Source organism: Melopsittacus undulatus, chromosome Z (assembly GCF_012275295.1).
Source record: "Melopsittacus undulatus isolate bMelUnd1 chromosome Z, bMelUnd1.mat.Z, whole genome shotgun sequence".
NCBI lineage: Eukaryota > Metazoa > Chordata > Aves > Psittaciformes > Psittaculidae > Melopsittacus > Melopsittacus undulatus.
The window spans coordinates 94313703-94385791 of NC_047557.1; positions in this window are offsets into that span (position 1 = coordinate 94313703).

Here is a 72089-nt window from a genome sequence, read left to right on the forward strand (position 1 = left end):
AAGAAATGTTACAATAATCTTTTCAATAATTATGAACTTTATAAAAGCCACTAGAGAATTCAGAGTGTCTCAACTGACACGAGCTTGCCATCTGCTACCAAAGGGCACATATGCTTTGGATTTACTAACCAATTTATCATGCCAGAGGTTACATTGACATGAATAACCGCTTCTGTAAATAATAGATAATGTCAGGGAATTTAGTGTGATAATGATTCTTCTGAAGCATATTGTTCAAAAGAATTAGATATTCAGAATAATTAGTCTAATCCTAACTGTTATTCTTAACAGTTTCTCATACTAATTTTGTAAATATTTGGGTTTGACATGCAGGGTTAAATCAAAAGTATTTTTGAGAAACAAGTATAAAATACAAAGGTTTTCTAGAAAAAGTATCATGAAGATGACAGTTTTAGCTTTGCTCTATATTTTCATATTCTGTGTAGCTGTAGAAATAGATAGTTGGTATCAAACCACAGAAAAAGTCTTAAGGAAATCTGTATATCATTTATGCAATGAAGCATGAAGAAATTGCATTGAAAATATAGTCTCTGATCTTGCAGACGTATCATTTCCTCAGCATAACTTCCAAATAATTGGCTTTCATATAAGTGAAAACCAGAGGAACTTGGAAATGAAAGTTCACCTAGCCAGTTAGGGAACTGGATTTCACGAGAACTATTCACCACAAATTATCCAGTTTCATTTCTGTTTTGTCAGCAAAAGCAAAAAAAATGGTATTAATCAAACACCGTAACTTTATAATCTGTATAAAAATAGTTCAGGCATAAATGTTTCAGGTCTAGAACTATCTGTGACAATGTCATATCAAAATCCCTTAATCCAAAAAGACATCCTACCTGGTAAATCTAAAGAAACTGTCTCCATCTACCTGATTCATAGAATCTGCCATTTTAACTGGTCCATCAGACCCTTCCATTAGTATTTCTTTTTTAATTATAGATATTGGCTATGTAACTGCTCCAGAAATTTCCAATGGGCATATCATGTAATACTACTTCCCTTAAAATACAACCAGTTGCTAAAGGTAATTATACCATTTTACCGCTTCTATATTACTAGTTCCATAAAGAAGGAAAAACAATCTGAAGAAGGGGTGGGTGAGGTGTCAGGAAAAAAAAAAAAAAGCTTCTTTCCTGCTTCTCAGTGATGTAGGCAGTTGGATGTCACACAGCCTTCAGAATAGCAAAGAAAGAATCTCTGTTATTAGCAGGGATATTATTAGCCCCATCTTTCTCCTCACACCACATTGCACTTGGTTAATTTAAAATTAACTTTGAAACTAATTTAAAACTAATTTAAACTACAGTTACTGATCTAAATTTACTTTCCCTCCCCCTAGGTGCTTTCTTTTTTTTTTTTTTAACTTAAGAGCAAGAAGGAGCAACCCAGATACAGACCATTAGGAATCTACCTATTCCTTCACATGGGAGAGAATTAAAACCCTGCTTATTTGTTACTGCCTGGTACAACCAGTAGTGCTATTCTACTTCATTGAATAACAATTCAATCACCTTTTCTGATCATGCCAAAGGTAACAGCAAGATCTGAGCTAGGAAGTCCAAAATGCTAATAATATTGTTTCTAAAGAGCATACACATGATCATCCTCTAGCTGTGCAGTTACTTGCTTACCTTCCAAGCTTTACTTTCTGTCAGTTTGAAGTGAGTACAACTACACAGCGATAATAGCAATCCAGCAGTCACTTAGCAATCTAGCTGTACTCGCTTGGGAGAGGAGTGTTTCAAGTGAAAAGTTGCTTATTGATCCAAGAGAACTTATTGTGACTCTGCTGTGCACGCAGATAAGGGAGAGCTCTGGCAATGTGATTTATATATATGATTGATATATAAGCTTGGAATGGATGTGAAAGTGTCATTTTAACCCTCCAAAAATAACACAATTCAAAACGAAAATCAAAACATTTTTGACACTTCTCCAGCATTTAAAGAAGTTCATAAAAGCTAAAGTACTCAAGAGACGTGAAATTTTGAAGGATGGCACATGTATTGTACGAAGCGTCTTCTCTTTAATGCACATGCTTTCATACTGAAGCAAAATACAGGTGTGATTATTAAGATATATTATTTACTAAGCAAAACAAACATTCTGATGGATTCTCTCCTAATGTGGTACACAATGCAGACAGTACATTTTTCAAGGCAATTGCTTTTGGCAATTTTACTTATGTGTCCTCAAACAGTGTCTTTAGGTGCTCTGCAATAGGCTGTATAAAAGATGCCGTACAAGAACTAGAAATAGATTTACATATATGCAGAAATACGTACTATTTTCTAAAACTTATTTGTAAGGTATACTTCTAGAAAACATTTCTGGCAGAGCACAGTTTCTATAAAGCACAGGATGATGCGGGATAAAAAAAGGGCCCATCTTTTTATCTATCTCCCATATAACATAAAAAACTATTAAAGGTACTTTTTTTTACCAGTACCAATTCAAGTTACTACACTGATAGGCCACCAAAGGTTGTATGTTTTATTTTGAATTGAGCTAGGTAAATTTTATCTTAAAAATTAATATATTGCCTTTTTTATTTATTTATAGTGTTTTAAAAATAATTGAAAACTTCTTGAAGAATACAGCACCTGAATGATTGAAGGGACAGAAATAACTAAAAAACATAAGTGGAATAATGTAAGATGGTATTGCATGGCCTTTTACCTTTTACATTCTTGGTGCGGTGACTAAGATAAGGAAAGGAACAGAATAATCCAGAAGGTTCTAGATATGAGAAAAAGGTTCAGAAAGCACAGCCTTTTGAACACAGGGACTACTTTGGCTACTACTTGTATAAGATGGCTAAGGAAGGAGGTGAAGGAGAACTTCTACTTTCCCTCTCCTTTTTACTCACCTTAAGGCTGGACTCAAAATAGAGTCTTCACAGTGAAACTAAGAACCTGAAGTCACTGATCTGCACTTTCTTTTCATGTTGTCTTCAATTCTGAACCTGTCGTGTTCAGAGTAAGACAGATGATTTTTGCAGACAAAAAATACTGCACCATTTTTGGAACAGAGAATTTTTCCAATAATCTTTTGTCTCAATAAACACACCGTAGAGCTCTTCTGGCACAGAGAACAAGATCACAAATTATTTCACAACAGTTACCATCTCAAGTATGAGAAATGTGCCTTAACACTATTTCACACACACACCTTCTACAAGAGAATGACTGCATGTACCATGTTCTTACTTTCCTATTGATTCGAGATCTGTGGACATGCAACACCCTGCCTGAGTCTTCATGTCAGGCTGCATGTGCTAGCTATGTATGCACTGCTAACATGTAACCTCATACTTTTTGTAATTACTTATGCATATATAGTGACAAATCAATGTATCATTGCAGTTTTCTATCACACTGATCATGATAGTATGTAACACTAACAAGAATCTGATCACTTTTACAGTGGTTATAGGTGGGATTTTTAGAAAATATTTCCACCATTTTTCAAAGGATGGTAAAACATATTAGATGCCACTAGTTATTTTCCTCTCTCAAATACTGTTTCATTTCCATCTTGCACTTTGTCATGGTTTAAATCCAGTCGGTTACTCAGTACCACACATCTGCTTGCTCATTTCCTCCTTCTCCCATCTCCAGACAGGATGGGGAGGATAATTGAAAGAATGCAAAACCTGTGGGTTGATGTAAGAACAGTTTAATAACTAAAGTAAAATATAGAATCATAGAATAGTTAGGATTGGAAAGGACCTCAAGATCATCTAGTTCCAACCCCCCTGCCATAATGATGATAGAAAGAGTACCAACAATAACAATAATGATAATAACAGGAAACAAAAAAAAAGAAAAAAAAGGAAAAGAAAAAGAAAAATAGAAAAAGAAACAAAAGCTCAAGAAACATAAGTGATACACAATACAATTGCTTGCCACTCACTGATCAATGCCAATCCCAACCCGAGCAGCAACCGGTCCCTTTTGGCCAACTGCCCCACTTTCTATACTGGGCACAATGTTCTGTGGTATAGAACACACCTTTGGCCAGTTTGGGTCAGGTGTCCTGTCTCTGCTCACTCTTGGCTTCCTGTGCCCTTCTTCAATGGCAGAGAGCCTGGGACTGATCAGGGTAAGCACTGCTCAGCAACAACTATAACACTGGTGTGTTATCAGCATTGTTCTCATTCTAAAGTCACAAACGTAACACTGCACCAGCTACTAGGAAGGAGAAAAATAATGGTTACAACTGAAAGGACACACTTCTAGGATTTAGTAGTGTATTTAAAAACCTGGCATATTGATCCATTTACTTTAAAATGTAAACTATTAGCATAATTCTTATTAGTGACTGATATTAACAGAAATGTGCACATCTTGAAGATAAAAAATATTCAAAATCACCAATAGAAATGCAGACAGCTCTGTTTCAGCCACTTCTTGATTAAAGAAAGCCAGGTTACCGTATTTTTTTAAGTTATCCCAGAGAAAAATGACACTCAAATAATTGGAAAGTGAATGGCACTTCGTTCAGATTTGCATTCCCAAAGAAGCAAGAGTTAGAAAAGCAGGAAAATGCCTCTCTCTCTATTCCCTGTCCCTTTCTCCAAACAACATTCCAGTGTTGGTCTGTTCACCTGGAAATTGTCCTGTTTCTCTACCTGGATAGATAAAAAGGATACCAGGACCATTAAAAATATTTAAAAGCACAGTGACATTTATTACTGATGGTATAAATCTAATTACTGAAACAGTGATGTTAAATCAAAACAAAAAAGTCAGTGATTTTATTTATTAGCAGTCTGAGTAGCAGAGGGGAAGTAATCTCTGAAATAGTATCAACCAAATTAATTATGAAAGAGATTTAGAACTTTCCTTTTATTTGAGTACAAATAACAGTCAACATCATTAAATTACATGATAAGATCTAATTAAATTACATGTTAAGAGCATCCTTACATCCCTTAATGCCATTCAAATTCATACATTGCCATCTGTCTCTCACATACACTAATTAGTCATACAAGAATGAAAATCTGTTTGTAATCATATATTTTGAATTCTAGCATCTTGAAAGATAAGCTTACTTTGCCTGCATAGGGCTTAAGAGTTGGCTACATTTTTTGAGAGGAGGAGCTTGTGTGGTAATCATCTTTGTATAAATACATACTGCAGTTCTTTTTTGTGTTTTAATTCTGACCACACTGTGTGCTACCCCGTAAAGTATCTGTAAGGGAGTAAAAGCTGTCTTCACAAAGTAAGAAGTTGATTGAAAAATGAACGAAAAGGCTAAATACTGAAGAAACTTGCATTGAAGAAAAATAAACTACTTAGTACATTATTATAGCCAATTCATTTAAATTCTTCCCACTGCTGTCAAAAAGATCCTCTAGATAAAAACCAAACACAAGTGGGCTATTAGTACATGGTGTATTCACTTCTGCCTTTCAAACTCTGGACCTTGTTTTCTACTTCAAAGTGTTTCTTTGAGATTACCTCTATTAAGAAAGATGCAAAAATTAATTATTTAAACAAAACAAGCTAATATTCCTTGCATGTTTATCATGCTTCATGTATTATGGTTTTGGAATCAGCCAATATTTAAAATCCCAGGTAACCTAATCACAGATTAACAGAATCCCAAGGGTTGGAAGGGACCTCGAAAGATCATCTAGTCCAACCCCCCTGCAAGAGCAGGGAAACCTAAAGTACATCACACAGAAACTTGTCCAGGCGGACCTTGAATATCTCCAACGTAGGAGACACCACAACCCCCCTGGGCAACCTGTTCCAGTGCTCTGTCACTCTCACAGTAAAGTTCTTCCTGATGTTAACCTCCTATGTTCCAGTTTACAACCATTGCCCCTTCTCTTATCACTGGATATCACTGAAAAAAACCTAGTTCCATCATCCTGACACCCACCCTTTACATATTTGTAAACACTGATGAGGTCACCCCTCAGTCTCCTCCAAGCTAAAGAGACCCAGCTCCCTCAGCCTCTCCTCATAAGGGAGGTGTTCCACTCCCTTCATCATCTTTGTGGCTCTGTGCTGGACTCCTTCAAGCAATTCCCTGTCCTTCTTGAGCTGAGGGGCCCAGAACTGGATGCAATATTCCAGATGTAGCCTCACCAAGGCAGAGTAGAAGAGGAGGAGAACCTCTCTTGCCCTACTAACCACACCCTTTCTAATGCACCGTAGGATGCCATTTGCCTTCTTGGCCACAAGGGCACATTGCTGGCTCAGGGGTCATCCTCCTATCCACCAGGAACCCCAGGTCCCTTCTCCCTTCACTACTTTCCAGCAGGTCAGCCCCCAACCTGTACTGGTACATGGGGTTGTTCTTCCCCACATGCAAGACTCTACACTTCCCCTTGTTGAATTTCATCAACTTTCTCCCCACCCAACTCTCCAGCCTGTCCAGGTCTCACTGAATGGCAACACAGCCTTCTGGTGTGTCAGCCAGTCCTCCCAGTTTAGTGTCATCAGCGAACTTGCTGAGGGTACACTCAGTTCCCTCATCCAGGTCGTTGATGAAAATATTAAACAGCACTGGTCCCAGCACCGACCCCTGAGGGACTCCACTTAGTCTCAGACCTCCAGCTAGATTCTGTGCCATTTACCACAACTCTCTGCCTTCTTCCTTTCAACCAGTTCTTGATCCACCTCACTACCTGATCGTCAAGCCCACACTTCCTTAGCTTATCTATGAGGATGCTGTGGGAGACAGTATCAAATGCCTTACTGAAATCAAGAAAAACCGCATCTACCACTCTACCATCATCCTTCCACCTAGTTAACTTCCTCATAGAAGGCTATAAGGTTGGTCAAACATGACTTCCCCCTGGTAAAACCATGTTGGCTGTTCTTAATGACCCCCCTCATCCTTGATATGTCTAGAGATGGAGTCAAGTATAAGTTGTTCCATCACCTTTCCAGGGATGGAGGTAAGGCTGACCGGTCTATAATTACCTGGGTCCTCCTTCTTGCCCTTCTTATAGACTGGTGTGATATTTGCCATCCTCCAATCCTCAGGCACCTCTCCCGTTTCCCACGACTTAACAAAGATGATGGAGAGTGGCCTAGCAATGACCTCCACCAACTCTCTCAGCACCCGTGGGTGTATGCCATTCAGACCCATCGATTTATAGATGTCCAGATTGCATAGCTGATCCCTAACCCAATTGTCATCTACCAAAGCAAACTCCTCCTTTGTCCTGACTCCTTCTGGGGCTATAGGAAGCTGAGGCCCCCAGGGAGAGTCTGCAGGAGTAAAGACAGAGGCAAAGAAGGCATTCAGCACCTCTGCTTTCCTTATATCCTCTGCCTCCAGGGTACCCACCTCATTCAGCAGTGGGCCTATATTGCCTCTTGTGTTAGTTTTATTTGCTATGTATTTGAAGAAGCCCTTTCTATTGTCCTTAATCCGACTAGCAAGATTGATTTCCAAGGAGGCCTTAGCTGTCCTAATTGCCTCCCTACATCCTTTAACAACTGTCCTATATTCCTCCCAAGTGGCCAGCCCCTCTTTCTATAATCCATAGTTTCTCCTTTTCCACTTGAGTTTGCCCAGCAGCTCCTTGTTTATCCATGCTGGTCTCTTAGATCCCTTACTTCATTTCCTACCCATTGGGACGCTCTGATCCTGAGCTTGGAAGAAGTGGTCCTTGAACGCCAACCAAATATCTTGAACCCCTTTACTGCCTAGTACCCTTTCCCATGAGACTTCCCTTAGCAGTTGATTGAAGAGGCCAAAGTTGGCCCTTCAGAAATCCAGAACTGGGGCCTTACTAGGTATTCTATACCCACACAGGATCCTAAACTCCACCATCTCATGGTCACTGCAGCCAAGGCTGCCATTGACCATCACCACTTCAACCAAACCCTCCTTGTTGGTGAGTACTAAATCTAGCAGCGCTCTTCTCCTAGTTTGTTTGTCCACCATTTGCATTAAGAAGTTATCATCAATGCACTGAAGGAACCTCCTAGACTGTGGATGATTGCCTGTGTGAGTCTTCCAGGAAATACCGGGTGTCATGGGTTCAGCCGTGGCAGTCATTTTTCTCCTTCTTGTAGCTGGTGCAGTGCTGTGTTTTGACTTCTGGGCTGGGAATAGTTGCTTGATAGTGAGCATGTTTTGAGGGTGTTTTTGTTCAAGGCTTTTCTGAGCACATGCTCCAGCCAGGTGGAGGAGGGGAGGCTGGGAGGAAGGAAAGACAGGACACCTGACCCAGGCTAGCCAATGAGGTATTCTATACCATAGCACGTGATGCCCAGGATGCATACTGGGAAAGAGAGGGCTGAAGGGGGGGAGCTCTGGAGGAAAATGGAGGAGGGAGCACGCGGTGCTCGGCCGGGCAGGGTGGAGTGAGTTATGGGTCGGTGGCTGGTCGGGTGTTGTATTCTTTTCGCTTGTTGTTGGCTGTATCATTATTATTGTTAGCTATTAAACCGTTCTTATCTTAACCCGTGGGGGCTACATTCTTTGGATTCTCCTTCCTAACTCTCAGGGAGTTGGGGGACTTGGTTTAAACCACGACATCGGGGTAGTTAAAATCCCCCATGAGGACCAAGGCATGTAGTCATGAGGCTACTTCCAGTTACCTGTAGAAAGCCTCATCAACTCCTTCGTCCTGATCAGGAGTTCTATAATAGACCCCTACAACTGTATCACCTGTATCAGTCTGTCCCTTAATTCGTATCCATACACATTCCACTTGCTCCTCATCTGCCCCTGGAGAGAACTCAATACATTCTAGTCGCTCTCCCACATAAAGAGCAACTCCACCACCTCGCTTTGCTGACCTATCTTTCCTAAAAAGGACATAGCCATCCATGACCATATTCCAGTCGTGTGAGCTGTCCCACCATGTCTCTGTAGTTGCCATCAGATCATAACCTTAGACCACACACAGACTTCTAACTCCTCCTGTTTATTCCCCATGCATGGGGAATGGGCATTTCAGGGAGCGAGCAGAGCATGCTGATGGCACTCTCGGGAGGCAGGAGGCCTTCTCATCATTAATACTAAAACAATGCTCCACTAGTTCAAACCCAGCTACGACCCCCTCACACTTTGAATCTAACCTGAAGCTCTACGAGTGAGCTCTGCTAACTTTTGTCCTAGTACCCTTTTTCCCCTGTGGGACAGGGTCTAAACAACTATACTTTCCCACAAATGAAACAATAGATTAATAGTCCTCCCTAGTCTGCCATCCTTCAAGCCCTAGCATGTTTCTCTTGGTCTTGTCCCTAACAGGCCCAGTTAAATCCCCTCTCCCCTTCATATCTAGTTTAAAGCCTTGTCAATAAGCCCTGCTAACACCTGCCCCAAAACCCTTTTCCCCCTCTGGGACTGGTGTATCCCACCTGCCACCAGCAAACCAGGTGTTTCATACAGCAGGCCATGATTGAAAAACCCAAAACCCTGCCTTTGGCAACAGTCACATAGCCATATAGTAATCTGCAGTCTCTTCCTATTTATCTCTTCACCCTTGCTTGTAACAGGTATGGAGGCAAACACTACTTGCGCTCCAGACCCTTTAACCAGCCGTCCCAGGGCTCTGAAATCTCTCTTCATTGCCCTTGCTCTCCCTGTAATAATTTCATCACTGTCAATCTGAAAAAACAGCAATAGATAGTAGTCAGAGGGCTGCACTACATCAGAGAGTTTCTTTTTAACATCTCTAATCCGAGCCCCAGGTAGGCAGCAGACTTCCCTGTGGGATGGATCTGGTCGACAAATGGGCCCTTCTGCTCCCCTCAGAAGGGAGTCACCCATCACAATTACTCTTCTTTTCTTCTTGGTTGGGGAAGTTCTAAGGCATGGGGGTGAGTGACAAGCCCTAGGTGACTCACTAGATAGATTTACCTCTCCATCTCCATTTTCCTGGCCCTGTAGTTCCAAGACCTCATACCTGTTATTCAAGGGCACCTGGGAGGGAGGAAGGGATTGCGAGGGTTTTCGCTTACTTCTCCAAGGAGGGACCTCCCTCCATGCATCCTTGTTTCTTAAGTTCTCTCCTTCTGTCTGATGGTAGGAGGGAAGGGGATCCATCACTTGTTCAACCACTTCCCTCTGCTCTTGCCTTAGTGTGTGGCTCCACCAATCTATTTCACTTTCACATCCTCTGATGGCTCTCAATCTTTCTACCTCCTCCCTCAGTTCAACCACCTGCTTGAGCAGATCATTTATTTGCTCTCAGCGAATACAAACAGTTTCACTGGCTCCCTCCAATACAAGTGCCAGGCTCAGGCATTCGCTGCAGCCAGAGACCTGCATGGCCACACGTCTGCAGGAAGGCTGAGTCTGGATACCCACATTATTCCTCACTACAGCTTTTGATCGTGTTGTAACCATGACCTATCTGGTCAATCGACCCGTCTACGTCTTTCCACACAAACAAGCACTCCTTCCCCTCCTGTGTTCCAGGCAAGTCCTCTTGATGAGGCCGTTATCCCACTCGCCTTCCCACGTGAACTGCCACACAAACTGCCTTGACCCACTCTGTTTGCCCACTCTGTTCGCCATGCTTCTGGTCGCTGCAGTCCCTGGGTAGGTTTTTAACCACTCACAGCTGGTGCTGCTCCTCCTGGCTCCGCCCCGGGTGAGTCACCTCCTCGCATGAGCTGAGCTGCCGGCTCCTGGGCAAGTCTTGTTGGGGATTTGAGGCTCTCTCCTCAGTGGCTCTTGTCGTTCTGAGGTGAGGCTCCTGGACGCTGATCTCTCCCCACTCCACTCCGGTGTTGCAGGCGTCCTCTCTCAAGCTACTCACCTAAGCTTGTCTGCAATACGTCACATCAAGTTCCCAAGCTTATTATTTGTTTCCTTAAGAAAGCAGAGCTATTTTCTAGTGAAATCCAAATAAGCACAGCTTAGTACCCAAAATCCTGGGATCTTTGTGGCTTCTTTAGTGTCAGCATGACTGCATTTAATATGCAGAAACCATGTTATTACGTTCAAAAAAATCCAATTAGCAATTTTAGGGTAAAAAAGAATTTGGTTGGTAATTCCTAGTCATGGCAATATCTATTCATGAATCAGGCTCCAGTGAAAAGACAATTTCGAAGTCCATTGTCAGACCAGCTTCAAAAAAAAAATGGCCTAAAGTCACATATTGAGATTGTTACTATTCATATATATTAGCTGGGGGGGAGTCCTCATCACACCTTACATACATAATGTAAGTTGAGGACCAAAATTTAAACACATTTTGAATTATAAAAAAATAACATTTTTAAAATCACATCACCTAAACTAAGACACATCTTCAGATATGTGGTTTATCTACCTATAGTGCATAGGTACTGCAGAAGAGAAATCCCTAAAATAGAGATGACAAAAAATTATTTTGGAATCCTTTCTGACAATTGAACTGCTTCTGGGGAAACTGAACAAAATCATCTGCTACGCTGCCTACTTTTTCATAATAAAGCCTTGGCAGAATTTAAGTCAGAGTGGTTCAGCAACAAAATTTATAGTATCTTCAGCTTTTTTACCTTTGAATATGCTTTAGGTATATCTGTATCTCATGGAAAGAAAAGCCATATGAGAAAAAAAAGAAGAAAACCCTGTGTCCATGCGGTGTTTACTTAGCTTCCCTTTTTTAGCTATAGGGAGTGTAAACACACATTTGCTTGTTCACATAGGCATTTATATATATTTATATGTATATATACATACATGACTTTATGAGGATATATTATTATATAAAATAAATATCTAGAAAACAAGCCACCATGACTGAAATATCTAGTACACAGAGCAGTGATGGTTTTAATAACATCATGCTTTTGTACTCTGTAATATTTCTGTTTGCATATTAATGAAGATGACGGTCAGATGGCACTAATTACAACCTATCCACTCCATCCGATACACCACTACCAAATACTCATGAGTGGACCTCTTAATGCCATTATGCAAATAACACTTAAGAGCAGAAATAAATTCAAAATAGTGGCATCTGAAGCAGCATATTAGCAGGAGGTAAATTAATAAATATATTCAAGAAATTGAAATGAAAAATTATTATTCAACATTAGATTAATTGTTGCTGAATAATAAAAAAAAAACTTGTTTTTTTTTCCTCTCTGATGTTAGTTATAACTGATTAAATTTTCAGTGCCTTCCTAAAATATGTTAATCAGTATTATTGAAAGGATTCCTGCATGGATCTGATTGTGAGTATATTGAAATAAATATTAGGTATGCTGATCAGTAGGAAAGTAAATAACTGATTCTCAAATAATTTTAAAATATATTGAAATGATGTAAAAATAACACAGATCACCCACAATATCTCATAGTATACCAGTTTGGTACAAGAGAAGATACATAATATGCTTTCTACAGTTCATGATTAAGGCAAATGACAGGCAATATTTGCTCTACCACTGTAAATTGTTATGCGTGTTTCACATATAACTCCATGTCATAAGAAAAGTTTGATTATTAATTCTTCAGTATAGAGTGCTAAAAGAAATTGTTAATTTATTCTAACACCATTTCCTATGTAAAATGAGAGTATAAACAACTTGAAAGGGAAGACCCCATGTGAAAAACCTGTCTGGAAAAAAGCACTGAATTCAGAATATTCAGCATTTACAGGCACTTGCTGTAAAGGGGAAAGCTGGGAATAAAATTATTTTGTCTATTGTGGGTGACCAAGACTTCCAAAGACAAAGCCATCATGTGAATTAACATCTGAAGTGAAAGAGGTTTTCACCATGAATAATGTGATGAAGTTTCAAGGAAGACAAGAAGTCTGAATTTACAAGGGGATAGCACAGATTTAGTCTATAGCAACAACCCCAAAAGGAATTATGGTGATACACAGGAGAGAAGAATAGGAAAGGCTGGCAGGTGTCTATGCTATTGGTTTTAATCACACAGTAAGAGGAAAATTAATTATACTTGAGAACTGGCGAAGAACAGAGAAGTGTAACAGAGGCAGAGGAGATCATGGAGGGAGAAAACACTGATATTTGCATAGTAATAATTAGGTAAAACATTCAGGGACACATGTGATGGTAATGGAGCAAAAAAAAAGAATTTTTTTCTTTTTCCAAAAGAATCCAAATCCAAAAATTTAGAAATAAAAAAAAAGGATTTCCAGAAGAGAAGTAGCATGATATTACATAGTAATGCAAGGACTCAGGCCGTGAAAAAATACATGAAGAAAAAAAAAAGTTTCAGTCAAACCAGCAGAAGCATCCCATTTGATAACATAAATTTGGTAATTTTACAAGAATTTCATAACTTTATGATGGTTAAAAAAATAATTTCCTGTTCCAATGTATTTTATATGAAATTTTTATTCCTTTTTTAGCACCAAGGCTCCTTCTTTGGTTGCTTTAAATAAATATTCAGCTATAGAATTGTAAAACTTCTTTGCAGAACAGATTCAAGTGGCATGACAGGAAGAGACCTATAGACCACATGGAGGCGGAAAATATCACTACAGTTTGAATTAACAATATATCCAATTATTTTTAACATTATTGTTAAAACAAGGGTAAAGACAAGCTGTACAGGAAAAAATCAAGATTTCCTATTAGCATGCACACAGCATACACACATGTACCTGGGCTAAAACAAACAACTCTAAAATGTTAACAAGGTTTATATATTCTAGAAGAACAGATTAACAGAAGCAAAAGTCACCTTTGCTACATATAATCAGATCCAACCCTTTGTAGGGACTTTGTTAAGGACATATAGAATTTCTCCACCTGTTCTCCCCATATCTTTATATAATCTTTCCATATCTTAATCCTATAACCACATCAGAATCATAAGGTTGCTTTTATTCTTAAAGCGCTCAGGAAGGAAAATCTTGCCAATATTTGTTGCTATTCCTGTGGCATATGGTGGATGGTCATATTAAATTACTTAAAGATTTTCCTTTTGTATAATCTCTGGAGTTCTAGTCTAGAACCCTCAGTGTGCAGGCACATATTCAAAGCTTTTTTCATTCTTATGATGGGACAGAGAAATCCTTTGATGACATACTGTGTTTGAAAGTACCTCTTAGTGTTTACAATTCTGGATGAAACTGTCTTAATGTAGTACTGATCTAATTTAAAAATATTAATTCAAGCTTCTTTTAAAGTGCTCATAAAATACTCTCATCTTCCAAATCTAAATGACTTAACTGAAACACTCTTCTCAAGGGTAACTTTATTATATTTTAATTTGCTCATTGTTTGGAGAATATTGGCATATTTCTAGGAAACATGCATGCTATGTGGAAAAAATCAAAATAGAGTAAAATTATTTTAGTGTGTGTTCCTTTAATATAGCTTTATAGAATTTTCAGTTGTTTTACTCTTTTAATGGTTTGGTTTTCTTTGGTTTGGGGTTGGGTTTTATTTTACTCCATCTTTATCTGCCATATAAAGGTCAAGTTTTCTCATGAAGTATTAAAGGCTTTAGGAGGGCTCCAATTATGCCATTCAATGGCATTTTAAATTCTATTCTAAGTACGTTTCAAATAGTAACTCACCCTACCTGAGTTAATATTTTTTGTCTTTATAAAAGCAAACTATAGCAATCACAAAAGATATTTTAGTCTCCAGAATATTTGACCCAAATTGCTTGAAGTTTTGATATTTATCTAGGTTGCAATTAGAAAGAGTTTAACATCTACGAAATTATAGAAATCCCCCAGATATATTAGCCAATAATATGATACTTCTCTTAGGAAATCAGGATATTCAGTTTGTCCCTTCCAGGTATTCCCTCACTGACATGAAGGAAAGCACACCAGGTCCCTCCTGGCTGCAGAAGCAATGCAGACCTAAGTATATTAGTATATTTGGAGAAACAAATATACTGTCCTAATTGAAACTCTGCTACTTAGCTGTAAAGCTGCTTAACAGATACAGACCCAAACATGTCAGCTGATTCATCTTAATTTCTTTTATGCTTCATTTCTTTTTTTGCCAACCAAGTACCTCTGCTTCTACCTCCTTCCCTTAAAAAAGAAAAAAATAAAGTTGAACTGTCTGGTTAGCGCCACAAGCCAGTGTAGCCTACCTGTACCTGCATCTGCACTCACACTTCAGATGTTCCTCAGTAACTTTGCTCATAAACAACTGGGGTTTAGTACAACTTTTTTGTTTCTTTAACATTTCACATTGTATACAGAATAGAAAAATAAAAAGGTCTAATAGGAAATAAGAAGTACCTGAAGCTTCAAATTGTGATCATGTTGGTCTCAGAAAGCAAGATTGCTGTACTGGTCCATAATGAATACCCAAGGCAATAAATAGCTTAATACATAACAAGAAAGTACTAGGATATTTACTTTATGGAATTAATCTGCTGACACGTGCTACATTAATGATCTCCATTTTACCTTTCCACAGAATCATAGAATAGTTAGGGTTGGAAAGGGATGCAAGATCCTCAAGTTCCAGCCCCCTGTCATGGGCAGGGACACCTTCAACCAAACCATGGCACTCAAGGCTCTGTCCAAACGGACTTGACCATCCAGGGATGGAGCATTCACAACTCCCTTGAGAAACTCATTCTAGTGCCTCAGCAGCCTCACAGTAAAGAACATCCTTAGATCCAATCTAAACTTCCTTGTTTAAGTTTTAGCCCATTACCCCTTGGCCTATCACTACAGTCCCCAGTGAAGAGTGCATCCCCACCATCCTTATAGGCCCCTCCAGATACTGGAAGGCTGCTATGAGGTCTCCATGCAGCCTTCTCCAGGCTAAACATCGCCAACTTTCTCAGCCTATCTTCATATGGGAGGTGCTCCAGTCCCCTGATCATCCTCGTGGCCCTCCTCTGCACTTGTTCCAACAGCTCCATATCCTCTTTATGTCAGGGACACCAGAACTGCACACAATACTCCAAGTGAGGTCTCACGAGAGCAGAGTAGAGGGGCAGGATCACCTCCTTCAACCTGCTGGTCATGCTCCTTTTGATGCAGCCCAGGATACAGTAGGCTTTCTAGGCTGCAAGCGTACAGTGGAGCTGACTCATGTTAATTTTCTCATCAACCAACACCACCAAGTCCTTCTCCTCAGGGCTGCTCTGAATCTCTTCTTTGTCCAAGCTGCAGCTGTGCCTGGGATTGCTTCAACCCAGGTGTAGGATCTTGCACTTGGCATGGTTAAGCTTAATGAGGTTGGCATCAGCCCAAATCACAAACGTATCAAGATTCCAATGGATGGCATTCCTTTCCTCCAGTGTATCAACAGAACCACACAGCTTGGTGTCATTGGCAAACTTGCTGAGGGTGCACTCAGTCCTACTGTCAATGTCACCAACAAAGGTGTTGAAAAAGACCAGTCCCCACCAACTCCTGAGGGACAATACTTGTTACTGGTCTCCAGGCAGACACTGAGCCATTGACCACAACAGTTTGTGTTCTGCCATCCTGCCAGTTCTTTATCCACCTAATGGTCCATCTATCAAATTGATGTCTGTCCAACTTAGAGACAAGGAAGTAATGAGAGACAGTGTCGACCACTTTGCACAAGGCCAGGTAGGTGACATCAACTGCTCTACCCCTGTCCATCAGTTTTGTAGCCCCATCATGGAAGGTCATCAAATTGGTCAGGCAGGATTTCCCCTTAATGAAGCCATGTTGCTGTCACCAAGCACCTTGTATTTCATGTGTCCTAGTATGCGGTCCAGCAGAATCTGCTAGATATTGCCAGGCACAGAGGTGAGACTGACTTGTCTGTAATTCCCCAAATCATACATTTTGCCTTTCTTGAAAATGGGGGTTATATTTCCCATTTTCCAGTCATCGGGAGCTCCACCTGAAGGCCATGATTTTTCAAATATGATGGACAGTGGCTTGGCAACTTCATTTGCCAACTCCTTCAGGACCCGCAGATGGATTTCATCAGGTTCCATGGACTTCTTAGGATGATCTGAACCAGATCCTCTCCTACGGTGGCCTTCAGGTCTTCATTCTCACAGTCCCTGCATCTGCCTTCCAAGACTTCATTGGTATGGTAGGAGCATTTGCCAGTGCAGACTGAGGCAAAGAAGCAATTGAGAATGTCAGCTTTCTTCAAATTCAAGGTAGCCAGTTCTTCCGGTAGCTTCCGAAGAAGGCCCCCATTGTCCCTAGTCTGTCTTTTATTTGCAATGTACCTATAGAATCCCTTCCTGTCATCCTTAATATCCCCAGCCAAATTTAAATCTAACTGGGACTTAGCTTTCCTAACCTGGTCCCTAGCTTCCTGGACAACAACCCTGTATTCTTCCCAGGCCACCTGTCCTTGCTTCCACCTTCTATAAGCCTCTTTTTTCCCTCAAAGCTTCCTTAGCAACTACTTATCCATCCAAGGAGGTCTCCTGGCCTTCCTGCTGCAACTGCCACTAGCAGGACTCAACACTCCTGAGCTTGTAGCAGGTGATCCTTGAATATCAACCAACAGACTTGGGCATCCCTGCCCTCCAGGGCTGTATTCTGTGGAACTTTACTAAGCAGGCTCCTGAAGAGGCCAAAGTCTGCTCTCTTGAAGTCCAGAGCAGTGAGCTTGTTCCATGTCCTTCTCACTGTCCTGAGGATCTCGAATTCGACCATCTCATGATCATTACAACCAAGGCTGCCCTGGAGCATCATATTTCCAACAAGCCCTTCCCAAATGGTGAGCATGAGGTCAAGCATGGCACCTCTCTTTGTCGGCTCCTCTGTTACTTGCAAGAGAAAATTGTCTTCCACACAATCAAGGAACCTGCTGGATTGCTTGTGCAGGGCTATAAATTTGCCCCATCAGGTACAGGATGGTCTAAGTCCCCCATAAGGAAAAAGGCCTGCGAACGTGAGGCTGTTCCTATCTGTCTGTAGGGCACTTCATCCACAGAGTCCTCTTCATATACTATAACTGATTGCAGAAGGAATGTAATAGAAAGGCTTACAGAAAAATATAGAGTTATGCTTCATCATTGGATATGCCAGTTAAACTGTTAAAACTAACGATGCTATTGTTAAGAGCATACAGGTATAAACACAATCTGTTTATCTCAGCAATTTTGGCACCTCACACTACTACTCCAAAGAACAGTTCATGCAATTAAAAAGAAATTTTCTTATACACAACAGGAATGATTTAAGTTATCATAGGTGTGGCCTAAAGTGAGTAACGCTTTGCAAAGGTCTTATGACATAACAATATCAAAGATACTGATTTCATGAGCTGCAAAAATATTAAAGGACCAGGTTCCCTTGAGGAATATAGAAAGGATACTATAATTAGCTGTCACTGAATCAGCTTTGTTACTATTTTAATTTGAAACTGAAAATATTTACATAATTTTTTATAACAGGGCTAAAAAAGCAGCACCACATCTTTCAATATTAAGCAACAATATCAACTGCAAATTAGCACTACAAGCTAAATACGCAGCCAAATGGTAACCTTATTGTTTAATTTGTACAGTTAAATGTTCATTTAACTTCACACTTTTTGATCAAAGACCATCTGCTTTATAAAGCAGATATTTCATATTATGTGAAGTACAAAGTTATTGTAAAAATCTGAAGATATGTACTAAATATGAGCAGGTATGCTGGAATAAAGAGACAGTACCAGTGGAAACGTCAATATATAGCTTTTGTCAAATAACTTGCATTTGATTTTGTCTTTTTTATGGTATGGTTATGTATTTTTAGTACTAATGTAGAAGTTTCTTAGTCCAGTTCTTAAATAGAAAATCATTAGCTGTTACAGTAGTTCAAAGTAGAGTTGTGAATTATGTTATATACACGATTCCTTGTATTAAGATGCCACATTTAGGTGTGAGGTACTATGCTACCTCATTATCAAAACCAGGACTTACTTGTACTGATAATGAACTACATTAATTAGACAATATTCTTCATTAATTCTATTGTATAGTTTGTGGTATTGCTGAAATAATAAATGGCACAGTTCTCATAGCCTAGAATTCAATCTTTCACCCACTATGCCAAAGATCACGCTAAAAATTTTGCACTTTAGGACCATAATTATTTTTGTCATCTCAATTTATCCAGGATTATACTCTTAATTTTTAGATACCAATTAATAAAAGATAAAATTTCTCCTGCCTCCTTCAGGTGAAGAACTTTACAGCAAGTGAAAAGATAGCAATGATTCTAAATCAGTTTGGCTTAATTATAGTGAGCTGTATGAGACATTGCTCAAATAATGTTTTATATTATGAACATTTGTCCCAAGTATCAGATCAAGAAGTTGCTTGGAATATAGGATCTTAATTAGATTTATATTGCCAAACTTAAATAACTGTTTTTTCGTTTAAAATTGAGCAGATGAATAAAGGGGTTTCCCCCTAACTTTAACTATATGCAGAAATTGGTCCAGTTTCTTTAAACTTCATTAACCATACTGACTGAAGACTGAAATGCAAAGTTGCTCCACACACTCAAAAAGCACTGAGGACAAAGTGAACACAGAGTTCTCGAAATCCTGAAAAGCCATCGCTGAAACAGATGCTCTAGCTACTCCTCCCAAAAATCACAAATGCAAGAGTAATGTTTCTTCTTGTCTACTTGAGGAGCTGACAAAGCCCACTGATAGCAGACAGTGGGTTATAGCACAATTAACATAGATTTGGCCTTTTTTTTTTTTTCATGTTAATAAATTAGATCACTCCATCATCTGAATAAAAGATAATTAAAATATTATATATGTGGGTAGGTCTCCACTAGAAGTATTGTTTAAGCCCAGGAGGCAGGCACTCTTTTTGTGCTCTGAAGATGAAATGCTGCTGTGTTATGTAATAAGTCTTCATAGCACCAAAAAGAAAATGTATTTGAAACAAAAAAAAATACTTTATATTGCATGGTACTCTATAGGAGAATAAGGGGAAATCCAATCTCAAGACAATTTTCTGAAACCAGAAAGAAAACAATGCAATTGCTAAGAAAGCAATCAGACACTTTTTATATGCTACCTGTCTTGATTCTTAAATAGAGATAGCTTTATCTCCCGAGACACAATTTGATACTGAATATTTTTTTAGTACAAAGAACTTTAAATCATTTCTATTAGAATGTTAAAAAAAGTCATTTACATTCAAGATATGCAAAGAAGAAAATAACCCACATGTTTTTTGAAATTGTAAAATCTATTTTCTCGCTTATCTGCGTACAAAATGGATGTTACTAATGCTAAGGAATCTGCACCCGCAATTATTCCTCATGTTTTAGTAACCCTTCTGTTTACTAAGTTTTGTTGGGTTTGTTTGCTTTCTTCTTTGAAAATAATTATTAAATATAAATATATTTTATATTTTATATTTCTATCTTAACCTAATAACATAAAATTTAAAATTACTTGGAATCATAGGCCATGTTGAAATGCATCAGGAAGTCAAGAAAACATTATTCTAATATTGTTTAATGCTAATGCCCATCTTCCTTTGTTGTTTAAACTACCGGTGATTCGCATATATGAAGAAGAATATTCAATTTACAGAAGCCTGAATTTATTTGTATGTATGACCCTGAGAAAGGAATGACCTGTAATGGTTTTAGTTTCTAAAGAATCATTTAAAAGACTTTCAAGTTTTCCTTTAGTCTACGTAAGATACACTTGGGCTTTTGAGTCTTAATTGCTTTTGTAATATTATCTGAAATGGAAAACAATCTGGAGGTCATGTTAGGTGTTTATTGTCAAGAGGCATTTTCATCAGTAGGCTGAATGCAATATATCTTTTGACTTCAGAAAGCTGACACAACTTAATGCTTTATCATATGACCCTCACAAAAATTTTATAAGACCAAACAATTTTTAAGGTCATGCTTAAAGAGAATAGAACTTTACATACCGACACTCTAAATATGGCTCATCTGAACAACTTAACAACTACAAAATATGCAGTTTTCTACTCAAACACATAATTTTACATGATGTATATTTTTTAAAATATTCTAATTACAAAATTTCAATTTTAAATGTTTCAGTATCACGGTATTGCATGATGTTTCTGTAAAAGGCCATCAGATTCCCAATTTTTGATCCCAGCTCATGTGTTTAACAAGTTATTTATTCACTAAAAACTAAAGATTCACATCCACTCCTGTCCTGCATTCAGTTGTAGCAGTTATTTTTCTCCTTCCTAATAGCTAGTGCAGTGCTGCATTTTTGACTTTTGCCTGAGAAAAACACTGATAACACACCAATATTTTACTTGTTGCTAAGTAATGCTTACTCCCATCAAGGATTTTTCAGCCACTCACTCTCTGCCAGTGAAGAGAGGCACAAAAAAATGGGAGGAAGCAGAAACAGGACACCTGATCCAAACTAGCCAAAGAGGTATTCCATATCACGGTGTGTCATGCCCAGTATAGAAACTGGGGGAGCTACCCACAAAGCCCAGATCACTGCTCAGGTTAGGCTATGTATTTGTCAGTGGGTGGTGAGCAATTGCATTGTGCATCATTTGTGTTTATTGTTGTTTTTCCTTCCCTTTTTAGTTTTATATTCCCTCCCCTTGTTTTTTCCCATATCATTATCATTAGTAGTAGTAGTTTTATATCCCACTTTAGTTATGGGACTGTCTCAACCTGTGGGACTTCTTTCAGTTCTCTTTCCCATCCTGCCTGGAGCCAGAAGGAAAATAGAAGGAAGTGAACAAGGGGTTGCACGGTTCTGAGTTACTAACTGGTCTTAAAACACTTAAAAAAGTCCTCTATTTCGTACGTACCACTCATTCCCTCCCCATCCACTATTCATGGACATGAAAGTATATCAGAAAAACAGAAATGCCGATGTTATAGCTTTACTGCAAGGTACAATATGATTATACAGACATCTACACGCAAGGAAAGAAGACTTCAACTCAAAAATAAAGCAGGTATTTACTCTTCTGTACAGATTTATTCTTCTTTAAGAGGAAAAAGAAAAATAAAGTCCGCTTAAAAAAAAGGGGTTATATACTGAAAGGATAAGAAACAGACTTTAACAGAATAAGGTTCTGGTTACTGATCCATAACTAAGTAGCCTTAAGCACACAGGTAGAAATGTTTTCTATGAGATCTCCCTAACCCTAAGTTTGAAAACTACTGGACTTCACCATAATTTTTCAAATCTACTGTTTTCCAAATGGAATAAACCATTATTGTATCCCTCAATGGAAGGTCACAAACAGTACATTTTAGTTATTTCCATACCTAAAATAAAATGTAAATGCTTTTTCCTTTCTTGTGGATCTCAAAAATTCAAGAAGGAAACCCTCAGTGCACTAGTTGAATATGGCCAGTACTACCCTAAAATTTAGTGAAAAAATGTACTAGGACCAGTACTAGTTTGCTAGATGGCCATTACTGCCTTTTGAAGCAGATTCTTCTGTTGTTTCTGCTTATTTGGTTTTTCCCCCTTTGAAAGTGAATCCAGCTTACATATATCTGAAGAACAGGAATATAATGCTGTGTTATAGCTTACATAATTCCCTCCTCTCCCCCATATTTTCTGCTCTTATGCAATGAAACAAACCGAAAAAATGAACACACAAATAATCAAAATCAATGTAATCTGTTAGGAATTTATTCGGTCTAAATATATAGCTAATTATGTAACTTACAAGTACTCAAAAAGCCAGGTAAAATATTTACATTTTTTTGTTGTGTTCACCAGGCATTTTATCTTTTTATCCTGAGTTATCTTCTTACATAGTCCATTAGCCACATATTTTGTCAACTCACAAAATACATTAGGGGATAAGTAAATAAGGCATGGAAAATGCTATTAGTGGATCAATATATTCTGTGTGATTTTAGTCAAGTCTATCAGTAAATTTAAACTGAGCAAACAATTCTGGCAAATGAGTTTATAATTCAATTAGGCTGTATTTCTAATTGAATACTGATGATCTAAGCCACAGTTCTAGGTAGATGACATAGAATTACCCCTTAGCACCTGAAAACCCTTATAAAGAAAGATTACTTTTTATAATAATGGTTAAATAATGGCTGAGGTCCTCCACTTCTCATTATGTTTTTACAGAATGAAAAATATTCTTTCCCAAAAATGTTTCATTTTCTCCTCCCACTGCACCAAAAATTATTCTCTTAAAATGGTATTGAAATTTTATTATTGAAATTTAATTATGCATAAACTAATACTAGTATTTTGTCATTGAGTATATAGAAATTGGTGAGGTATCAGATATTTTTAAACATTATTTATAAGGAAACTAAAAGTAATATAAACGTCAAAAGAAAAATTACCTATCATCTCATGGATCATTGTGACTACCATACTCCTAGCATGTGTTCAAACACTTCTTTGAATACATATTCATGATTTTGTTCATAGTATGTAAACTTCTGAACTTGTCACAGACCAAGACTATAGCAAGGTTATTTTCATAAATCCACTAGAACGCTGAGAATGTTTCAACGTGTTTTCATTATTTCATGGTGGACATAAGGTCACAATGTTCAGGGTTCTTAAGGAACTATGCCATTGTTTAAGCACAGCTGGTATAACAGAACCATGCAGCCAGTCGTGCTCTTCACCACCCCCACCCTCTCCCCCTGCTCCCAGAGTGATGCAGAAGAGAACTGAAAGAATGGGACTCTCACGGGTTGAGATAAGAACAGCCCAGTAACTAAGGTATAACACGAACCACTGCTGCTACCACTGATAATAATAATAGTAAAGGAAATAACAAGGGGAGAGATTATGACCACTCACCACCCACCAGCTGATAACCAGCCCGACCTGAGCTGCGATCTAGCCCTTCCAGGTAACTGCCTCGAGTTTATATCAAAGAAGGTGATCCTGCCCCACTACTCGGCTCTTGTGAGACCTCCCTTGGAGTACTGTGTGCAGTTCTGGTGTCCTCAACATAAAAAGGACATGGTACTGTTAGAACAAGTCCAGAGGAGGGCCACGAGGATGATCAGGGGACTGGAGCACCTCCCATATGAAGACAGGCTGAGAAAGTTGGCGATGTTCAGCCTGGAGAAGAGAAGGCTGCGTGGAGACCTCTTAGCAGCCTTCCAGTATCTGAAGGGGGCCTACAGGGATGCTGGGGAGGGATTATTCATTAGGGACTGTAGTGATAAGACAAGGGGTAATGGGTTAAAACTTAAACAGCAGAGGTTTAGACTTGATATAAGGAAGAAATTCTTTACTGTTCATGTGGTGAGGTACTGGAATGGGTTGCCCAGGGAGGTAGTGAATGCTCCATCCCTGGCAGTGTTCAAGACCAGGTTGGATGAAGCCTTGGGTGATATGGTTTAGTGTGAGGTGTTGCTGCCCATGGCAGGGGGTTGGAACTAGATGATCTTGAGGTCCTTTCCAATCCTAACTATTCTATGATTCTATATACTGGGCATGACCTGCTGTGGTATGAAATATCCCTTTGGTTAGTTTGAGTCAGGTGTCCTGTCTCTACTTCCTTGCAACTTCCCCTCCTCCCTGGCAGAACACAAGACTCAGAAAGTCCTTGACCAGACTAAGCATTACTGAGCAGAAACTAAAAGCATCGGTGTTATCAGCGCTGTTTCCATGTTGAAAATCAAAACCACAGCACTGCACGAGCTACTAAGAAGGAGAAAAATAACTGCTACTGCTGAACCCAGGACAAACTATTTTATTCATACTTTTCAGAGTTGTTTATGATGAAGAGGCACAAGTATGTGTCTAAAAGAAGGCAAGGATCCTCCAAACCTAAATAATTTGTCAAAATCTGATGTATAATTTGTGTTTCACATTATTATAGCCTACACCTCTTTTTCATTCAAATCACCAGTACCACCATTTCATTCTGTCTTTCTGTGGCAACTTTTGAGGATCTTCATTTGTGTATTTTGGTGTATTACTGCACAATATAGACTGCAGGCTATCATTTGTTTTCACAAACAAGAGCAGTGGCTCAGTTGTACCCCAGAAATCCTGTTCAGTAAGAAAAGGACCCTGACTTAGTAAAATTCTGATACGCAATTAATACAAAAACACAGGCAGTCACAATTATTAAATTAGCATGTATAAACCTATAATAGCCGTACTAAATAATAGAGACACTATATTTAATGACTGTCAATTAAACAAATAGAGCCAAAAGCATAAACAGGTATTTGCCCTTTCAGTGATGGACCACATAGTGTGCACATACTGCTGAGACTTGTTTCTTTTGTACTAGACTGGCAATTCTAAACATGGGTACATGGGTTAGCAAAGATGCTGTGAAAGTAGCAAATTGCTTCTGAGACACACAAGAAGCACTTAACTTCTGATCTCAAGGTAATTAGATTTAGTAGAAATGTGGCCTTAAAGCTATCTCAAGCCTGCTGGAACCCAGTAAAAGATATTCCAATCAGTGCATGTCAGGCATCCTCCTGTCTTCAGATGCTTGGGTCAATGTTACTTTCAGCATTTGGTCTTGCTGTGCATTATTTTATAAATAATATATGCAAGCCTAATTATGCTCAATCTATGTCATACAAAGCTATTTGACATTGTTTGCTTTCTAGAAAAGTGGTTATTGCTTTTTGCGAGTAAAATAAAGCTTTGTGGGAAATCAAACTCCCCTGGTCAAGAAAAGAGCTTATTTGATATCAAGTGAAAGAGAACACTTTAAGTACAAAAGTGGGAATTCTACAAACACAATGAGTGGAGAAGATAGAGGAACAAGTTCAGAGCAAGCTTATAGCACATGTGCAAAAAAAAGCTGACACACATTTCTGGTGACGTAAAAAGAATATAATCACCTGCATCTACTATCACATGCTAAGGTTCACAAAGCTGAAATCTGCTAATTTCAAAGTTTATTTCAGTGCTCACTACTCATTCAACTAGTGAGCTAGCTAGCCAAATCTAGAAGTAAACTTCAAGTCCTGCAGATTTAAGAAATCGTATAGGCAAGTGTTTTGATTTATTCTCCAAAGAAATACTTTTCTTGTAAGATTTCTTTCTTTCCCTGCACACTCCCTCTTCTGATATGCTCTAATCTTCCAAAAATTCAAATGACCTTCCCATATTGTCTCTTTCTACTATGGAAAATACATTAAACATTAGAATTCAAATTCTATGCAGCAGACTGGAAAATATTGCTAGCTATAACTTAAAACTATAATTTAAGTAGCTTCAGGAAAAAAAAATACCTGCACAACTAATTAATTAGAAACCTATGTTAACTCTAAGTATTTGAAAGTGTATTTTAAAACAGTTTTGAAAATATTTCAGGGGGACAGCAACAATTTTGACAATTTGGAACTCTCTAAGCTACAGCTGAATGAAAATATCTCTTTTAATAGGCTAGTATTTACAAATTCTATTGGCTTTTGCAAAATACTTGCTTTTCATCAAGGAACAAAAATTGAAAATTACAGTAAAACATCACTCAGGAAGCTCTTGGTTCTGTTACTCCATTTTTTAAACCATATTTTCTTGATGAGTTTTTTTTCTGTTTTTTTTTTAAACCTTTTTTCTGATGAGTTCTAATTAACTTAAAAATCCCACTATTTTATCTATTAAAAAGGTAGAAAAATAACATTCCATAAGAACTTCCTCAATAGACCAAGTTATATACCAAACTCAGAATTCAGTACTTAAGGAAAAAAAAAAAATAAAAAGAAGAAAAATGGTGCAGTAATATGAGTAGTTGCACAGTACTCAGTCTATGTTCAGATATTTATACAGCCAGATGCTGAAACGTCACTGAGCCATTAGTCTTTGAATTAAACAATGGAGGAAGTAACTTAAGTCATTAGAATAGAAACGTAAATAGGTGAGCAGCAAAACAGTGTTTTAATAAATGTTTTCTTATTCCATAAGTAGCCCAAGTAATTTACAACTTGATTGCTTTTATTCAGCATAAAAGGGCTTTGTGACTATGCATGTTGCTAAACTAAGAGTACATAATACCTTGACGTAATACTGAACTGTACATTGCACAAGCATCTTATCGCAGTGGTAGTTGTTATATTTTGAAAGTCAGTTATATGGTTTCACATATTTCCCAAATGGCGCATTAACTCTTAACTCTTCCATTCTTCATTCTGAATTCTATTACTGACAATAGGACTTGTAAGAGGTAATAATTGCCTAGCGTACATTTGTTGATTAATCTGGTTTAGAGTTAATTAAATAGTAATTAACTTCATTTTTTTTGTAGATTTAAGCACCCTTTAATAATTAGAATATGAATTTATTATATTTTATTAAACATAAATTAAATTGCCTACATTAAGCAAAAAAAAAGACTTTATGTACACATGCATATACAGTAAAATGCAGAAATACAACATCAAGTATATGAAAGGATGTAAACACATGGAAGGCATATACCAGTGTCATACTTCTAGCAAAGTTTTAGAATGGTCTGGTTAATCTGTTTTGAAATAAGTTGTTTTTTGCAGATGTCTGGCTAATTCCTGTGTGATTAAATTTAAGCAAGTAAATGACCATGCCTTTTTCAATGTTTCTTCATGTTTGCTTTGTTGTTTGGTTAGAGATTTTTGTTTTCGTAAACACTATCTGCTCATTGCCCATTGACTGCAGAATTGCAAATTTTATCTGTTTCAGAAAAAAATCCAAACTAAATAATGTTTTAAGATACAATGACAAAGGATGTAGGAGCTCAGAGCAATTCTCAGTCAGCAAATCAATTGTGTCACATTGAGTAAGGATGACAGATAAGGCGTAATTCTTCCAGTTATCACCATGATTTGTAACAGCAAATTATGACAGGAGACTGTGTTCTTAGGTAGCAGATATCATTGTGAGAAAAAGAACAGGGAGAAATTACTGATTACAGGCAGTATAAATCACAACAGGAAGGAAATCTGGACATCCTAGTGCTTCCCATGTTCCCCTCTTTCTCCCAGATGCACAGTTTTAACCTGACCTCCCATGTTCTAAGCTAACTGGACATTTACTTCAGTTTGTCCACTTCTTCCATTTCTTTTTGTCTACCAATCTTTCCTCTGACTATGCTCTAAAAATGTTTTGATTTTGTTATTTTCTTTTTTTCTTTAATGTCTCTTATGCTTTCATATATGTCTCAATTTAGCAGTAAACTTCACCCAGTCAAAGTAAAACAATACACATCTTAAAGGAAGCACAATGTTTGTAGCTTTTATGTTGTATTCAGTGCTCAAGAAAACACATATTATTTTTTGCTTAGCAGTGTCTGGCATATGACTCCCACTCTATACTGGTCATAGTTGAAAGAATTAGTATGTATCTAGGAAAATATGTAAGTTGTCTCCTAATGTTACATGTGAAATATTGAAGAATTCCCTCACAAAAATTCGCTAAAATATTGATCCATTGAAAACAATATTTTCAAGCAGAAAAATGCATCCACTTCCAATGTTTTGTTGATATATAAATAAATAATCAGGTGCCAGAAAAGTTAACTCCAGTGCAGAGTTAAGGATTTACCTTTTTAATTCTCAGTTAAACTGACAATGATTATAACTGCCCACAGCCAATTGTGTCATGCCCTTGATGAAGTTATCATTTTGATCTGCTTTTGACTACAGATAAGAATAGATAAAGTACATTGACAAGTAATTATAAACAAGACAGGTAAAAATTCATAGAATCATAGAATGGTTTGGTTTGAAAAGGACTTTGAGATCACCTAGTTCCAACCCTGCCATGGACAGGAATGCTTCACACTAGACCATGTTGTCCAAGGCTCTGTCCAGCCTGGCCTTGAACATTGCCAGGAATGGAGTGTTTACCACTTTTTTGGCTCCAGTGCCTCACCACCTTTACAGTAAAGAACTTCTTCCTTATACCTAACCTGAACTTGCCTGTTGAAGTTTAAACCCACTACCCCTTGTCCTATCACTACAGTCCCTAATGAAGAGCCCTTCTCCAGCATTCTTGTAGGCCCCACTCAGATATTGGAAGACTGCTATTCTTTCAATTTATTCACTATTAACAGGCATTTTTATGATATTTTAAATTTTCCTTTAAATACCTGAAATTCCACTAATAAAGAAAATAGTTGAGTAAATATTAACTCTATTAGTGATAATGTAAAAAAAATAAAAAATTAAAGTGCTAAGTAATTTTCAACAAGTAGGCAGTAATAGACTTTAAAAAGGCAATAGTTTCTGCATTCCAGGTACATGCCTGCCTGCAGGACAATATATTGTTAACTACTTTTCTCCATCTTTCTATACAGTATAAACACCACACATACATTCAGTATTTTAGAAACTGATATGCCCCTACCTAAGGTTAAACCAAGTTACACTGACTCTCAAGCGATTAAACTTTTTAAAATGACTGCTGCAAAGTTTTTATCCAGGCTAACAAGCATGATTCAGTCAGGCTCTTAAACCTGCCTAAAAACTGAGTGACACAGAATTTTGGCCCCCAGGTGTTAATTGGAAAGCTCAGATTTACCATCATGAAAGAAGGCATTAGTGTCATGAAAGAAATGCTTAAAGCTGCTATATACTTTAATATTCAAGTTGCTGAACTTGGAGCTGTGTCTGTGCTCATATCTTGCTACATCTTTGCTTCAAAATCAGGATTTAATACTGTGAAACTTAAGATCTGAAAGAGGGGAGACACTGAGCCATCTATTAAATCCTGGTCTCCCTTTCTCTTTTTAAGTGGGTACTCTAACCACTAAACCAACATAATAAACATCAGGGTGTCTGGATCCCATCTGAAATTTTCACACTACTCAAGTGTAAAGGAACCCAAAGCTGCAGACACTGCAAAGTTTTGCATTCTGTTCAGCAACCAGGTACCATAAAATTTAGGCATTGCCATAATTAACTTCCAGACATCTAAAACTGCATTAAGTCACACATATCAAGATTAAGGGCATTCTGAGTTCCCTAGAATAATTCAGTCTAGCACAAATATAAGCAACTCTTTTTTTTTTTCCAATATTTTATGAAATACTTATGCGATGTTTTTAGTTGACAATTTATTTTCATTCTCAGATAACTTTTTGTGATTTTCAAATGAAGATTAAATATTTTCCAGCTTTCATAGCAGCACAAAAGGATTTTCTGATAAGCCCAGACTACAATGGGTTTTATTTTTTTTTCCCCAAGTAGGATGGTCCAGAACATTTTTTAACACTAACAAACTGGTTGTTAGCAATAAGTTTAAATTACTATGAATTCCTCCTATAAACTTTAATAAAATAATCATACCATGATGATGCTACTACTCGCGCCTGGTGTAACTGCCAAAAGTAGTTTTTCAGTTCTGAGGTATATTAATAAAATACTGTGGAAGCTACATGCATGTGAATATTTAAGAGCATAAGCTAGTATGCAAGAATGACTGTTTATGGGCATACTTTAAAAATAAGGTGTATTAGATCACTTTAGGATTATCTTTCTCTATTAGTAGGAAAAAGCAAACACAAACAAACAGAAGTATTTATCTAGTCTGCAAGATGAATACTTAAGCCCCTCGACATAGTTTTCCAGAAATCGCACCACCTACAGCTACTTGTTCAACTGGGAAGTACATCCTAACTGTGTACAGCTCATGAATGTGAATTAGGCAGCATGTTTCCTTTCCAGCTGAGTAACTTAACAGAAATTGACACTGAAATGTCAGTACTTTTCCAGTATGATAGGACACTCGACCATCTAGGTCTGTCCCTAAACTGCAAAAATATTCAAAAATATACAAAAGTAGAAACCCTATATTACAACTATGTAACAGGAACATCTGTCTGTAAATTACAATTGCTACATAAAAACATGAAAATACTTCTTTCCTCTTCTTTATGCCTGCCTTGGGTAAGTGGAAGGTCTGCTCCCACCCATTTAATCCAACTTGATTTGTTTAAGCACCGATTATGCATACGATAGCAATACCTGCTTTGGCAGCACAGAACTTGGTTCACTTCATCATCTGGGTGCACGAAAAATATAAATAATTTCCTCTGAATAGGTTTACTTTGGCTTCTTTCATGGTATCATTTCATCCCCTCAGTTCAAGGACTCAATTTCACTGAGCTATAGTGCATTAAAGGATAAATGAAACAATTTGGTTATTGATAATTTTTTTTGCATTAGACACGAGATAGTATCTGTTAAGACAATATCCAGCAAGGGCTTCTTTTTCTACTTAACTACAAAAACTTCTTGGACTGAATTTTTTGACCTCTCTGACATTAAATCTGACAAAGGATGCCTTATGAAAACTTGGAATTGTATTATGATAACAATGTGTGCTCTGCACTATAATATAGGGGCATTATAGCACTGCCATTATCACTACTGAAAAGCTTTCTGTTAGATTAAACCAGTAACTGATTGCACATATACTAGTGGGTCTGCCGTACTACAAAAAAGGCAGGGGGAGAAGATAATTTCAACATATGCAAAAAATGGGATAATAATAATGCAGAGGAGAGTATAAGGTTGCTACTATTATTTAGTTGCAGTGGGTAATAATCTAATACTTAAATTATGCATATAGAATTCACTAGCTCACTATAAGCTACACAGAGTGTTATTATACTGTATTTGCCAATCTGCACTATAAAACAGTGTCTTAGTACAGGATGTAAATGTGTTATATCTAGGTTTATTAGTGATGACTACTTACATATGCCTGAGGTTATCAGGGTTTGGCATTCAACCCCTTTCATAATTTCTAATCTACCAGAGCTATTGCTGTAATAACCTGTACTATTGATGACTGACTAAATAATATTAATGGTACAGTTTGACCTAATCTTCCCATTTATTAGGAAAAAAAAAAAGAAAGTACTCTGAAAGTGTATAAGCCGTGTATTTTATTTCTAACATGGTTTTATAACTCCATCTTTCATTCTTTACTCACTGACATTTTGCAAATCAGATGGTGTGTTTCCTCAAAGAAAGTAAATCAGTTTCTCTCCTGTAGTGAAAGTTTCCTGATACACAAAAAAAGTGCTTTGTTTAAGAGCTAAAGTACTGTACCGTTGTTATGGTAACTGGATTTTAAAAGGAAGTGCATAGTTTTGAGGGGCATCTGCTTAATTCCCAAACAAATTCTTCACCCCAGATGCCCTCAAAAGAATGATTTTAAATCAGTCTCTTGCAAGATGCAGAGTGACTTCCAGCTGAGAAGCTTAGCATAGCTCCCACTGCTTCAATGAAAAGGATGATCCCTTTATTTCAGCTCGAAGAGCTACTGTATATGTGCCACAAGAGTGCTTTGTCATGTCTCAGTTCTATTAATGTAAAGGGTGAACACATTGTAAGTCCAACTGAAGCAGTACTTGGTGGTTGTATGGTGCTAGAAAATTTAATCGTACTTGGTGAAATGATAGTATCCTCTTTTCGTCCTGAACATACAAGAGCAAGTACCACTGCACATATAAGGAAAAAGCATAAATGGAAAACCATCTGGCATATACATGTGGCAGCAGCTGGAAATGGCAATGTTGACCCTGGTTGGCACTGTACTGTCAGAACTGTCAAAGAACTTTTAATATGAAGCTGCGAACTAGGAATATAATTCTTTTGTATTATTGACAATACTGACTACAGTGGTCTTTACTGTATGCAGCTTTATATCTTTTCAACAGTAACACTACACAGATGCAGATTTGTTTTTTTTTTCCTCAAAGCATGCAGCACTTGCATATGCAACATATATACAGATGAAAATACAAATTAAGAATGTCCATACTAGTGAAAATCTATTCCAGAACTAACGGTTTTGTATGGAAAATATTGTCAGTCAAGTAACAAAAAGATCATCCAATGACTCAGAACTACAGCTGAAGTGTCAGGTAACATTCCTAATATTGGAAGCCATACACATGCATGCTATATAGTTCTTTCAAAGGAACATTTAACTCTAAGCACAGAGTGGAGTAAAGTAAAACAGACAAAATAACTGATTATGCCACAAGTCAAGCATTGTATTAGCTTCAAACATAACTATCTTCTCAAAGTTAAGTCTTTTACTGAGTGAGATCCAAAGATGCAAAGCCTTCTGTATCTTGTCAGAATACGAATGTCTTGAGAGGGCTAAAATATCATATAATAACAATAAATTTCAGCAATCAGAAGTAGAAAAATTACATCTAGATTCAACTAAAGAGTTCAAAATAAGAGACCTTTAATGATACATTGCATTGTAGCTGCTAGAAGTACACATTTCTCACCTGATATTTTAAATGCAACATTTTTGTTTTGCATTCAAAAATCTTAAATTCTTAAAAATTTACAAATAATTGTAGTGAAGCATCAGTATTATTTTGTACTGGTAAAAAAAAAATAGAGAATCAAAATTAATAAGCCCAGTAGAAGACGTTACATATATGACTGCTCCATGTTCTTTTTGTTTCTACTTATTTTTAATAGTGTCTTCCTGTTTTCAAAGCTGCTTGGAAACAAGCATTAGAGATGGCTGTTTATACACATAAACAATGTGTATCTTTAAAAACCTCTAAATAAATTCTTGTTTATAAATACTACCAACTCTCTGCACCTGCACTGAATCAAGCCAGATCCTATATACGGAGGAAATGTATGTTCACAGATGCATCTTAAACATCAAAGTCCATTTCATTTACATGACCCTAGAGCTTTGTCCAAACAAGCTCACTTGAGCTTTACCCAGATGGTGGCCGTTTTGCTTGGGCTTCATTTGTTACTATTCCCTTAAGTCAAGGCAGGCAGCCAGCTGGCAGAGAATCACAGACTTTTGCTGTAGAGATTACATGTCTTCATCACTGCATGGTAAATAAAGGAATGACAGATATAAATGTGCTAATGTTTGCATTATTTTCTTGCTTAATCTTCTGCTTGTTTTGTGCCTAACAATAATATATACATACGTTAATGGACACAGTCATGAACAAATTGCAGAAAGAATAGAAAAAAAGTGGCCCTTAATTAACATGACACTAGAGGTGCTCTCTAAGCCTAAAATAAAGCTCTGAACTAAAAAAGAAACTAGGGCAGGATGAAAATCAAAATATCAAAGACAAGGATGTTGTGAACAAACAAGTTTTTCAGCAAATTCTAATTCTAACTACTTAAGCAGATTAACATGAGGCTTTTTCATTCAAAAATATTTTACTATGGTGGCATTAGTAAACAGATGAGTGAAATATACCAGCAAGAGTTTTTACTTCAAGTTCCAAAAGCTTTGATATTCTGTACCTTAACAAATATGCAAGAAAAACATAAAACTGATGCACATTAAGCTGGAAATTTTTACCAGTGTGTAACTGTGACTGTTTTTTTCACCTTCTGTGAAAACTAAATGCAACTTATATGCCTAAAAGATTTATATTGAAGATATCGCATTGATTACATGTTAGTAGTATAATATGCTAAGTTCATTACCATTACTCAATTTTATTATTATTGTGGTATTTTCCCTAGGATAGCACTTGTTATCACATGAAACCCACTGAGTTATTAATAATTTATATTATTAAAAACAATAATAAAACCAAGCACTTCCTTTAAAACCCATTTTGAGACAGTGTGAATATTATGCAAGGTATATGCTAGCACACATAACATATGCCTGGCATTTTGTAACACCTTTATGTGAGAACTTAGTTCACACCACTGCTCTACTATAGAAAAATTTTAAGCAACTACTTTCTAATACTAAATAATTTAGAATAAATTAGTAGGCAGCAGCCAATGCGCATTCAAGTATCCAACAAAAAAAACCCAAATAACTTTTTATATTACATCAACATTAATGATCTAAATAACTAAATCATTTATCATGTTCCCCAGTCATTAATTTTCAAGTAGCTAATGAATGGGCAACCTAACCATTAAACTACACTAAACTTTTTCTTTTTTTTTTCCCACAGATTTAGTAGAGAAAAAACTTACTTATTTTAAGATGGATTCTAAGTTTTGAAAAATACATAATTTAATACTCAAGGAGGAAGTTCATGAAAGGTTTAGAATTTCATGTGAAGTCCAACTTTTTTAGCCAAAAATTCAGGGTTTGAGATCTAGAATGCCAACTTTGTAAATCTACATCCAGACTTTTATTAAATACAGAAGACTTGACTGCATGAGGTTTCTAGTCACTTCTATGTGCAAGTTACACGGCAAATCAGAATCCTAAGTTTAAAAATCAACAGGCAGTAGGAAAAGAATTACCCACCTCATACGAAACAGCAAAACAACACTGATGTGTGAAAATGGACAGCATACCTACAAAACTGCCTGGTGGACTTGGAGCATTGGCAATGGCTTTTCCTCAGCAATGCTGCAACCTGAAACAGTTCCTCCCAGGAAAGTCACTAACTCTCTCCAGCAAAGTTCCACCAGCACTGTGCTACCTCAGCTCCAGCAAAGCACCTGAGGAGATGTTACAGCACATCTGGCTTCTCTGCGTTAGCTCCCACTCAATTTGTGTGAAGGTGTGAGATAAAACTACTTCTTTTTTGGCTACTTTCACAACAGCTTAGGAAACAGGAAGGAAAACTTCCCTACGCCTTATCCTGCAGTGGGTATGTGTGTTGTCCCTGAGGTACCTCACAAGTTCTGCCTGGAACCTTCTAGTGGATATAGAGCCATGTGGGTCCTCGATGCACCTCCCCTCATGTTCCTACCCTCAGGTTTCAGGCTGGCCAGCAGGGTTTCCAGAGTTGTGGAGGGAGCTGGAAGGCTTCAGTTTAGGAAGCCATGGGAGGCTGTAGGCCTCCTTGCCTTGTTTCTTCACTGCTAATGATACCATGACTAAGTTTGGGATTTCTTTGGTTATATGTTCACTTGGGTTTGGGGGTGGATGGCCGTTTTGGTCGATTCCACTGGGAGGTCCTGCTTATGTCAGCTCCTACCATGCCTCAGCCCCTGCTCTTCTAACACTGTACTCTAGGGCCAGTTCAGGCATGTTGACTCCCATGACACAGTGTGGCTGTGGAGCTCCAGCCTGTAGCTGGTGGACTGCCAGTCCAGCGAAAGCTGTGTTTACTTGGAGATGAGCTTCTGCAATGGAAGGTTATGCTTAAAGGTGATTGGCTGCTATTATTTAGGTGGGAGGTTGTGCTGAGACATGAGCTTCCACTGGTATTTAGATATAAAGCTGTGCTTAGAGGTGATCTGCTGATGTTTAGACGCATATAAGGTTACACTTTCCAGAGATAAAACCTGCTGTACTTTTTTAGTTGTTTGTATATTTTAAAGGTGATTTTATTAGCAGTTTTACACTGAAATTAGCTGTGTGTCTGTATGTTTTGAGCAAGTGTCAAAATTCAGCCTTATCTGTGCTGAAGTTGGCATTTGTTGCAGATAAAGCTACTGCCCATTCCTGTCAGGGAACTTGTTTGTAGCTTTTGTTATCTACTGAATTCATGTTTGTTTCTGTCAAGCTTAAGTATTGTTAAAGTTAAACATATGTTTAAATTCCTCACTGAATCCAAATGCTTGCTAATGGCTTTACTCAATTGGTGATGTGTTTTTCAGCAGCTTTTCACTTCGTCCAGATGTCATCAGTGTAAGCACACAATATCTCTATTTAATCAGAAATAGAGTCTGCAGTAAAATAATTCTCAGAGTTACTGAAAATGTACAAATCATGATCTTTGGTTTTTGGTTTTTTTTTTGCCTCTTACCTGTAGTGGTTTATTCAGTGCTTGGTCAGGTGCATCCCTCTATTGACACTGTGTGATAAGCATATGTTTTTCTCCTCATGGTGATTTTCCTACACCTGTTTACAAACTTTAGGTTCTCCTTTCCTTAGAACTACCAAGATATTTACTCAATATGTGGATTCTTGTACCTGATGAGTTTCAGAGCAATAAACATGTTCAGCATCTCAAATAGTCCCTGTTTTCACAAACTACAAACTGATTTTCTTTCTCTCATTTTTTTTCTTCCTGAGTCATCTTTTACCCCCTTGTACCACAAACGAAGCTTGTTGATAAGAGCAAGGACTTGATTGGCTTCTAATCTAATCTTTGCTGCTAATTCCTTTACTGTTAGTGGAATATTTTTTTTTCTTTTTCTTTGCTTTTGAGAACTTCTGTTACAAGGAAAATCTGTCTTGACGGGTTTATTTCTGGGCTTTCTGCAGTCCCTATCCTACTCTCCCCCAGCTCAGTACATGTGGGGAGGTTGGTATCTAAATGTCACATCATACCAGCATATGTGTGCTATAACCTTCCAATTGCTTTTGATTATTAGATCATTGCCCTTGTCATTCTAGCTCAGTATTGACTTGTATTTAATTCCTGTGTGAACTTACCTAAACTTTTCCTGACAGTATTGTAGGTTGTAGAACTTGATCCTCAGTGCTAGTTCTGTGATACTGGCATTCTTGTAGAATCTACAGAAGCAGTCCTTGGATAACCTATTGAAGGGGATTTTCTTAATGGGAAAATGGAGCCCATGAAGTGAATGCAAAGAGAATTGCAAAGTTTTTTTTTATTTCATAAATAACACAAATAGAAAAAGCCTCTCATTCATGGTTTCTAATTGTAGTATAATTCTCAGTTGATGTTAGTTTTATATATATAATTAGTGGAAGCTAATTGGATTTGTTATTTTAGTTTAACAAATTGCACATGGATTGATAATTAGTTTGTGACCTCAGGTAACGAATTCATTACATTAGCAATTTTCGCATTAACATTATTTTTTAAAGGATTAGAACTACAGAATGTACACTTTTCTAACAAGCACTTGGCAAACAGTTCAAGCAAATAATGAAAAACTCACAGAATGGAAATTATTTATTTTGACTTCTAACCATTTGTTACTTTTCTTGAGAAGTTATGAAGTATTAAAAAAATCTTGCTGCAGAAGTAACTTAGACAAACTTTATTATAAGTACAACTCATTAAGGGCCAGTATCTTCATTATTGCATCAAGGATGGGGAGAAATATACGTACTCTTTCCATCTGTGCCTGCTGATGTCTTGTCTGGGAGGACAAGTTGTATATCGGGTTTTTTGTTGGGTTTTTTGGCAGTATTTGTATGTATGAGCATGCTTCACTGAAGGAAAAAGCAAACACACAAATCTCTTAAAAACTTCCATTTTTCTGAGCACTTTAGCTCTTCTTTTTGTTTGTTTATCTTGATAATTTCATTTTTATTGTCAGATTTCTGGGGGTTTACTTATGATACTGGTGTAAGCGCTTTTATAACATTGACGCGAGTGTACCATATATATTTCCACTGACACTATAACAGCCCCAGAGGAGCCATTACCATCACATTTCAGGCACTGAAGCTGTTACAGTGTCAATGAGGTGTCTCTCATACTTCCATTGACGAGGTAACAGCCCCAGAGGAGTCATTACAATGTCAGTGCAAGTGCCTGAGTGGTTATGATGTCAATGGAAATGCCATTTTAATGCCAGTGTAGAATAGTTATGCAAAATTCTGTAACTGTGATGAGATAATAGAATTTTCATACATTAAATTTAATATATTATTTTGTATTTTCTGTACAAATACATTTATACATTATTTTGGCTACTCAGTGTAAGGTACTCCTAAAAGAAGAGAGATCTTTTGCATTCTGTTAGATAAGTGTTTTGGAATGCTGAGAAAGACGAAAATTACTCAGGAATTTACAACTTATACTGCAGTACCATCATATTATAAATGTACACCACACTACAGTTGATGAAATATAGCGTGAAGCAGGCCGGAGGTGGCAGCATCAGTCATGAAACAAAGTGATGTTGGAAACAAAATTATATTTTGTTCTCTGTCCTGTCTGGGGCAGGTACAGTAAGTTCTGTTCAGTTCATGTGGTGGAGATCACATTGGTGAGATCCTAGTAAGCAATCTTTGTGCTGCATTTAAAGAGCACATGAGGCTAAATATTTTACTGAATGCTACTGATGTGAACACTGTAACAACGGATTTCCATCAAAAAACAAATGGTAGGAGTAGCATTTTTTTTTTAAACTGAAAGACCAAAATAGTTGTTTTCAAGAAAGCAGAAGTCACAGAAGAAATAAAATGAGTGTCACTGGGTTATTTCTGTGTATAACTTCTAGTAATATTAACCCTTTTGATTTGTGCTAAAATGAATCATGGTGACGTTGCCTGCATCAAAGAATTTCAAACAATGATCCATCTGTATGTCAACACGATTTTTTAATTATTTTTTTCCTTATTTTCTTCATAGGGATATTGCGAATCATTTGTTAGGGCAGCACATACACAAGAGGCAATATAGGCCCACTGCTGAATGAGGTGGGTACCCTGGAGACAGAGGATATAAGGAAAGCAGAGGTGCTGAATGCCTTCTTTGCCTCTGTCTTTACTCCTGCAGACTCTCCCTGGGGGCCTCAGCTTCCTATAGCCCCAGAAGGAGTCAGGACAAAGGAGGAGTTTGCTTTGGTAGATGACAATTGGGTTAGGGATCAGCTATGCAATCTGGACATCTATAAATCGATGGGTCTGAATGGAATACACCCACGGGTGCTGAGGGAGTTGGTGGAGGTCATTGCTAGGCCACTCTCCATCATCTTTGTTAAGTCGTGGGAAACGGGAGAGGTGCCTGAGGATTGGAGGATGGCAAATATCACGCCAGTCTATAAGAAGGGCAAGAAGGAGGACCCGGGTAATTATAGACCGGTCAGCCTTACCTCCATCCCTGGAAAGGTGATGGAACAACTTATACTTGACTCCATCTCTAGACATATCAAGGATGAGGGGGGTCATTAAGAACAGCCAACATGGTTTTACCAGGGGGAAGTCATGTTTGACCAACCTTATAGCCTTCTATGAGGAAGTTAACTAGGTGGAAGGATGATGGTAGAGTGGTAGATGCGGTTTTTCTTGATTTCAGTAAGGCATTTGATACTGTCTCCCAAAGCATCCTCATAGATAAGCTAAGGAAGTGTGGGCTTGACGATCAGGTAGTGAGGTGGATCAAGAACTGGGTTAGGGTTAGGGTTGAAAGGAAGAAGGCAGAGAGTTGTGGTCAATGGCACAGAATCTAGCTGGAGGTCTGAGACTAAGTGGAGTCCCTCAGGGGTCGGTGCTGGGACCAGTGCTGTTTAATATTTTCATCAACGACCTGGATGAGGGAACTGAGTGTACCCTCAGCAAGTTCGCTGATGACACTAAACTGGGAGGACTGGCTGACACACCAGAAGGCTGTGTTGCCATTCAGTGAGACCTGGACAGGCTGGAGAGTTGGGTGGGGAGAAAGTTGATGAAATTCAACAAGGGGAAGTGTAGAGTCTTGCATGTGGGGAAGAACAACCCCATGTACCAGTACAGGTTGGGGGCTGACCTGCTGGAAAGTAGTGAAGGGAGAAGGGACCTGGGGTTCCTGGTGGATAGGAGGATGACCCCTGAGCCAGCAATGTGCCCTTGTGGCCAAGAAGGCAAATGGCATCCTACGGTGCATTAGAAAGGGTGTGGTTAGTAGGGCAAGAGAGGTTCTCCTCCTCTTCTACTCTGCCTTGGTGAGGCTACATCTGGAATATTGCATCCAGTTCTGGGCCCCCCAGTTCAAGAAGGACAGGGAATTGCTTGAAGGAGTCCAGCACAGAGCCACAAAGATGATGAAGGGAGTGGAACACCTCCCTTATGAGGAGAGGCTGAGGGAGCTGGGTCTCTTTAGCTTGGAGGAGACTGAGGGGTGACCTCATCAGTGTTTACAAATATGTAAAGGGTGGGTGTCAGGATGATGGAACTAGGTTTTTTTCAGTGATATCCAGTGATAAGACAAGGGGCAATGGTTGTAAACTGGAACATAGGAGGTTAACATCAGGAAGAACTTTACTGTGAGAGTGACAGAGCACTGGAACAGGTTGCCCAGGGGGGTTGTGGTGTCTCCTACGTTGGAGATATTCAAGGTCCGCCTGGACAAGTTTCTGTGTGATGTACTTTAGGTTTCCCTGCTCTTGCAGGGGGGTTGGACTAGATGATCTTTCGAGGTCCCTTCCAACCCTTGGGATTCTGTGATTCCCCCACCCCAACCTTGTCTTAAACTTTTTACATTTATTTTACCTAGCAGCTGTTTTTTTATTAAAAATCAGTCTTGGCAAATGTTCACAAATAAGGGGATAGGACAGTAAAATATGTGTTGTTAAATTAAGTCTTCTTTTTAACATGCACTGAGGACAGAGGTTCATTGTATGTAAGATGATCAAGGGAAATGAGGACTGCATAATAACAAAGTAATTTAATAATATATTAAACATTTAATGCTTTATTAGTTCATATAAATATACGTGCAATAAAATGTTTGTCAGCTGGTTGGTTCTTGTACAATGAAAGTCAGATGGATGATTGATACAAGATTTTTTTTTTCTTACAAGGAAAGTAAGATTTCCTTTACTAGATCTGTAAGTGCATTTTAAATTCATCTTTTATTCCCTGCACTAATCTACATGGACACCTGTAAACTACACTTATTGGCTATATTTTTTTCTTTTTATTGTACTTTTCTTACATGTTAATATCATCTTAGTCATTGTTTAAAATGAAACTTACAGGTACTGTTGAAAAGCATAACTCCATTGATGTTGAAAACATCTTTATTAGTTTAGATGCTTCAAATGCAATACTTTGTTAATGTGCTACAATGTTAATTGCTTTTTATGTGCAATAAATGGGAGTGAGATGCGTCTTTTAAGAAGAGAGAAATGTATGTATGTTCTTCATTATCTTATTCTCATTTTCATTAATGTACGGTAAGAAGGTAAGATAATAATGATCCTTATAGATCAGCTACTTGTATATAGCCACAGTTACTTTAATTTGTTGAAGTTACTTAGTCCCAGGTGTTAGAAATTCAGCAAAGGTAATTTAAATATATAAAGACAGATATATTTTCCAAAATAGTGGTGTCTCCCTTAGGGGAAATGTTTTGTTTACATTTAATACAAGATTTTTGTTTCTTTGTTTTGTTTTTTTTTTTTTTTTTTTCCTGTCAAATGAACTTTATATGTAATGCAAAACACAACTTCTGAGGGAAAAACCTTATATTTTTTAGTGTCTAAGAATTGTAGCATTTGCTATTCAATACTTAGAAACTTTACAGCCTTTCTTTACCTTGATTTATGCTGCTTTTTGAATTTATTTCTGGTATGAATACCCATTTTTATATTAACAATGACAGCTTCCCTAAATACTGGAGGGCATGAGGACACTATTTAATTTCTTTCTTGTCCTTCTTATTTATTTATTCCTCTATATCTGTACTAATTGATTATGTGCATTAGGTTTTCCAAATTGTTAATCTGTAACTTTCACCTGGTGAATTTACATAGTATCTTACTCTCTTTGCACATCAGGCTTCAATTATTTTGCTGGACTAGCAGACAAAATACTGTTCTCTCTTGTCATCTGTTATCAGAAATCCTGAGTGTCGTGGTTTAAACCAAGTCCCCCAACTCCCTGAAAGTTAGGAAGGAAAATCAAAAGAATGTAGCCCTCACGGACTGAGATAAGAATGGTTTTAATAGCTAAGGCATAACACAATAATAATGATACAGCCAATAACAAGCGAAAAGAATACAACACCCCACCAGCCACCAATCCATAACTCACGCCACCCTGCCCGGCCGAGCACCGCGTGCTCCCTCCTCCATTTTCCTCCAGAGCTCCCCCCCTTCAGCCCTCTCTTTCCCAGTATGCATCCTGGGCATCACGTGCTATGGTATGGAATACCTCATTGGCTAGCCTGGGTCAGGTGTCCTGTCTCTCCTTCCTCCCGGCCTCCCCTCCTCCACCTGGCTGGAAAAAACCTTGAACAAAAACACCCTCAAAACATGCTCAAACCATGACACTGAGGTAGGAATATCCAAGTGAAACCATTACATTTGTACAGAAAAACTTGATGATTCTATCCTATAGATCTTTTTCTCCATAGTTTGTGTAAAGTCTTTTTTAACATTACTCTTGTTCTTTACTACTACATATTTATATCTTTTAATGAAATATTTGTGATACAAGGAATATGTTTTGACAGTGCATAGAATAGTGACACTGCATTCTGCAGATGTAGGCAGAATGCGTTTAAGTAGCCTGTTTTGAAAAATATACACTAAAAAAAGTTATAATCAAATTATTAGGTAGTGAATAAATGATATGATTTCCTCACTCCTGAACTTCACTACTGTGACACCACTCTACTTTAGTCAAGTAGCTTCAGTCAGACTACAGTGTGGGCAGTGGTGATGGCTGGTGATGGTCCCTCTGTACTCTGCAGGTACATCTTGCTTTCTGTCCTGATTATGTCTCATGTCTCCAGTATGCTATGATGTTGGGCGCATGTTACATGAACTATGAAAACTAGGTCTTAAACAGAAAACAGTTTAACCCTTAAGACAGGGAAAAGGTAGGAATCATATAAGAAAAAAAAAAAAAACAAACCAAAACCCAAACATCTTATAAAGTCCTCTGTCACAGTGGATGTGAACCCACCCACTGTTAGTCACTGGAATCTGATACTTAACTAGGCATGACAGCAGATTACAGTCTCCCACAACTTTCAAATGTGAAAAAGGAAATCTTTTACAAAAAGTGTCATAAGGGAAGAAAGAGATTGGCAGTGAGCTTGAAGTGAGGACCGTGAGTACCTAAAAATTAACTGAACCATTCTTGGATCGTATGAAGGAAAACAGCGTCAAAGTAATATTAAGGCTAACGCACTGATGTTGCTTCCTAGATGATCATGCTGTGTTACCAGTGAGAGAGCAAAGATGACCTCTGCCTTTTCTATTTGTCAGTTTCATTAGATTGTAGTAATGCCTGTCACTATTTGTTTTTCAGATATGCACAGTAACATGATGACTGCAGACTTCCTTAATCTTTCATTGAGCATAAGAGGGTGTGGGAGTTGAAATAGAGGTTTCTGTGCTGTTTTTTTTTTTTTCTGTGATGTTCTGACATGTGTAAGTTCATTAGTGAGATTCTGCATACAGAGAATCACATGCTTCTCTATTCATCTTGATGAATTCCAGTGGTTTGAACAAAACACTTTAAAGTTCCTTTGTGGGACTTTATCTATGTTTTATCATTTTTATTCTTTTTTTTCCACAGCTAAAAAGTATTTTGAAATTTCTTCTGCCTTAGTTGTGACATATTTCACTTGTACTATTTACTGAAAGCCGGAGGCGCAGCAAGTACACATGCTGTTAAACATTTGCTTATTGCTGATTGAGACTCTAGTAATTGGCTATGGTTGTTATTTGTCAGGGATGCGTTTTTCTCTGGAACACTTTGATATGCAGAAATAGGACATAAAAGAGAAATGAGATACAGTTTTTTTTAAAGAAGAAATGGAACTTAGATTATATACTTTTGAATTATGAGGATATTCAGACCACTTTTATTAGATAGCCAACATATATCTTTGAAAGAATAGGTCTAGCTAGGTAGACAAGTGACCAAAACTGTGTATTTTGTTATTCAGAATGACTTTGAAGACCTTAAATGAAAATGTCACAGGAATGTAATTCAAATAACAACACTAAAGAAAAACGAAAGAAAGTCCTTTTTTCCTTGCTCCACAAACTGAGTTTGCACCTACTTCTAAGAACACGTAAGACACTGCTTAGTGAGATGTTAGTTCTTTATTTGAATGTTTGGGGGTGAATAAACCTGCATTTATTAACCCAGTGTCATGGTTTAAACCCAGCCACGCAGTCTCTCTCACCACCCCCCTTCTTGCCCTCCCCCTACTCCAAGAGGGATGCGGAGGAGAGCTGAAAGAATGTAATTCCCATGGATTGAGATAAGAACAGCCCAGGAACTCAGGTATAACACAAACCACTGCTGCTACCACCAATAATAATAATGATAAAGGAAATAACAAGGGAAGAGAATCCAACAACCTCACCACCTGCTGACTGATGATTCATCCCATGCAGCCCAACCAAGCACCGACCGATACCTCCTCCAACCCCCCAGAGAACTAGCTCTTCCAGGTAACTCTCAGTTACATCCTGGGCATGACATGCTATGGTATGGAATACCTCTTTGGCTAATTTGGGTCAGGTGTCCTGTCTCTGCTTCCTCCCAGCTTCTCCTCCTCCCTGGGAGAGCATGAGGCTCACAAAGTCCTTGGTCAGACTAAACATTTGAGCAGTAACTAAAAACACTGCTGTTATCAGTGCTGTTCCCAGCCCGAAAGTCAAAACACAGCACTGCACCAGCTACTAAGAAGGAGAAAAATTGACTGCTACTGCTGAACCCAGGAGATCCAACTTGAAACAATTGTCTCAAATGTGCTTAAGTCTGCTGTCCTGGTAAGGCTCCACTGCTTGTTGCTCACTGGAGCTATTTCAATTATTCATTATTTTAACTGCAGTTTCCTAATCATCTTCTCACTGTGACTTGACTTCCATCTCCCTTTCCCCTTTTCAAAAATAAATTGTTGCAGCGGTAAGCCTTTATGTACATTAGCCTTGGATCACTGATAGGCCTTGAACTCCCACAGTTCATCATTCATGTGTACCTGCTGTTTAACTGTCAATCTAAACCCCTTATTCTTAGGGTTAGGTATTATTCATTTCAGGGAGGTGGAATTTTGACTGATATTGGCTGTGTTGTAAACCAAAAGAATAAAATGCTGTTAAAAGTTATACTTCAATTTTTATAGCGAGGAACAGAAGTGTATATTTATAGGTGTAAGGTTTGCTGTATTTTGTGATTTCATGTTTAGTGGCTTCTATTAGTCAAGCTCAGAAGTCTATACACACTGGACAGATAATTGTATTTATGCTTAAAGGCAGTAATAAACATAGATGTGAAAAACAAAATGCTGCTGAATGACCTTGGAGAGGAATGCCTGAGGCCCCATGCTGTGGCAGCTGACATCATTAACTGTGACTGTTATGCTTGGGTCCTGGAATAATCAGACTTCAGAGAAATGGTTCACAGGGGCACCTTACGGATGTTAGTCTTTCATGCACTCATTATGATGCTGTATGTGTTTGATTGTGCGAGAACAAGGAAGATGTACCTTGAGGCGTATAAGGCAGTCTAGCTGGAGGTATTAGAAATCTTGACAGAGTAAAGCAGTGATTAAGAGCTTTCGCACTGATCCTCTTAAAAATGAGACTTCAGAACTTCTATTGCATAGCATGATTCATCTGAAACATCAAATAACATATGTTCTTAGCCTTTGCCTGCAGTCTTATTATAGTTATGCTTCAGCTGAAAAGTGAAATGTTTCAAAATGCCTAACTACTTTCTCCACAATATTTTTGCATATACATATTATGAAGAGGTTAATTCCTGTAATTGATCAATCACAGGATCAGTGAATTGATGCCTGAGTGAAGTCACTTCTATGATAAAATATTTTTTAAAATATATATATATATAAACCTATGTTTTCCGCACTGAAAAGTAATTGACCGTAAGAATCCTTTGTAAGATTTTTAGATCTGAGATCTATTATACTGTATGTCGTATTCTTTCTACAGAGGAAATATTTTCTTTGCACTATCTTTAAGTCCTTCTCATGACAACATGTGCTTCTGACTATTTTCAGTTAAGGCAGACTTCCTAGATTCTCAGTCATGATTCTCAATCTTCATTTTCCCTTGTTCTCAATTACAGCTTTCTACATAATTTTGCCCTCATTTCACTGCATTTGAGATCCAGTAGGATAGGTGTCATGTTTGTTATTTCACGTGATGATGTGCACACATCTAACTACTTCATCTCCTTTTCCTGTAATGCCATCATCATTTCCTTTTGCATTTTCCAGTGCATTGATAATATCATGTGATCTTGTCAAGTTTATGTACCAAGAATGTCTTCAGTTTGATGTTTATATACCATTCCTGTCTGTCAGACAAGACTTTGGATAAGTTATCAGGTGTTTTGAGAGAATACATAGGCTTTCTTCCTTGCTCAGAACTTCAACAATTGTTATAGGAACCACAGCACTAAAAATCACTTGATTTACTGGTTCTTTACAGTATGCTTTTCCTTCAGGTAATACCAGTTGTGCTATGTATACTTGGCACTTGAAGAAACTGATTCTCTCTTTCTAATTAATGTTGATCTCTGGATTTCTGAATTTTAGGCAGAGTTATGAAGAGTGAAAACCTAAGGACTATGACTGTTTCAAAAAGCAATGGTTAGGAAAATACTGGAGGACTTGATCAAAAATTGAAAAGAAAAAGCAAATACCTAATTCAAATTTTATTTTTAACTTTGGAGATGAATATTGAGTGGACAGATTGATGTTGGGACTGATCTCGTTCAACATCTTTGTCGATGACATTGACAGTGGGATTGAGTGTACCCTCAGCAAGTTTGCCAATGACACCAAGCTGTGTGGTTCCATTCATACACTAGACGGAAGGAATGCCATCAAGAGGGACCTTGACACACTTGTGAGGTGGGCTGATGCCAATCTTATGAAGTTCAACCATGCAGAGTGCAAGGTCCTACACCTGGGTTGGAGCAATCCCAGACACAGCTACAGGTTAGGCAGAGAAGAGACTCAGGGGAGCCCTGTGGAGAAGGACTTGAGGGTGTTGGTCGACGAAAAAATGAACATGAGCCAGCTTCAGTGTGCACTTGCAGCCCAGAAAGCCAACCGTATCCTGGGCTGTATCAAAGGGAGCGTGACCAGCAGGTCGAAGGAGGTGATCCAGCCCCTCTACTCTGCTCTCGTGAGACCTCACTTGGAGTACTGTGTGCAGTTCTGGTGTCCTCAACATAAAAAGGACATGGTACTGTTAGAACAAGTCCAGAGAAGGGCCACAAGGATGATCAGGGGACTGGAGCACCTCCCATATGAAGACAGGCTGAGAAAGTTGGCGATGTTCAGCCTGGAGAAGAGAAGGCTGCATGGAGACCTCATAGCAGCCCTCCAGTATCTGAAGGGGGCTTACAAGGATGCTGGAGAGGGACTATTAATTAGGGACTGTAGTGATAGGACAAGGGGTAACAGGTTGAAACTTAAACAGGGGATGTTTAGGTTAGATCTAAGGAAGAAGTTCTTTACTGTGAGGATGGTGAGATACTGGAATGCGTTGCCCAGGGGTGTTGTGAGTGCTTCATCCCTGGCAGCGTTCAAGGCCAGTTTGGACAGAGCCTTGGGTGGCATGGTTTAGTGTGATGTGTCCCTGCCCATGGCAGATGGGGCTGGAACTAGATGTTCTTAAGGTCCTTTACAAACCTAACCATTCTATGATTCAATGACTCTATCTTAGTTATTAACATCTTATTTCTCTGTTCCAAGCAATGTATCTGTTGCTTTTTTATCCTTTTATTAGAAGCACCTATTTTCCTGATTGTTTGAGGTTGTTCACTAATACTGACAATAAACAGTGCAATATTGTCTTTCAGTTAACAGCAGAATCTATACGAGTTTCAGAAGTGTTTCTTCAGCAAGCTTCTCTACAATGTGATTCACTCTTAAATATATTTTTTTAAAAGCTGAAAGATCACTTACTTATTTGAAATGTAGTTATGAATAGAAAGAATTGGTTTAAGAATCATCCATTGTTATCTGTAAAACACTCTGTGATTCTATCTTATGTAAGTTAAATATAAGATTAAATTTACCTACTGTAATGTAGTAACTTTATGAAGATAATTCAAAATAACCTAGATAAAATAAGTATTTAATTTCAGTGTTTATGGCCTTTTAGAGTTAACTGCCTGAGATTCATTGCCCTGGGTTGCTCCTGATGAAGTAGCAGGAGTTGAAGAAGTGGCGCTATTAGGGGAGAGGCCCGTCAGAACTGAAAATGAGGTTGCTTGAACATCTCAGAAAACACTACTACTCTTTTAGCCAAATAGCTAGATCTCATAAAAGACATGAAGTATGTGTTTTCTTTTTCTATGAAAAGGTTAAGGACACTATAAGCTGTCTAAGGGCACCTTATTATTGTTCTTTTTTTTTTCATGCAAAGTGAGTTTAAATGTATTTGCATTCAAAGTGGGATTTTATTGGTATATTTTGGCCAAATTTAGATACAGGTCAATCAGCTACAGGTGTGATCTGTTGTTTACATTTGTTGACTAAGTGTAGATTTTTCAGACCACTCTTTTTACAGTCGTAGAATCATAGAATCATAGAATAGTTAGGATTGGAAAGGACCTCAAGATCATCTAGTTCCAACCACCCTGCCATGCCCAGGGACACCTCACACTAAACCATTATCACCCAAGGCTTCATCCAACCAGGTCTTGAACACTGCCAGGGATGGAGCATTCACAGCCTCCCTGGGCAACCCATTCCAGTACCTCACCACACGAACAGTAAAGAATTTCTTCCTTATATGCAGTCTAAACCTCTGCTGTTTAAGTTTCAACCCCCTACCCCTTGTCCTGTCACTACAGTCCCTAATGAATAGTCCCTCCCCAGCATCCCTGTAGGCCCCCTTCAGATACTGGAAGGCTGCTAAGAGGTCTCCACGCAGCCTTCTCTTCTCCAGGCTGAACATCGCCAACTTTCTCAGCCTGTCTTCATATGGGAGGTGCTCCAGTCCCCTGATCATCCTCGTGGCCCTCCTCTGGACTTGTTCTAACAGTACCATGTCCTTTTTATGTTGAGGACACCAGAACTGCACACAGTACTCCAAGTGAGGTCTCACGAGAGCAGAGTAGAGGGGCTGGATCACCTCCTTCGACCTGCTGGTCACGCTCCCTTTGATACAGCCCAGGATACGGTTGGCTTTCTGGGCTGCAAGTGCACACTGAAGCTGGGCTCATGCTCATTTTTTCATCGACCAACAACCCCAAGTCCTTCTCTGCAGGGCTGCCCTGAACTTCCTTTTTGCCCAACCTGTAGCTGTGTCTGGGATTGCTTCAACCCAGGTGTGTAGGACCTTGCACTTGGCATGGTTAAACTTCATGAGGTTGGCATCAGCCCACCTCACAAGTGTGTCAAGGTCCCTCTGAATGGCATTCCTTCCCTCTAGCGTATAGAATCTAAATATTTGACAGATTTGCTCTCAAAATACTTCTTGTATTCTATACTTACTGGAGAAATAACTCTAAAAAGATATCAACACTGTGCATTCTGTCCCGCATTAAAGAGGAACTGACAGAATTGGCTTTGATGAGCTTTTTTTGTTTTGTTTCCGTAAGCAATTGATTTTCCATTGGGAAAACTAATATGTTAGTATATGTTCTTAATCAGCTATGGGCTTGAATGAGGCTGTTGAAGGTTGCGTGGTAGCCTGCATTAACTGCAAAATATCTGAAGGGTAAATCCCTGTGAAAATTTGTAAAAGAATGTGTGGGGTTTGAAGCATCTGGTTAAGAAGTAACTGTGTGAGCTAAATGAGCATTTGTCTTGTCAGTCGTATGGGTTTGGACCCTGAAAGGCAACTAATGCAAAGATTCTGTGATAATGGTTGATAAATATGTTGAATGCACACATTTGTGATTTGAAATACTGTAACAGCTGCACTAGACTGTGGTTTAGAAGCATTTCATAACTACAGTAAAATAAAACTTTATTTAAAATAAATCATGGTGTGCAGTTGTTTGTGCTAGCTGTGTTCACTGACTTGGGCCAACTGTAACCTGTAGATAGTAGTCATGCTGCTTCTGGCCCTGATCACTGGATTAACATCCAGAGCAGTAGTAGAGGAACGTTTGAACATAACTGTTTGTAAGGTTGGTGATGATTAATCATGTGATAACTGAAGACAAGGGAAGCAAGACTGATTCTGTTGGCTCAGGAGTTAATTGCTATTTAGCCTAAAGCACTAGCTGGTTAATGATGTTGAATATGCTTGATACAATGGGATATCTCAGATAGTGTGGAGTGCTTCTACGGCATGGTTTTTCTTTTTCTTATTTTATTTTACACATTCTCTTTTCGGTTTTGGGATTTTTTTCTTTTTTTTTTTTCCCATTTCATCAATGTGCCCTTAGTAAGTAGTAAAAATAAGACAACCTTACTAGTGCCACCCATGCATGATTGCAAATGTATCCACATATCATGTTTTTCTTTCCAGGGGCTAGCGCCCTTTGATCAAGCCTTCAAATCTGTAGCCAAGCCTGGGTCTGTTAAGAGTCAAGACATTAACAAAAATTGGAAAGAAAATTAACCTTTGCAGTATTAGTAAATACTCTGGGGTTTTGCTGTGTTTCTTTGACCTGCAATGCTAGAAAGATAGATTACACCATCTCCACGTTCCTGTGGTTATTTGCTTTATTTTCCCTTACAGTGAATATGTCCAGATTTTTGTAACATCTGGTGTATTTATAACAATTAGTTCTGGACAGGCTGTACTGCTGTCATTTTAAATTGCAAAGTCCAAACACATACACAGATTATGATTAGAAATGACTTAGTCAATAAGTAAGTGGTTTATCTTACTCACTTAAACAGTAAGCTGTCAAACCTGACAGGTCTGAATATTTTGATGCTGTTTTCTTTGATTAAGATTAAAACTTTTTTACAAGTTTTAAATCTTTTAAGTAAGTACAAATGTGAAATGATGTAAATATTTGTCAGTAAAATTGTTTTGCTTTGGATAGAATATGTTTATACTGATGAATGAATATTTGATAAAGGAATTTGGAATAAAATACACATTTACTTCTAAAACCAGGTGGTTTTGTGAAATAACTGGATCATTTATTATACTAATGAAGGCTATACTTGTGGGGAAAAAAAAGATACGTTGTTTTGCAAATTATCTTATAGATATATAGGTTGCTGTCAACATACTTGTCAGCTTTTGGTTTCTACACAAATAATACACTGAAGTGTATTTGCAGAACTTACCTTTGTGCATCTACTACACATTAAAAAAGGGTCATTAGATACTTAGCATATTAATTACCTGAATTAAACTGCTTATTATTGGCATAGCTTTTTGACATCTAAGCCCATGATCTGTGCAATAAAACTTGTTTGTCCATACAGTAATTACTGTATGTCCATACAGTAATCTGCTCTAATGCAAACTTTTTACTTTGTATATTGTTGAGTAACAGAGAAATAAATTTCAATTATGGAAACTTCAACATAAGCTGCTTCAGTTTTCTAGTACAGGAAACCCTTAATTTTTAGTTTAAGGTGTGGTATATTGAGGATAGTAATGCTACACATTGCACAAAAACCGTATAATATCCCATTGATGTTACGTGTGGTGTAGAAATCTATAAACTATTACTCAATTTTTTTGTTGACAACATGACTTAATGAAGGAAATTTAAAGTGACAACTGTATCATGCCCCTGTACACATGTAGGTGTTCACACACACATCTTTTCAACAGTAGAGAATGCAAGACTACAAATCCTTTAGAAGCTCTGAGAATCTGCAGTCCTTTTCAAGATCAAGTTGATCAAGAAAACTCACTTGTTCAAGTACAGAATAAAGGACAAGTAAAGACATGCATTAGGAAAAATGTGGCAGCAAGTTTTTCCGCTTGAAACACAGGCTGTCTAAAGAAAACTTTGTCTCTGTGAAATGTCTTCTCACTGTTGTAGTGATTAGTTTCTGCATCTCATGTTAGCTTAATGCATATCTTAAGTTTCTAGATTATTTTTTTATGTTCAAGAAGGAAATTTTATTGGGTTACTCCACTAATCTGTGGTGTACATTTGGTTAGCAAAGGATTAATGTGCTCAGATCATGTTTTTTGTTATCTTGAACCATTATTTGTATCTCACTGCAAGCATTAAACCTGAGATTCGCTGCTGAGTTGTGGACATGAGGATTACAGAGCATATCTGTTTAAATCCAAATTATGAAAGAGCATACCTGTTTAAATCCAAATTATGAAAGGCAAAAAAAAGCAGCAAGTATAAACTGGTTGGAAATGCCTTAACAAGTTAACAGGTTTGGAGATTTTTTTTGTTTGTTTTGGTGGTTTGGTGGGTTTTGTGTGTGTGTGCGTGGGGGGGGGATGTGTTTTGTTCGTTTGGTTTGGGGTTTTTTTTTCTGCTTTTTTTTATGGTTTAGGTTTGGTTTTTTTTGTGAATGCGTGTTTCTAGTTTGCCAAGAATTGAAAAAAAATTGCAAAGCAAAGTGTACTTGAAAGCTTTTCTCTGACAATCCCAAGACAAAGGTAGTCTTTACTTTGTGACCCCTTCATGTCTGGTTTTCATAGTAAACCCACAGAGAGTCACAGAAATCTGATTGCAGTGTACTAGCTGGAATGCCTAGAAGTGTTTCTTTCAGAATATAGTTCAGGTGACTTAACTGTTTGAAATGTCACTTCGCACATGGGAACAAGGCAAATTTTTTGGTAGAACTTGAGCATAAAATATTAATCTGTGGTCTGGAGTAGCAATGATGTTCAAGGAAAGTCTGCCTCTGATAATTCTAGAATATGTGATGGCAAATTAACAGAAAAAAAAATGGGCTATATGTATTTTTTGCTGTTATTCCACACAAGTCTTTTCATTATTTGATATTATTTGAGTAACTTTTTTACCAGTAAGGTTCTATAACAAAATACCTACATGGCCTGCAGACTGAAAAATGGAACACTTCATATTAGACAGTACAAAAGAATTGCATTACAAAAAAAAAATAAAAAACAAAAAAACAATTTGCACATGTCTGTCAATAGTTTAGTTTGAAAAACTACTCTTTCAAGGTTTCTGTCTCAAATTGCTCTTTATGGCCAAGTTTCCATCTTTAGTTTATGTAAATATTTGGTTCTTCTTGCTTTCAATTAAATTAACAGACATGAAATTTAATTGAAATTGAATTTCATTCAATTTTTTGAAATTGTCATTGTTGAAATTTTCTTTACCTTGTTGAAGTCAACAGGGTTGGTCCAGGTTAGTAGAGAATGTTGTCATGCATAACTTTCAGGTCCTGCCTTGAAGTCTTGAGAATTTTTAACCTTGAAAGAAATAAGCTTATGCAGTAAATTAACCAAGAGGTGCAAAAGCTTTAAAATAGCAGTATACAAAAGAGTTATAAAGATATATATATATTTTTATTTAATTTTTCTGTTTATAGGTAATTGTCTTTAAATTACCACAGATTTTTTGTATAAATGCTTTCAAATATACATTAGTGTAAGCAACTGGGAAAATCCATGCAGAGAACACTTAAAAAAAAATAAAATAAAAAAAGTTATGCATAAAAGATCTCCTGTGAAAAACAGCTCCTAGGAAGAGCGTAATCCTTCCCAGTAAATCCCTAATGAGTAGTATTTTGTCCATATAGATGTTACCTCTCTGTATATATGTACATATATGAAATAATTTTCACTATTTCTTAGGATATATAATGCAAGAACCTGATGTGAGTAAAATCCTTCTTTAATTTCTAAGGTAGGAATTTATAGTTCTTTTTGATGTTTAAGTAAGATGCTTCCTCTATCAAATATGGTGATTAGTCCCTCTTGAATATGAGAGGGATTTCTGGCAGCAGAATTCTATTTGACTGTAAAACCTAGGAGGCTGGAAAGAAATCCTTCATACAAAAAATGTCTCTATATAGTTGCTCATACACCAGATTCTAAAAAGAACCTCTAAGCTGTCAAGAACTACAATATGATAAAAGCAGGAATGATGAAAAGGAAATGGAACCTTGCAGCTGACCATATAAAAGCATAAATTCCTCCTGGGACTTCTGCATATAAAAGATAGGTTTCACTACTTTTCTAAGAACACTGGATCACATTAACTTATTCAAATAGGAGGTCAGATCACAGTGTTTAGGTTTAAAGCTGTCCCACACAGTCCTTGATAAGAAAAAAATTGACAAATCACACTTTTGAATAAACTCATTTTAATCCTTTTCTTCCTTTTGAAGTAATAAAAAATATCCCTGTCATGCAGTTGCCATTGCATTTAATGGCTGTCATTTAGTGAAATGGAAAAATGGTATCTGAACATAATGCCTTCAAATATGGCTAATAGCATTTTGTATGAGGAAAAATACTTCTATTTTACATGAATACGGCTGTTACTCAATGATTATTATTGAAAATTTAGCTGCTTTGCCCATTGCAGCAGAGTGACAAGAACAGATATGACTCTTTCCTGTCATCCACGTAAAAGAATAGTAATCTGTGTTCTTTATGTTTTATATAATTTTCAGAGCTCAACAAATTCTTTGTCAATTATCACTTTATGTCATTTTTATTTGGTAGAGGAAGCAAAATATATGAATTTTATTATTTAGAAAGATGTGACAATTATGTTTTTTGATCTGTTGTCATAAATATGCTTCAATCCCAGAATACATCATTTTTGTTGAGATTTATGGCAATGTCATTGCATAAGTGGACATTAGTTAATGTTAAATTAACTTGGGGTGTATATGGATTACAGGTGACATCCTCATCAGTACCAAATGAGCTCCTACTTACTAACGTTTCTGATTAACCTTGAATGCACTGGACATAAACTTCACAAATCCTCTGAATCGCATACATGATTTGCAGCTCTGATGAAAACAAGATGTACTATTCAAGAAATGGTCATACAAAGCAGTTAAAAGACCACCTGTATGCTAAGCTGACATTTGAAAGAGCCCAAGAGAATTAGACTAAATTCAGATCCTCTCATAAGGAAAATCAAACAAATTGCAGAGCTAATAAAAGGATGTCTTTGGAAGAGTAAGCATACTTGGTTGTCAACTCTACTGCTTATTCTGGGCAGTACCTTCACCAGGGTTTTCATAGAAATCTCACTAATGGGGAAACTGAAATATATTACCCTTTTTTTTTTTTGCCAGACACATCTTTATCCTGAAGGTGGAAATAGGATTTTGAATTGTAGTGGAGATGCAGCAGATATTGACTCTTAATTATTGGAGGATCTGCTCCAAAGAACAATCAGAGAGACTTAGTTATTGTGACAGGGGCCCACTGAGCATACTAAGTGTCGTGGTTTAAACCAAGTCCCCCTACTCCCGGAGAGTTAGGAAGGAGAATCCAAAGAATGTAGCCCCCACGGATTGAGATAAGAACGGTTTAATTGCTAAGGCATAACACAAAACCCCTATTGCCATTTACTACTACAAATAATAATGATACAGCAAACAGCAAGTGAAAAGAATACAACACCCCACCAGCCACCGACCCATAACTCACTCCACCCTGCCCGGCCGAGCACCATGTGCTCCCTCCTCCATTTTCCTCTAGAGCTCTACCCCTCCAGCTTTCTCTTTCCCAGTATGCATCCTGAGCATCACGTGCTATGGTATGGAATACCTCATTGCCTAGCCTGGGTCACGTGCCCTGTCTCTCCTTCCTCCTGGCTTCCCCTCCTCCACCTGGCTGGAAAAAACCTTGAACAAAAACACCCTCCAAACATGCTCAAACCATGACACTAAGACATGACAGATTTTAGCTGGGATTTGAAAATGGGGATGGTGTCGTGGTTTAAACTAAATCTGCACAGTTCCCCCTTTGTTTCCCCTCCCCCCCCTCACCTTCCCACTCCCGGAGGGATGGGAAGGAGAGCCGGAGGGATACAACTCCCACGGATCGAGGTAAAATCAGTCCAACAATCAAGGTATAACAGAAATAACTACCGGTACCAATAACAAATCAATGTCAGAGGAGACAAACAGGGGAAGAGAATACGCTACCACCCGCCGCCACGAGGCCAGCCCCGGAAGAGAAGAGAAAGCTTCCCCCCTCCCCCCCCCCAGCCAGCTTCCCGTTGCCTCCCCGAGCCCAGCCCGGCGTGTTAACTCCTTCCCTCCCGGCCAGCTTCCAGTCGCCTCCCGAGCAGGACGTGCTGTGGTATGGAATACCTCCCCGACTAGCCGAGACCAGGCGCCCTATTTCTCCCTCCTCCCTGGCAGAGCATGAGCTACTGCTGAACCCATGACAGGATAGTCTAGTCCGTAGCTGATTCTTCTTTGAACATATGACTGAAACCTCCAGATTTATTTTGTGTTGTTTAAAAATACACAGAGACCAAGGAGAAGAAAATACCATTTAGTAAAACTAGGAATGGGTTACAGCATAAATACTAATAGTATTTCTAAGTAATATACACATCTATTGCTTAGAATGGTAGATTTTAGACCCTGCTTATACATATTGTTCTCTGAACCACTGGAAGTGCACAGTTTGTTCCATCTAACTTCAATAAGCTGGTGGCTGTTATCTGATGTTTGTATGTGTCCAATTTATGGCTTGTATGTATGAAGGTGTGCCACAATTTTGATGTCCTAGATTATTGAAACAAAGTTGGACAGATGTCTCTACTTTCCTCTGTAGAAGTCTAGTCACTACGTAACTGAGTACCCTTATATATGCGCTTTCTGGTTTCAGTTTATTTGTCAGTATGAAAATGCTAATGCAGAGATGGATTTTTTGGCAACTCAGAAAACAATAAATTGTTCTCTAAAATTTGGAAATTCTGAAGTCATGCAGTATGAATTGGAAAGGTATCTGCAGGTTCTGATAACGCATCAGTAGTTTCACTTCTAACCAGAGGCTAGATAGTCATGTGCTAATACTTGGTTCTGATATAGAGAACTTTTTTATTACATGACCTAAAGTTGTCATCTGCATTCATCATTCATCCAGTGCCTCCAGTGTTATTTTTTTGCCTTTAGTTGGTATGATAAGGTGTTAAAGAATTTCAGATGGACAGATAGCCTTCACTTTAAACATTCTGCTAAAATCTGAATTGATAATTTGTATATTGAAATACTAGTCAAATCACATTTAGCTTATAGATAGGAAAGTTTAAGGATGAGATGTGTCCACATAAACTTTCCTATCAGTTAATTATTTTTTTCGTGATGTCACAAATGTCAAATATGAAACGTTAAGCTACAGTGCTGCTTTTTAATGCAATATGTTCCTCTTGTAACTGCAACTATGGGATAAAAGGATTTGCTTTCCATCATAGGCCAAATTAAATTTTAATTGCATGTGAAAACACAAATGTCAAAAGCAAGTCTTCAAGCCAAGACTGTGATCCTCTGTCACAGGATGTTATGTCCCCATTTAAAAGTAAAATAAGTGTTTTCTTCACTTCAAGTCTGTTTTCCACAGAATATCCTAAAGTTTTATTTCAAAACACTGTGCTGCAATACATATGTACTGAGCAGTGTGGTTGGTAGCAGAAGACAATATCAATTTACGTATCATATCAGAAAATGCTATGCTTAATATGTCAGTTTTCTTATGTCTGATCATCTTGCAAGTACATCAAATCGAACATAAAATCATAGAATAGTTAGGGTTGGAAAGGACCTTAAGATCATCTAGTTCCACAACGTATAATTTGTGAAACTGTATATTGAGGTATGTACAGTTTGCATACAGAACTCATAATCAACTGAGGGGCAAAGGGGAACCTTCTTGGTTATAATTCAGTGAGTCTTCACCGTCCTTAATGCTGTATGCTCTGTAACTGATCCTAAGATTTTTTTTTGCTTAGTTAGAATTCTTACATATTTCCTGTTATTCCAAGTTGTCTTTAACATGAATCCTGTTTCAAAATCACTGTTGGGCATATCGATCTTCTAAATATAACTCAGTAGTTGTTTTACACCAGAAGGTGCTGGTTCATTATGATCCCAGTAAGAGAGGCTGGGATCATAATGAACCAACATTAATTATGAATAAATGCTGAAACTTATTCTTTAAAATGTTATTTATTGAAGTTAAAGTTCTTAAGAAAGAGAAGATAGTACAGATTATTTTATATCCTTTCAGCTTCGGTGAGCCCTGATTTGTGCAATATTGAACAAGTCTTTGGTTAGGGCACAGTATTCTGTGCAGATGCTGTCCAGGAAAGATACTTGCTTTCTGATCTTCAGAGGTTTTGTAGGATTTTGCTGAAATAAAACAACTGTGTTTATTATTTGTTCTTTCAAATAAAAATGATTGCATGAGAACTTGTTGCTGTGTGTTAGATAAAGACAACTGGTGCAAGTTTTGTTACCACTGGTAAAAAGTGGGAGCTTTGTATAGGTGCTGCTGTGGTTACAATTAACCCACCAAGTTTATGCTGCTACCAGGGAATATGCACAGTGCAACACAGCCATTAAGGTCATGCAACACATGCAGCATAGGCCTGCTCTTGGATATGTGGATTACTAATTCCTTGATGTATAATGTTCTTTCAGTTAGGATCACCATAGCAGCTATGACTTTTATGAATGGAAGAAAAGAGTGAATATTATTTTAAAGTTTGTAGGAAAGCAGACATGAACATGATGATTTTGTTTCATTTAATTATCATTCAAATATGGCATGTAATTGTAAAACTTATGGAACTATGAAAGTGGAAATTTATAATGATGCAGTCTTGATTTTATTAATTTAATCCATAAAGCAGATACTACACCAAGACAGACATCAAATTAAAACTCTCAGATTCTAATTATCTTTAGAAGTCTCTTATGTCTAATTTATACGGCTGTCATAATTAATTTAAATACTGATTTCAACCTGGTCATGATGCAGAAAAATCCATTCAGTAGCGACCATTAAAGCAAAATAAAGTGGGATCTCCTTTCATAATTCTTTATTTTACAGTAAGATGTACAATTGACTTACATGTTTTTGACAATATTAAGGTACTTTATAAGAAAGAGAAAATACTCGAAAAGTTAACCACACCAGATACTATTAAGCTTGCTTGGTCTGTCATGTAGAAGCAAGGTACTGAAGTAGAGATTTCTGTGTTCTCTGTAGTAGGTAATACTATTTTCCAAGTATCTTTAGGATAAAACCAAAAGTCATCTAAGTCAAAGAGCTATAAGCCATCTAAAGTGAGGCAGGAGCAGAATTTCAGTGTCTGTGGACCAGATTCACTAAAGGATCACAGAAATTGGTGTAGAAATATCACTGTCACCTGCTTTCTAGTGTTTAAAGCTCTTGCAGTTAAAACTCTCTTGGTATGTAGAGTTCTCTTTCTGTGTATACCCTAAACACATCAGGATTTGAGTTATTTAGTACCCATCTTGCAAAATTTTATCCAAGTTCTAGAATCTATTAATTATTCTATCTAACCCCTTAGTACAGTCTAATCCAATAGATGTTCTCTGGCAAATCCCTGTTGTAATTAGGCTTCTTAAAATATAGCTATGGTTTCTGTCTCTTAATGACTCCTGAAGGAATGAGTAGCACCTGTTAAGAACTTCTCTGGTTAGGTAAGTTTATAACTCAATAGGTAGAATGATTATCAAGGAAGATGGAAATGTATGTTGTACTTCATTACTTACATGCAGGTTGTTGAAACTGACATTAGCAGTCTTTTCAGAGGGTTGTCCGAACCCTTTAGACAAAAGCCTTCCTCCTGTGAAATGTGATTGTACAGATTTGTAAATGAGACAATAATACAGCAGCAGCCTTGCTGGAACTTTTACTCGAGCATGTCTTTGAAGGAGTGATTCTATGTTTTATGTTTTGAATATGTAGCATTAAAGAAAAACGTAGCAGCTAGAATTTCTTTTCTGTTAGCATAAGAATAGAATTGAGTTTGGAGGAGAGAAAAAAAGAAAAGAAATAGAGGATGGAGAAAAAGAAGGAGGGAGAGAGAAAGAGAAGGATATTTACTTAGTAACAGCATATTTAGTGTAACTTACAATGTCATCAGATAGCTTTTAAAAGTTATGTAACATGGGTGGCATGTACAAGCTGTAGTGGTTTAACCCCAGCCAACAACTAAGTACCACACAGTCCCTCCCTACCATGTGATGGGGAGGAGAATCAGAAAAAAGGTAAAATCTGTCAGCTGGGACAAAAAGAATTTAATAATTGAAATACAATAATAATAATAAAGGAAACAACAAAAGAAAGGAGAAATAAAACCTCAGAGAAATGGTGCACAATACAGTTACTCACCGCCCACTGACTAATGCTCAGCCTGTTCCTGAGCAGTGATCAGTGTGTCCTGGCCAACTCCCCCCAGTTTCTATAGTTGGGCATGATGTGTTGTGGTGTGGGATACCCCTTTGGCTAGTTTGGTTCAGGTGTCCTGTCTCTACTCCTTCCCGGCTTCTTGTCCCCTCCTTACTGGCAGAGCATGAGAGATGGAAAAATCCTTGGCCAGGATGAGTGCTACTTAGCAACAGCTAAAACATCAGTGTGTTGTCAGAGTTGCTCTCATACTAAAGCTAAAATACAGCACTGCACCAGCCACTAGGAGAAAAATTAACTCTATTCCAGCTGAAAACAGGACACAAGGCTAGCTGCATGATAGAAAAAAGCAGTTCCATATAGAGCCATTAGTATAACTTGTACTTTTTAAAAATAAATAATACAAAAAAATGGAAGTTCTGTGTGTGTGAATACTTTTGTAGACAAGGCTCAAGGCTGAATGATTTGTTTCTTGCAAGCAGCATTGTATCATGATATCTTAAGAAAATGGTGAATGAATCTCACAGTTTTTGGTATCAGCAGTTACCTGTTGTATGATAGGTCTATTCCAGTGATTCACCTCAACTGAACAGGCTAATTGCTATGCCACTTTATTAAGAAGTGGAACTTAGACTGAACTTCTTGTTCTAAGATGAGAAGAAAATTGTATCTAACTTTCAGAGGTTAGTGCTGCATTCAGATAACTGTAAGGTGGAATTATCTTATTTGAAAAATCAAATAAAGTCTAAGAGAAACAAAAGGCATCTAGTTCTGAAATTTCTCTGCTGGTGAGCTCTGAGCATGGTTAATCGAGCTCTTTAAGTGTTTTACTGGGTTGCTTCATGTGACATCCTCAGCTGATATAAAACTATCTTCACTAACTTGTGTAACTGTATCAGGAAACAGCAGTTATTTCTGAATGGGAAAGTTAGAAAGGAATAATTGGTGAGTTGTCACTTTGCTGATTGCTGGATACTCCATAAATAGCTGTCTAGTTTTCCAGAAGTTTTAGAACATTTTTCTTTGTTTATGTGATCTTTAAAATATCATTAAGCTTAAGGTAAGTATTGGTAATTTAGGTTTATACTTAAGATTCGGATTCTTATTTGCACCCAGGTTTCCCATTTCTGGTCCAAGAGAAAGTTAGAACTAAATATTTTCACAGATTAGAAAAGCCATGACAACATACAGGCAGTCATATAAGACTTATTATCACTTCTTTTGGCATACGATATCTGTCATATTTTTCCAGCAAAAATATGGACACTAAACACCAGAGTAAAAGGGAAGGGAGAGACAGCAACAACTGCAGAAGCATGTAAAAGCTGTTTTCTTTCCTGCTAGATAAAAAAGAGTGCTCGAATATGAGTAGTCATTTGTCATATAAATGGTCATTTGGTAAGCATACTTCATAGATGTGAAAGGAAGTTTAACTGTCGTCATTAAAGTTTATATAGGAATTTTCAACTTCCATGTCTTCCCTGAAATTACTTCCTTCCAAACTGAGGGGAAAAAAGAAATTATTTACCTTTATATCTGTTGCAACTGACCTCGTTGTTGATGGAATAGTTGATTTGGACCGGCTTATGGTGACTCAGCATCTAACTTCAGATGAGATGCATCTTACTAATGCTGTCTGGGAATTCAGGTAACATGACAAAAAACATTGTTTCTAATAATTATCATGAATAAAAGCTGACACCTTAAAAAAATCTAAGCAACTGAATAGTTTTGACATATATAATGCACTAAGTTTTTTTAAGTATTTGCAAATACTGATGAATTTCTTTAGAGAAGGAATAGTCAAGGGGATTCTTCAGAATATGTTTATGAATATCACTTCAAGATTTTTTCATTATGTAAAAACACAAAAGAGACTTCAACTGTGTCACTTGTAACACTGATGTCATGAGAGCCACCCAAGACTAAACCTATGGTTTGTTGTGAGAAACATTAAAAAAAATAATAAGATTTTTATCTGAGTTTACTAGACTTTGCAATATATGGAAACTTTCTTTTGGCCAAGCCTATCTGACACATTTCCTCCACTACAGGTGTGTTTCAGAATGGGTAAGAAAAGCCTGAAAAGTCTTATCTTCTAGGAAAGAGACATGCTATTTCTCTTACCTCTCTGATTTAACATGCATACTTCACGGGTGCCTTGAAATTCTTTTAAAGTCTGATTAAAATAATTTTTTTCCTACACTTTTTAACCTATTATAGTGAGTCAGCTTATCTACTCTGCCAAGCTCAAATTGCTCGCCAAGTCCTATAACTCATTCATAATGTCAAGAACATTTCCTCAGAACAAGTCTGTTGTGCTTAAAAAAAAACAAAAATATTGCTATTTTTTGGTGGGTTTTTTTTTTCAACAGTTCCACTGAGATATTAAAGGTGTTTACTGTGAAAATTGTCTTTTTGTGACTATTAGATTGAGATGAATATCATGGAACATAGAATGACGTGAGTCTAGTATTTTCCCTTTGGTTATTTGCGTGAAGTCTGAAATGTTTGCATTAAGAGGAAAAGCCCTACATCAGAAAAAAATATCTACACAATTTCAGGATTTGATTTCCTCACAGAAAATTTGTACAAATTCTGATTTTTAGAGAAATAGTTCTTTATAATATATTGCGGATTCAGGTAAGGAGTTAGTTCTATCTGGTGGAGTGCTAACATAACATAATGTAACTGCACCAGCATATGCAATAAAGCTGAACCAGCAAAAAAGCTCAAGTTTTCCTAGAACACAGCAAGCAGTTAAATTCAGTGAATGCACAGGGAATGTATTTTTACAGTCAATAATAGCAGAAGTGCATATGTTTCTTTGTAATTGCTAGAAACATGAGGGAAATTCTGAGTGACTTATCAGTGGGAGGGATATGGGAAAAATTGACTCTTGCAATTAGCAAAAGAGTGGAATACAAAGTGCTGATGGTAAATAAATGGAGAGTAATGGTCCTTGCTAATTTATTCTTTGTATTTCACACTTTTTGTGGTTTTGTCCTAAAGCCTACAGAAAACTGTAGCTCATTCTTTATTACTGACATGACCTGTCGAGATTATCAGTATTTTAGAGTTGTCTAACACTTCAATCACACAGTAAAATACTGGAGGTAACACATATAAAATTCCTTTGGTGTACTCCTGCGACTTCTTGACTGCAGTGGAATTGGCAGTCTGCATTGTTACACTTGTCATGATATACATGAGAAGTGTTCTGTGCAGGATCACAGAGGGACATGGTGTTTGTAATAAAAAAAAAAAAAGGAAAAGGCAGAAAACAATAAAACCCCAATGTAAAGACTGTTAGGGGAAAGAAATTTTGTGAGTCTCCATACAGTATTAGAAAAAAAGGCAAAAATTAGCATGGAAGATAAGATTGTAAATGTAAGTCTGCAGTGCATATTTGGAGAGTTAAAACTGAATGTATTAATATTTTACAGCCATAGCCAGCTGTTGCCATGCATACCCCAGGCATAGTTTTGAATTTAGATTCTTTGTTTTTAATTGCTTATCGGTTTAAATAAACAGATGTAAATAAATGTTCAGCTTGTCTTTTCATAACAGTTATGGGTAAGCTAAAATAGAGGCATGGAAGCTACTTACAGAGGAAATTGGGGGGAGAAGAGAATGGACAATGGGTTTCTGCGGTTAGGGCTAAACCTGCTTTGCAATGGCAGCTTTAAAATACAAATCAGGTGGAAACATTTAGAGGATATTCTTTCTGAGCCCAAACTTCAGTGACATGTCACAAGGGCAGTGATGTTTTATAGGACTCTATATAAATTGTTAGTGTTAATCAGAAGCAATCAGGCTGGATTATACAGGGCATGTTTGGTATCTTTTGCTGTATGGAATTTAGGGTGGTTTTTTTTCAGCAATGTGGTTGCCTGGTTGTTTTTAAAGATTCCATAGCCAGGGCTCATAAGAGGTTTTCTCATTAAAGGGATTTCTGTTAGGAAATAATGATAAAACGGATCTGTGGAAATTATTATTTTCAATAGAACATTTACTGAAGCCCTAGCTGTCATTCTTATTCTAGGTGTAGCCTCCAAGGAATTTAGTGGTCTCATCGCATGGTTGTGACAGAACTGGAGGCTTCAGATGTTTCAAGTCACCAACAAGGTCTATCAGTCTGACTGTACAGACTGCTCTGTGTAGAGGAGCCTCAGAGCTTACTGACTTTTACATAGCTGAATGATTGGCATATGTCAGAAAAACAACTGCCTGTGTCAGGCAACTCAGGGAGCCTGGCCATAAGACTGCATGTCTAAACTCAAAAAGCAAAGAGGGTGACTGTTAGAAAGTGGCATATGCCAACATTTCAGTTATAAACATGAAAAGCTGTGATGAAATTGAAGAAAACTCAGTTGTATTCCATGGGAGTTAAGATTCCCACAAAGCACAGCTTATTTCTACAATGCAGTTAAATATCTTGTTTTCTAGATTAGTGATCTCTGAAACATTTGAAGATGAATTTGCCTCATTTCAAATGAGGTAAAACTGCTGTAGAAGATGCACGCTTTTCTGCAGTCAAATCTGCCTAACTTGTAGCACTCCAGAAAGCCATTAACAATGTTGAGAATGCATTAGTGTTCAGGAATAGGAAATAATTTGATGTTGCCTCAGGTTGAAACATCTGGCTAAAGCGCATTCCTCTTGTTTTACAGCTTTCAGTAGCAGAATATGGGGGAGGGGAAATAGCCTCGCACTTTTCCTAAAAGAAAATTCATTTACATTCCAAGTTTTCACAGAGACATTCTGAGTTCATTGCTTCCCTTTACAGTCTAATGCACTGCCTGGAAGCTATTGTTTTGAAAGCTTTGTTTTTAGTCGCCTTTAGCTGTGTGAATGACCTGTAATGTGCTCTCCTTGTCTGTTTTGTCAAGATGTGGATATTTCTGGCTTGCTGTAGAACTGTCTTCTGTCACTCACTGGTATCATGCCCTGTCAGTTCATTTCATTGACAAGACTTTGCTACTTTGATAATTTCATCAGAAGCTTTTATGAATGTTGTAGATACATGAAATTACTTAAAAAAAAAGCAACCACACAATTACAAAAAAAAAAACAAAACAAGAACAAATCCCAAACAACAACAAAAACAAAACAAAAATACCTTCAAATCAGTATTTTTGTGAACATTGGAAATGTTTAGACTGAAAACTCAAGTGGACTGTGTTTTTTCATAGGTCCCTGATGAATGCCTATATCTTACACAGCAGTACGTAATATTTCCTGTGTACCCTTTAAAAAAGTTTAGCTGGGGAAAAAAGCCATTAATTACATGTATTGTTTTTGATTTTGTCATGACTTTATTATAAACAGATTACAACTATTTGAGGTTTTTTTCTTACAAAATCCAAAACAATTGCTAATGAACAGCTATATAGGTTGGCTTTAGGCAACTGTTGGGCAGTTGTTTTTAAGAGCAAATTTTAAAAAGTAAGAACAGCATTGTCCTTAGAGGCAAGTTTTACAGTACTTCAGCTTCTGACTGAACAACTGATACTTTCAATTTAATTTTAGATTTTTTTTTCTAGTTTTCTGTTTAAAGTGTATGAACTCAAGTATTCCTCAACTGTGCTTTGGTTGTTATTTATTATTTAAACATGAGTGGACAAACCAGATTCAACAGGAGTTTTCTGTTAAAAAAGTTGCAGTGTCCTATTGCTGCTTTTTTCTTGTCAAGTGTTCCCCAAACCAAGACCTATTACAATTAAATTTCTCTTATTAGTAGTCTTTAAATCTGTCAAATGTCTCTTTCCATACAGTCAACAGCATGTGTATTTGCTATATATATGCTGTTGCTATTTTACTTGGTTTTACAGCTGCTCTTAGGATGTGAATACTGTCAGGACATCTGCTGGCATAGATTGTTCCATTGGGGAAAAGTATTATCTATTTTTATTCACCTACATGAAATGAGTAAAAAAAAAAAAAAAAAAAAAAACCTCAAAATCCAATTAGTAAAAAGCAATACCACAAATTCACAATATGGGTTTATTCTATGTGTGTATATCATATTAAAAATCCCTACAGAAAGACATAGGGAACTCCAGACCTCTCATATTTTTATTTGATGCTTTCAGGCTAAAATTATGTTCTCGGTCAATATTACTGCCAAATATATATATATTTTTTTTTTGTTTGGTGACTTATCTCCTTATACTTACCAGGCTTAGAGTATAAAATGAGAGATAATTTAGAGTCCAAGAATATAGTGCTTCATTCCCTTTTAAACGCTTAGGAAACTGGAAAAATAAGGAACCAATTCATGAACAAAGTAGAGGTGGAAGAGGACAAACACAGGAAACAGAATGGTTAAGAGTATAAAAGTATTAGTTTGGGGTGGCTTTCTTACGTTATTCAACCCTCCCCTTATTTTTTAAAAAACACATTTTTAATCTTGCTGTATTGTCTTTACAGATCTTTGTCTGAATTACACAGGGTATGTTTTAGTAACTGTTACTACTACATTGGTTCTAACTATTTTGAATTTTTTTTTACCCTCTGGTTTTATTTTAATGAATAGCAAGGGGGATGTGTGAATACCATGTATTTCCAAACAAAAGTATTGTTGTTATCTGGGAGGTTTTTGCTCAGATTGTGAAAACAGGTTCAGTAGTACTACAAATTTGTTTTCTGCTAGCAGTATTCCTGTTGGCTCCAAATGAGAAAACAAATAGTTTAAGTAAATAAATAGCTTAAGTAAAAAACTGAGAATTAAATCAGTAGATGGTGCTATAATCTTAGTTTTAGTTTAGTACAACAAGTCTTGAAAGACCGTGTTTTTTTTGTACCTTTGAAAAGGAAACCGTTATATATAAAAATGTAATCAGCATAATGCTATAATTATTTTATGTGTTTGACATTTAAAATATTTTAGAATGGTATTTACTCAGAAGTCTGTACTATATTTAGGTGTAGTTTTATGGGAATCTACTGGACAAGCAACTATGTGATGCGATTCTGAAGGAAATAAAGAATTGATTGTGCCCACTGTGGCTTTTTCACAGCTGTGCAGTGGATTTGCTTTGCTTCAAAACAGCACATCTCCCCAAGGTTCACTGTTGTGCTGAGGGAAAGGAATATGTTGTGTCTTTTTAGACTGCAAATCTCATTGGAACCCAAGAGGTCTTTGTGTGCTCAATACCTGTTTTTCTCCTTAGCAGCTCTTTTTCTTGGGGTTGGAGGGAGAGAGTATTTCTTTCTCCATATTTGGGGCTGCAAATAGAACCTATTGTTAAGATGGCCACCTGGGGAGGATCTTTGTAACCTATTACTCTACATTGTAATCTGACATTATTGTCTGAAAATATAGTTAAACATATGAAGCTTCATATGGCAGTGGCAGTGATAAGGATTCAGTCATCATTTGGAAATGGACTCAAAATTTAGGAAAGCAGGCAAAAATCTAGTACCCACGCTAATAAGCAGTTGCTGCATCTGACAGAGTGCTACATTCTGCAAGAAGAGTTATCATTCTGAATAATTTACACTTTGTGTAGCATGACAGCTATAAAAGATAGCATAGGTATCATCAAGGTATGGTAAATGCAAACTGGAAAACAAATATTCCTGCAATGTTTCTATACTACTACCTGGAAACTTTCTATATTGTTCCTGCTATCTTTCTATATATCATGCACACACATCTGTGCTGGAGACTAAGTGGGAAATAGGACCCTGAGCACATGCTGTACATGTAAAGTCATTGTACAGCATTGTAAATGAACAATACAAACCGGTCACCTGTAACTCAGTTCAGAAAAATTTCTGGTAAGAATTTACATTTACAGCTTGCACACATTTTTCTGCTTTTCTTCCATATCACCTTTGTATGAATCTTACACTGCTATAGCCCCTATGCACAGAAATATATATAAAGTTGTCCTGGGTTCAGCAGTAGCAGCCATTTTTTCTCATTCTTAGTAGCTGGTGCAGCACTGTGTTTTTGACTTTAGGTCTGGGAACAACACTGACAACACTGATGTTTTTAGTTGTTGCTCAGTAGTGTTTACTCTGACCAAGGACTTTCTAAGTCTCATTCTCTGCCAGGGAGGAGGGGAAGCTGAGAGGAAGCAGAGACAGGACCCCTGACCCAAACTAACCAAAGAGATATTCCATACCACAGCATGTCGTGCCCAGTATATAAACTGGGGGGCAGTTACCTGGAAGGGCTAGATTGCAGTTTGGGTCAGGCTGGGTATCTGTCGGCAGATAGTGAGCGGTTGTATTCCGTTCCCTTGCTATTTCCCTTATCATTATTATTATTGGTGGTAGCATTAGTGATTTTGTGTTATACCTTAGTTACTGGACTGTTCTTATCTCAACTCGTGTGAGTTACACTCTTTCGATTCGTCTCCCCACCCCTTCAGGAGCAGGGGGAAGAAGAAGAGGGGAGTGAGCCAGCAGCTGCGTTGTTCTGAGTTGCCAGCTGGGCTTAAACCGCGGCAGTCCTTTTGGGTGCCCAGCGTGGGGCCCAAAGGTTTGAGATAACAACAGATCTGACAAGAGTGTGTCTAATCATATTTGTGATAAGCATTCGTTGTTTCAGATTAATAGTCACTCGTCACAATGCTGATCTATCACCCCTCAAAGTTGTTGCTCTTGATCCTGGAGTTTCAGCATGTCGTGCCTTACTTAGAGCCAACATTTGCTGCCTTAGTGTTTATCAGCCACGGGCCTTCGTCTAATGTTCCTGTTTATAGAATCATAGAATAGTTAAGGGTTGGAAAGGACCTCAAGATCATCTAGTTCCAACCCCCTGCCATGGGCAGCAACACCTCACACTAAACCATATCACCCAAGGCTTCATCCAACCTGGTCTTGAACACTGCCAGGGATGGAGCATTCACTACCTCCCTGGGCAACCCATTCCAGTACCTCACCACACGAACAGTAAAGAATTTCTTCCTTATATGCAGTCTAAACCTCTGCTGCTTAAGTTTCAACCCATTACCCCTTGTCCTATCACTACAGTCCCTAATGAATAGTCCCTCCCCAGCATCCCTGTAGGCCCCCTTCAGATACTGGAAGGCTGCTAAGAGGTCTCCACGCAGCCTTCTCTTCTCCAGGCTGAACATCACCAACTTTCTCAGCCTGTCTTCATATGGGAGGTGCTCCAGTCCTCTGATCATCCTCGTGGCCCTCCTCTGGATTTATTCCAACAGTTCCATGTCCTTTTTATGTTGAGGACAGCAGAACTGCACACAATACTCCAAGTGGGGTCTCACGAGAGCAGAGTAGCGGGGCAGGACCACCTTCTTTGACCTGCTGGTCACGCTCCTCTTGATGCAGCCTAGGATACGGTTGGCTTTCTGGGCTATAAGTGCACACTGAAGCTGGCTCATGTTCATTTTCTCATTGACTAACACCCCCAAGTTCTTCTCTGCAGGGCTGACCTGAATTTCCTTTTTGCCCAACCTGTAGCTGTGTCTGGGATTGCTTCGACCCAGGTGTAGGACCTTGCACTTGTCATGGTTCAACTTCATGAGATTGGCATCAGCACACCTCACAAGTGTGTCAAGGTCCCTCTGGATGGCATCATTGTACTTTATGGTTATGACTTGTAATACAATAGACTCATTGATCATAAAGCTGGTCTGACTTGTGTTTCCAGTATGGTCATCACCTCTATACTTTTGGAGGTGTATAATAGAAGTGTTTAGCAATTACACATCTCTTTTCCCCTCCTCAGTTGGTCAACCTATGCAGGAGAAGTTCCCATACACCCCCCTCTCCCTGACAGAATATTTACAGCATCATTTGAGAGTTCTGAAGGTTTTGTATGGCCTTTTAGTGCCATTAAGACCTGCCTGCTAATTGTCATGGGGATCACCATGTTGGCACACAGAGTGTGTTTTACCCAATGCCATACCACAATGTCCCATTTTGTCTGATATCAAAAGTTAAACAGGTTTAGGTTTGGGTCTGGTCTCAGAATAGACAGCGGTGTAGGAGGACTACCAAGGGGTTTTCCCCAGGGTTAGACAGTCATGAGTGTCAGGGTGTGTGGGATAGTATGGGCAAGGATCTAGTTCAGAGCGTCCCTCCAGTGCTTTGGAAGCATTGGAAACAGGAGGCAGCTGTATGGAGTCCCATACAACAAGTTACAGAACTCCTGAAAGAGAGGGTGAATCAAGTCAGTTTGCAGAGGTGTAAGGCATTCAGCTGGCCTCGAACATTGTGAACGGGAAAAGTGGCCAGTACTTTATATCTATACTGACTCATGGACGGCGGCAAATGCCCTGTGGGGGCAATTGCAGCAACGGAAGCAGAGCAAATGACAATGCAGAGGTAAACCCATCTGGGCTGCTGCACTGTGGCAAGATATCGCTGCCTGGGTGCAGAACCTGGTGGTGAAGGTACGTCATGTAGATGCTCACGTACCCAAGAGTTGGGCCATTGAGGAACATCAGAACAACCAACAAGTGGATAAAGCAGCTAAGACTAAAGCGACTCAGATGGACTTAGATTGGCAACATAAAGGTGAATTATTTTTGGCCCAGTGGGCTCATGACACTTCAGGCCATTAAGACAGAGATGCAACATACAGATGGGCTCGTGATCGAGGGATGGACTTGACAATGGACACTATTGCCCAGGTTACTCATGAGTGTGAGACACATTGCAATCAAGCAAGGCAAGTGGTTAAAGCCTCTTTGGTATGGAGGACGATGGCTGAAGTATAAATATCATAGAATAGTTAGGATTGGAAAGGACCTCAAGATCATCTAGTTCCAACCCCCCTGCCATGGGCAGGGACACCTCACACTAAACCATATCACCCAAGGTCATATCACCAACCTGGTCTTGAACACTGCCAGGGATGGAGCATTCACTACCTCCCTGGGCAACCCATTCCAGCACCTCACCACAGGAACAGTAAAGAATTTCTTCCTTATATGCAGTCTAAACCTCTGCTGCTTAAGTTTCAACCCATTACCCCTTGTCCTATCACTACAGTCCCTAATGAATAGTCCCTCCCCAGCATCCCTGTAGGCCCCCTTCAGATACTGGAAGGCTGCTAAGAGGTCTCCACGCAGCCTTCTCTTCTCCAGGCTAAACATCACCAACTTTCTCAGCCTGTCTTCATATGGGAGGTGCTCCAGTCCCCTGATCATCCTCGTGGCCCTCCTCTTTACTTGTTCTAACATTACCATGTCCTTTTTATGTTGAGGACACCAGAACTGCACACAATACTCCAAGTGGGGTCTCACAAGAGCAGAGTAGTGAGGCAGGACCACCTTCTTTGACCTGCTGGTCACACTCCTTTTGATACAGCCCAGGATACGGTTGGCTTTCTGAGCTGTGAGTGCACACTGCTGGCTCATGTTCATTTTCTCATTGACTAACAACCCCAAGTCCTTCCCCGCAGGACTACCATGAATTTCCTTTTTGCCCAACCTGTAGCTGTGCCTGGCATTGCTCCGACCCAGGTGTAGGACCTTGCACCTGG